Source organism: Patiria miniata, unplaced genomic scaffold, assembly GCF_015706575.1.
Source record: "Patiria miniata isolate m_02_andy unplaced genomic scaffold, ASM1570657v1 HiC_scaffold_1, whole genome shotgun sequence".
NCBI lineage: Eukaryota > Metazoa > Echinodermata > Asteroidea > Valvatida > Asterinidae > Patiria > Patiria miniata.
In genome coordinates this window covers 13,150,429-13,222,517 of record NW_024037047.1, presented here as the reverse complement: position 1 = coordinate 13,222,517, position 72,089 = coordinate 13,150,429, and the positions used below count along the sequence as shown (strand labels likewise).

Sequence of the window (72,089 nt, the reverse complement as noted above, 5' to 3'; positions counted from 1 at the left end):
ACGTGCAAAGTACTGTGCTCGGTATTAACAGGGTTATACAGTTATCACTTATCAGAATTCAATAAAAAAGACCAAAAACGTAGACTCATGAATATTCAAAAATATAATTAACTTGCTTTACAGATTTCGACACGAGATTGGACGCAGATCCATGCAAATCTAAAAGCTACCGCGCCCGGGGGTCTTCGTTGATTGTGTTCATGGTATTTGCCACCAGTATGGGCCGTTATCACGTGTCTAACCAGGAGTTTGGCCGAGTCGTTGATCCTTGGGTGTAGGATCCGTTCTCCCACCCTCCTTTACCTGAAGAGTGGCCGTCTCCCTCTGACCAATATATGCAGCAGAACCGACCACAATAAATGACCATATGGTTTTATCAGAACTAGCATCGAATTAAGCTTTCCATAGGCATTTTGGATGCATTCCTCGGGTCTTGTAGACTGAGTTCTATTGTTTGAAACTTGTATATAAAACAAATATTGTTGAACAGTTTTGGGTAAACTATTTTCAACACCGCCAGACGTAAAACCAGTTTGGGTGGGGGTTAAAGAGCAAGGTTTGCAGTAGTCCACCTCCGAACCTTCAGGCCTGGTTTGGCATGAGGTGGGCAATGTACATAATCAGCCTGCAATGGTAAAGTGAGTTATAGAAGATGTGCGCCACCGCCGAAATTTTTGTGTTTTGCAGAAGATTACGATGATCAATTGACATGTTTCATTTGAACAATTTTCCCAATTAGGACCTGAATTTGTCTAATGTCTGGCTGGGCTGTTAACGTTTCAGCAAACACTGCATGCAAAAAAGTTTTGCATACCATTTTGTTAAACAGAGAACTCGTTAATAATGCATGACCAGAGGAATGCATCCAAGATGTCAATAGATAGCTTATAACGCCCGTAGTTCCTTTTATAACTATGATGGTCATTACAAAAAGCCAGATGCCCCCTGATACACCAAACAATACCCTGTCAATAACGAAGTTATTCTAGGTTTCAAAACTCAGAGTCTAAGACCTTACCTGTCATTGTTGATACCATCAGAATCAAAGGACCAGTTCCCTCCATTCTCCCAGATAATAGTCCAGAATCTGTCTGACGGTTTGACAGTATTATGAGCTCAGTAGGAAACAGCGCTAAATGCCTGGCTTCTCCAAGTGTCTTGTGAAGTCACCCAATGAAAGGAATATACCTGGTTTAATGAAAAAAATGTCCACATTGAACAAGAATTGTGACAGCAATGTCGTATGAATCCAAAAAACAGAATGGTTCAGCACTGCGTGTATTCGCTTGCTTCGAATTGACCCATTTGAACTCTGTCACCAACGAAGTTTAATTAATATTGTAATCATAATACAACTCTATACAATTAGCGACCTGGACTCAAAGCGATGGAAGTAAGGCTCGAGAAATTAAATAATTCACAATTTCGAACAATACCTTCCAGAACTGTTTTGTTGCGAGGATCGATATGCTACAGAGAAGTACCGCAACCATTAAAGCCTGCTCCTGGGTCAATTAACCGCAAAAGCCATAATGCGTTGACGCTTGGGCCCGGCTTCGAAGTATTACAGCGTAAATAACACGTACGAGTGAATTTATGCACTCGTAGGGTTCATTGAACTGTACCAGTAATTATGCACAATCCCCTCTATTGTCTGAGCAATTCCATCAGAATTTGTTTGGCCGAAGCTTTGTGGTGGAGAATCATAAACCGCTCGAAGCAATCACGAAGAAATCTTGAGCAAACACAACCACGACTCCAACGCACACACTTAAGTTGCAAATATATCAAGAGGACAATTATTGTTTTTGCTGCTTCAAATTATTAAATAAGGCAATTTCATTTCAATTTCCATGCTTGTGTGAATAGTTTGTAATCTGGAAATATGGAAATTTTAATCAGTTAGAAGTGACAAGTTTGAAATAGGATCCAGTGATAGGTTTTTTCAGTTAGCCTTTGTTTGTGAAAACCGACAAGAGTTAAAAAAAAAAAAACATGTTTAATAAAGAAGTTGTTTTAAAAGTTGTACTAATAGCAAGCTTTAAGTGATCTTTCTTCTCATAAGTGTTTAAGTGCCTCTATAAAAATTTTGGCTTAAAGGGTGGGATGTAATGAATATACGTATCCATAAGGTTCATGGAACAGTACCAGTAATTACGCATAGCGCCCTCTATTGCCTTAGTACACAAAACCATGTGAGTCGGTTCTCTATGTGGGTTTCGCTCGTACCTACCTCCCTGCAAACAGGACGCTGGGAAGGGCTGACGAATTAACGCTCTGATTGGATAGATTTTGCGTGACCTGCATAATAATGCAGGGAAATCTGTAAAACATATCTGTTTTGTAAATTTTCAACTCCCGTCAGTTGCTCAGGCTCCGTTTCGAATTCACGAAGGGTCGAAAGGCATATCATTCGACGCATAAAATTTGTCCAAATGGTCTGCAATGAAAAAGAAATCACATCCGGTATGGTGTGTATACATTTATATGGCAAATTTTTCGGATAGTATTTGTGCGACTTGGCGGCGCGGTCTACAGCTGCAGCTAGATGCTTTATATATAGGTCATGATAAATGACCCAGAATGCCATCCCAACTCAACTTCCTTCACAAGATTCTGTGAAGCTCATCTGCCCTTCCCAGCGCCCTGTTCGCAGGGCGGGGGGTACGAGCGAATATGTGGGTAGCCATCTGGTATGCACGTAATACAATGCCCGTAGCTGACTCAATATATACTCCATTAGAAGTATTTATTAACGTCCTCCGACACATAAATTGTAACGTCTTCAATTTTATTTTATTTTTAGCTGTTTCGGTGTACACACCGAAACAGCTCTTGTTGCTTTTCTGCTTAAAAGCGGAAAAGCATTGTTTTTGTTTAGATTTTTTTTCTTTTTTTTTTTCCTTTTTGCAATGATTAATGCCACGCCATCGAGTCTGTTTCATCGGCAGCACAGTCGCCAACTCTGGGCATTAGGAGGGGCCAGAGTATCACCTAGGAGGGGTGCACCTCAAGAAAAAAACATAATTGTATCGCAGTTTACGCTAAGCCTTGTGTTGTTTACGATTGCGGAGGGGGGAGGTTGCGTAGGTTGTGGGTGGCCCCTTGGAAGACCTGTTTTATTGCATGTCTAAATTGTTTAAAACCCCGTAAAGACAAAATCTAATTTTAAGCATTTAAAACTGGTTTCAATATTAATTTAACTATTTTCCCGGCCAATTTCACCAAGTTTTCATTCAATTTAACGCCTGGTTCATTCCATTTAGATTGAAATTGAAAGATCATGCACATCGTTATTCAACAATCAAAAAGAATCATTCAATTTCACTTTCCGAGCAATCTATCGCATTTTAGCTTCACTCGTCCCTTTAAAACATGGATTCAAATTAAAATTGTCGCGTTGTTCATTCAATTTCGTCTGAATTAGTAGCAAGGGATTGATCGGGCATTCATTTTCATTAATGGGCAAACATATTTCACATTTTGTGCATGTTTCAGACTTCCTACATGTACAATTTTGATATATCTCGGCGTAAATCATATCTGATGTCTGCATTCCGTAAATGCACACCTGTCTTTCTTAATTAAAGGGGCCGTGCAACTAATTTATCTCAGGAATACATTTTGCGCAACTTTCTACTTCTCTGAAATTTATGAAAACTATGCTTTATTGCAAAGTGTACGTCTTTAACATTTACAAGTGTCCATGCTTTTCCGAACTACTGAGCCCGCTGTTACTCTGATGTGAGTTAAAGTTGACACTGTTCAGTTGAAGGGTTTCCTTTCAAATTATTCACCCAAAATTTGCCAATTGAAACCATTTGTAAGAATGGATTGCTCATTAGCTTACTAACATGTATGACACAACAAAGAATAATCAACGAAAAGAAATTTATGACAGCAAAATATCCAAAATTCTAGCAACTTTTTGTGCTGAAAATAATAGCCATGTAACATTCATCTGCCCGGAATGGCATCAAAGTTTTGCTCATGAATATGGAACTTTGCATTACCTTAAAACTGGAGAAGGCACCAAAAGTACACTTCAAAATGGAAAAAAAAATGCAACTTGAAAAAAAGGGACACAGAGATAAGTATTCAAGTTTTGCATTGACAGATTAATTTGCATGTGCCCTTTAAATAAGTGTTCGGTCAGACATACGCAAGAAAACATTTAAGAAATTACCCAAGATTAGTGTTCCCAATGGTACAACCATTGCAAAACATACATGCCCCGATGTTTTGCACGTCAAGAAATATTCAACGTTAAAAGGAGCCCCTTGATCAAACGTTTAAACATGGAGAAAAGAAATTATCTTCGCCCTTTTCATTTCATTATTTTAGTATAGGTTTTCCGGGCCACTTTTACCAAGTTTTCATTCAATTTGACGCCTGGCTCATTCGATTTAGATTGAAATTGAATGATCGTGCAGATCGGCATTCGACAATCAAAAACAATTATTCAATTTCACTATCCGAGCATTCTATCGCCTTTTAGCTTCACTCGTCCCTATCAAAGATGCATTTATATTAAAAGTGTCGCGTTGTTCTTTCAATTTCGTCTAAACCATTAGTAAGGGGTTGATCGGGCGTTCGTTTTCATTAATGGGCAAACTTGTTTTACATTTTGTCAAACATCTTTTAATAGACCGTGGGCCAGAAATCGTAGCGTGCAGAATCGTTCGGAGTTTTTGGTGGCAACTTTTTTTCTTTCCTAATGGACTCCTTTAGTGACACTGATTAATATTTTTGATGTTGCCGGCAGAAAACCCGGCAAAACTAATGTGAAAATCAAGGTAGAAAATTGCCACTTTCCCGTCGTGTCGGCGATGTTTTTTTGAACGCCGATTGAGGGCGGTATGCTGCAACCTCGAATCGGCGCTTCGTAGGCGATTTAGAAAATCGCGCTAATTTTCCCGGGGACGAGGACGTCAGGAGGAACATGGCGGCGCCCGTCGGCAGACTGCGCAGGACGTGCGTTGGCGAAGAAAGCGGTGAAAACCGCACCATTTTCAGAGACGAGCTGGAAGAAGTTTGTAACTTGTTGTCAGCAATGGCAAGAATTGGATGGAAAAGAGAGGGGAGTTGCCCAAAAAAGCAAAGATATAGCGAAAAACGAACGACCAAAGACCGAGTATGGCTACCACCGGCATTGGCAGATGTAAGTTTCCAATTCCAAACATGTCGAATGTTAATTGTTATCGTAGTGGGGGGGGGGGCTATTTATACTATTTTAATACGTAACTGAAGTCATTTTTTTAAAGCAAATAAATAGGTTGTGTTTGCTATTAGTACATTGAAAATAAAATAGGATTGGACAAACATGACAATCTGAGTTCTGACAATGATTTAGTATTTTTGGGGAAAGATATATTTGGCCATCACTTGTCACCCTTTACAGTCAGAACATTTGAAACTGTCCTTAAAATTTTGAATTGTGTTCTCGGTAAATAATTCAATATTTTCCCTGCTGAGTTTTTAGACTGATTTTCACTTTCTGATGGCTGATAGGTCACTGAAGGGAAAATTAGTGATGGCCAGATCTTGGAATCTTTCACTTATTTGTTTCACACCGGCTATCGTTTCAGCAGCTGTAACGTAATTGTCAACCTCTGTCGTTAGTTTTTATAGCATTTATGTCTGGTTCTTGTAATACTCCATGGCTGTAAGAGCCAGACTATAGACAGGTTGGTTTTTGGACATTCTGTATTTTTCTTTTTAAGAGCCACGGACATGAGGGATATCGATTACGAAGGGAAAAAAAATAATTCTACTTCTACAAGAAGTATGATTTGATTACAAACGTACTTTGAGCTGAAACGTTCGGATCTCTATTGTTTAAATCCAATCAGCCATTTCATTGCCAAATATTTCATCTGTCTCGTTCTCATTTCAACAGATTCTGCAATGTATCAAAAATAAAGCGAGCAAAACTGAGGATGGAGAAGAGCTCAACTAGTGAAGGAGGTGATGGCGCAAGAGATGTGGTAATCCCCTGCAAGAGAAGACGCACAGGAGAGAAAGAGCAAAGGACCAGGCATGTTCTACCAGTGGAGTGCATCATGTGCAAGAAGAGCAAATGGATCCAGCCGCCATATGGATCACGGAAAAAAAGAGCCACTCACAAACTGTGAATATGAAAAAGGTACAGTCATAATTACATGTACGTGTATATAAAGTGTGACACCACCATAATGTCATATAAATGGAAAGACATTTCCACAAATTGTTGAAACCACTTTAAACCAGATTTTTTTTTCACTATATTTTTCAGGTGGACAACTTCTCAAGGCTGCTGAACTACTCAATGATGAATCCATCCATCAAGACATGGTGGCAATTGAAGTCCGGTATCACAGATCATGCTACAAGAATTACATCAAGGTAAGACATTGAAGCTATCACCAATGTTGTGTTACTCCCCCTCAAAAAAAAATAAAATAAATAAATAAAAAAAAAATAATGCAGAACCTTCTTTATCATAAAAAGTGGATAGACTTTTGGAATATTTGCTGTTGATTTAGAGCATGGCAGCTAGTCAATGTGCAAGGTGATAATATTTTCCTATTTTATGGAAAATTATTAAGTGTGTGACTAAAGTCAGATCACAGTAATAGTGCCCTTAATTGTAGGATATAGTGCCTTTAATTGTAGGAAATACTAGGATACTTAAAAAAAAAAAAATACACTTTCTATGGCATGCCATCACATTATATTCATGTAAATTGGATAACTAAATATGCATGCAACTATCCTTCAAAACATTTCTTGTAAATGCAAGAAGGGACATTGCAAGTCACGAATTTGTTCTTTTGTGGCAGGCGACTTGCCGTGTACAGACTTGTGTCGTTGCAGTGATTGTGAGAACACCACTACTGAAGACATCGAATGCCTGTCCAGCGATGACGAAGAAAGTGACATTGAAGGCGATGAATAGACACAGGGACTTCACGTAGTACGGAAAAGTTTACATACATGTATTCATCATCAGCCATATTTATGTGTTTGCTCATTCTACATGTACTTGTAAATATACATAGCTTTTTTGGGGGGGCCTGGTGTAGACAGCAGAAACGTGATTCGCCATGATGCCTTTCAGGAAGAATATTTCTTTGGTTTGTATTTTACAGCAAATTCCAGTTTTCAACGGTATATTTTTAGGCTTATGACAATTCCTCATCTACAAATAGTTCATCCAGCTCCACCTTCTGTCGACCCAAGTTGATGCTTGAGACGAGCGCAGCAGCTCCACACTTAAGTGAAAAACTCAATATATGTAATGCCTTGACAATCCATCATTGCATAATAGCACACTTTATTACAATAATTATGACATACCTGTATTTGGAATTATGGAAGTTCCAGTTCTAGACAGTTCATTTTTGTGTTAATGGCAAATTCAGTGATACCTTGAAGAATTTGTTTTAAAAGAACATATTGAGTATGGCCAAAGATTTATTTGTCGCTTATTTATTAATTAATTACCACAAAATAAAACCTTTCCAATTAGGACATTGTTGGAATCAAATACTCTACTTGAGGTAAATGACATAATTCGGTAATCTGCAAATAAGTCTTTGAACTTCATATGTTATGAAAAACTCGGTGATATCTTGAAAAAAAAATTGGGTGGTACAAAGTGTTGACTGTGGTCAACTTAGCGTTACTTGTTTATAGTTTGAGAATTAATTACCATTTATTCCTCAACCGACAAACACCCTGTGTGAGTGTGGTACTGCAGAGGACACTTTACAACATTTCATATTTAGATGCCAGGCACTAAAGGGTTGGTCATATTTTGGCCCTAATAGGGGGGCGGATTTTCCCTCTTTCAACTTTTTCCGCGATACTCTTGAAAAATTATTTATTTCACGGCCTGAGCTGTCCTGACTTTTTAGCCTCGAGTCTTGCACATCTTTTGATACCAAAAACATAAAATTCGAAACACAGGTTGCCGCGCAGCAAAATATTTTCGGCGCTACCCTCCGTCAAAACTGAATTTCCCCATAAACGTAGTGTACACATTTGAATTACCATACGTGCTTATGAATAATTAATTAGCTGTAATTCCAAAACCCTTTAACCCATAGTCATAAAAATTCTTTGGGTTTGTTCATGTTATGTTGTTCTATGCATGTACCTAGTGTCATACTTTTTCGTCACTCGATGGCCGAGGTCATGGGGGGCGGAATCTGCGTGAGATGGTCAATACAACCCAGCCCTTTTCGGGCAAAAGTGACATTTTCCCATGTTTTCTTCAGCAAAACCCATAAATACATTAATAATAACATTTATTATAATGGAGAAACTCTCAACCAAATACAATATGTGCTCACTTGCCTCGAAAATCTTTCCCAAACCCTTCCGAAAGGCAAATTTTAGGTAAAAATGACCCATGAACTTTGACCTCAGGTCAAGGTCACTAATGGCCAATGGAAAAAATGGCAACATCAATTTTCTTGTTCGCAGGACTCATAAGATAACATTTATAATGGTTGCCATAAATTAACATGAAATTTCGACGGGAACCCAAAAAGTGTACATTGGGCCCCCTACTACATTGTAAAATTTACAGTCATCATTTTTTTTGGGGGGGGGGGGGTGGGGGGGGGGAAATGAACCTCAGAGAAAAATACGAAAAAAAATGATTAAAAAATCTTACTAATTTAAATGACCAAACGATGAAAGCGATTGCCCATAAACGAATAAGAAATGAAAAGCATGGTTATATGTTATAAGCGCACAGATGTTCGCTAATTTGAATGCGTCAACCGTCAAAAGGTTGCAAAGACTTAATTTAAGACTGCTACAAGTTAAGTCTTGAATGCACCAACACGAAATAGGCTCCTCGAAAACGAAAACGAACATTTACAGCAAAATCTTGGCTGCCTAAAAATGAAATTGAATGAACCCCGAATGAAAAAGAAACCGCAATTGGACCACATGTGCAAAACTCATGCGAAATTGAATGGCAGATAATGAAACTGATTAGAAAAATTCGGAAATTCGCCGGGAAAACCTATACTTATTGTATCCCTCATATCAGTTAATTTGTTGCATTACGAATTTTACAGTCACCAAGATTTTGGGGGGAGAATTAACCTCCTAGCAAAATAGGAAAACTATATCAAAACATCTTATTAATTGAAATGACCACACGATGAAAGCGATTGCCCATGAACTAATTAGACACAAAAAGCATGGTAATACGCAATAAGCGCATCGACGTTCGCTAATTTGAAAGCGTCAACCGTCAAAAGGTAGCAATGACTCAATTTAAGAATGCTACAAAGTAAGTTTTGAATGCACTAAAATGAAATAGAATGCCCTAAAACGAAAACGAACATTCAGTGAAAAATCTTGGCTGCCTAAAAATAAAATTGGATGCCCCCAAATGAAATAGAAGCCCCCATTTGATCGCATGTGCAAAACTTATGCGAAATTGAATGGCTGAGATGAAAATGATTCGAAAAATCCGGAAATTGGCCGTAGGCCATCAGCTGAAACTCAAAAACCGGCTGTAAAATGAGTTTCGTTCCAGCAACACTGGGTCTACTTTTTTAATGCACATATGTGGGGTTCAGTACATCACAAACACTATGTCAAAAGTTCTCCAGCAAATATGCTGCAGTTTTTTTTTTACACCTCATCAAAGTTTGCCAATGTTATGTACATGTATGTATGTATGCTAAAAAACCCACATTTTCCAGTTTGAGGCCTTGCGTTGGCACTTTTTTCAAATTCTACGCACGTACAGCACTATAACTTGTCATATCCTAGAAACTCCTGACCCTAGAAACTCCTGGGTCAGACTCAGTCTGCGCAGTCCTTTTCCGGGTCAAAAATTGACCCCTTTTGGAGTCATAAATGACCCCTTTGGAGTAAAAAAAAGACATGTTTCTCGGTCATTTTGACTGAAATGTGTATTTTTTTCTACCCAGAAAAGGACTGAGCAAATTTGGATTCAGATTCTGGGTCAATTGGACCCAGGAGATTTTAGAGTTAAAAATATCTTTTATGTACATTGGCAATTGGGTCACACAGAACATGACCTTTTGTTTTCTCATCTGGTAGACATCACCACAGTCCCTCTTCCAAAAAATATTTCACTGTAATGCAGTGGTGGAACCAGCTCAAGATTAATGAAAGTGAGGGGGTGCCCAAAATGGAGGTGTCTTTAGAGTAAATAAATACCTGCACATGTAACCAGCGGAAGAAACAGGAAAGCAGACAAGACATGTCCCTTTAAACAAAGCAAACTAACGCATATAAAAAAAAAATAATGGGTGCTATGCCCCCCAAACCCTCTGGATCTGCTGTGGTGAACCAGGTACGTCACTTAAAGAACCTTCTACTTGTAAGAAAGGCCACCTTTTTTTGAATAAAACAGGCTTTAAATACAATTATAAATCAAAGGACCATCAGATAGAAGTCGGAGTCTGGTTTAATAATTTCAAAAATCAACCATTGTACATTTATTTGCTATCTAATCAAAACAGCCATCTTGGTTTGGAGAAAAGCCTTAAGATCAGTCTTTCGTCAAAGAAAATTTCAGCTTTTTATTTATTGATACATTGATTAGCACGTATAAATGTTTGCATGTATATCAATAAAAAGAAAACAAAACCATAACTCATGCTATTTTGTATGCTTACACATTAAAGAGAGTGATTTGGCTTGTCATATGTGGCTAGTCTCACTATTAAAATTCACAGAAGTTGCCTTTTTTACTGGAACTAATTTGTAATAATTGAAAAGAATTAAAATGAATAAAACCAACACTAATGAACAGAAGGATACAATTATGTAGTTTTGAAATCTAGAGTTACTCATTATTTTCATTATAATGTCAAATGCTAACTAGTCGTGCTGATACAACTTCAAGTAAATGGTATCACTACATCAAAGTTCTCATCAAATCTTGTGCAGTAACGGCCTAACAACAGGATGGAGCGTATGTCTTGCTTTCTAAGCCAAAGTTTCAGTTTTGAATCCTCCTCTGAAGTCCCCAGAGATTCAACTACACATCCAGCAGATAAAGTAGCGGTGTAGATGATGTCCCATATATCAAGGAAAGAGATCTGTGGATATTCTCTTCTAAGCCGATATGTCAACTTGTCAGTTCTGTAAAAAAAAAAAATAGTAAAATATAGACAGGTTTAGTATCTGATGATCAAAAACAATGATTACTGTGGATGTGCTTTAGAAGAAAGAAAACAACTTGTTCAATCTAGAGTTAAATTACTAGAAAGATCACGTGCCCGATCGTTTTGCCTTCCACAGTAAATATGTAAACATTGGTTGCTATTGAGAACCAACCTTTTCAGCTTCCAAAGCAATATCAAGAAGTTTTCATTTTGAACATTCTATTAAAGTTTATTTCTGTTTGCACTCTGAATAACAATCAAAACATCTTTCCGATATAAAGATCCAAGGCCAGTTCCTTCGGCTTCTAAATCATTTTATGATTCCAACAGTTCAGCAAGCCGGGACATTCTCATGAAACTAAGTTGTTGATCGGGGTTGAACAGTCAGTCGCAGAACATCTCCCTTTTCCTGACGTTCATCCTTTAGGCCTATATATATATAATCAAATAGTAAATTCTATAAAAAGCTATTTTGCTATTTTATACAAAGGGAAAGACTACCCTCACACCTCCATAAAAGTGTCCTTCAACAATGGAGAAAGAGACTGCACAACATTTTATTATGGGATTTTGTGCAGTACCCGTTGTACTTTGGCATCTTAACGTTAGACATATATTTTCAGTGCCGGAGGTACTCGGTTTGAATCATGGATGATGGAACTAAAAAAAAACCACCTTTTTTACTGGGTTTTTCAAATCAGATCTATTTGTCATTGAAGACATTTTTCTTCATTGACTTCAGAGAATTTTTCTAAAAGGAAAGTAAAGTCCAAGAACCATTCGGTAAACAAGTGACGTACCCAACAGTCCAATGCCGTAGAGAAAGAAAAGGTGTTTTTTTATAACCAGGAATCTGTTATCATTTTGAATGGTATCTTTTGCAAGAAAATAAAATTTTCCTATGCATTTTCAGTTGACGCCATCCAAATCGATGCGGTTCTGTGCATTCACGGTGCATCGTGGTGACCACCAGCTTTGTTTTCGCATTGCGTTTTTATCGTTGTGTCACCCCAGTTTCCCTCAAAGAAATTAAAACCTAACCTTACCCTTAATTCAAGACAATTAAACCCAAACATGGATTTGTTGGTTCTTTTTTGGGGCACATAAATACACAATCGCCTTTATTATAATGACATGTAGGCCTACCTCCAATGGAAGTTCTGCTTGTTGTACTGTCCTTGAATTGAGGTTTTCATCGAAATCAAATTCCTGGTTGAGTTTGTGTGCAGTATGACACAGTTATGTAGATAGGCAATGCAAAGAAACTTTAACTTTGCCCGGAGCTTTTTCGGGGAAGAAATCTGGGTCTCAGCTGAAGTGTCTGGTTTGCGTTTTCTTGCAGCACCGAGACGTTTACTATCTATAAAAACCGCCACGGGTGAGATCGGCCGGCCGGACTACCTTGTTTACATGCGCCGGTAGTGCATGATGTAGTACTGTACAGTACGATACAGACATAGCAGATCCACTGCCCACACATCGTGGGTATATTCGGCGATGCCATTGTGAAATTCAGCCACTCTTTGGCACAGGAAATGAACTTACTATCACCGGACATCAGATCCTTCGCATTTCCCCCCTCAAACGTGACAGATTATGAGTGCAAACACTTCTTTTTTGCACCGGTCGATGTTTACGTTGACGCACTTTTGCCAATGGACGCCGCCATGTTTGTTAAATGTCATGACCTGCGACCTCATATCTGGTGTCTAATTGGACAGTTCACGTCACGTGGTACGATGCGTCATACGCAGCGGATTTTTTTTAACGTAGGCGCGGTACGTTTTTGAACGTCCACAATGGACAAATAGTTCGCTTTTTCGAGTCAAATTATCAAAAAACTGCTGGACGAAATGTGGAGAACTTTTGTAGTATCATTCTTTGGAAGTGTATTTCGGTACAACTGTTAAAATTTTTTAGACCCGCGATTGCTGGAGCGAAACGAACGAATTTTCCAGTCCAGCTGACGGCCTACCGGGAAAATCGTATTAGAAATTGATATCGTCACTTAATACGCTTGCATACTATTCAACCAAGTTTTAAGACAATCGGTCATTCCATGTTTCAAAAAATCGCATTTTGATGACGTAACGATAACGTCACACATTTCTCAAAAATCAACGGGCACATTTAGTTGAACTTCCAAACCTCTTGCACAAGGAAAGTGGAATTGAGCATCTTCCATTCGTGAGATATGCAAAAACGAAGGACAAATTAAACAAAAGCCACTTTTAAAATATCACATAAGCCGTCATTATAACGTCATTTCAATTAATATTTACAACCCATCAATTTTACCTTGTAGATCTCTAGATATAATATCTATAGAGGATGACAGGGTAAGCATTTTTTATTTTAAAAAAAAATGGGACTGTGAACATTTCACGCCTTTGCATACTGTATTTAAAAGTTATGTCTATTTCAATAAAAAACGATTCCAAAACTCAGCTGTCCACCATTAATCATTTACTTTCTACGAACTGATGAATACCCATTGAGTACAATGAAACATTGACGTTTTCCCACCTCCATGATTAAACGAGCACTTGCAAAGGAAAACATACAAAAATCACCATCAATATTTCGGGAAATATAGAGATGACTTGTTCCTCATATTCAAAATACACAATTTGACAGTACAAAAAAGCTTTAAGTCTTGATTCCAATTATAGAAATTTCCAATTGTATTTGAATGCTTGTGTGTAATCTGTAAGTCTCAATAGGCTCAAAATGTCCAATGGCATTCCACAGACACTATAAATGCATAACTTCTGATATTATGGATCAAGTTCAGTAGTTCCTTTTTTTTCAGACGGAAGAACGTGTTTTTTTCTCACTCACTCAGCTTTATATACCTTTAAGAGATGTCCTCTTACATCACATTCACATGGAGAATGGTGAGGTCATCTTGTTTTGTCTGTGCCTAAATTGAAGTCAATATGATTGCATTTGATAGTATGCAATTAGAATAAAATATTACAAATTAAATAATGTAACTAAGTTTTAAGACAATCGCACATTCCATACTGTTTATGAAAAAAATCATATTTGTATTGACAGCACGATTACATCATACCCTTTTGCAAACTTTGTGCATAAATCTACACCCTAACAAACCCAATACAAAAATATCTAAAAGTAGCATTTTCTTGCACTTTAGAAATGCAAATAAGATGAAAAAACGGAAATGATGACTTCATCATGACGTCACCCCAATTTTCAACCACTTAACTTCCCGTACTATATAAACACGTTTGTCAACCTAGTCCACAGTGGTTGAAAACCATGCATGACCCAGACATCATCGATTTTCTTGAATCAACGTCAAAAATATTATTGAAAACAAATTCAAATGCGATCGATTACCATGTAGAATATGCTGCACGTTCCTCAGCACGTGCATTTTTGTAAAAATAATGTGAATTTTGTTGTTCGTGGGTTTTACTCGCCGTTGGTGAGTAGCGCCCTCTGTTGACCAATAGTGCACAGTGTGACAACAATTTTTAATTGCGAAACATTGCGGATCTGGGACAACGTACGTTCATTGCACATGTTTTTAATCAATCTACACAAATGAGACTTATCAATTTACTGGAGAATGTCCATTTTCGAAGGAATGCAGAGTAATTTGTATTTTTTTTCCCAGGAAATTTGGGAAATAAAATTAATGATGTGGTTTACACAGGTGAAGTAATGTACGTTTTATTCAGATGATTTGTAATTTCCTCGGCTGTTGGGTTTTGAGAAAAAGAGGGCGATCATGGAACATCAGCAAAATGTACATTCTATTATTTTTTTATAACAGGAATTGACTTTAGGCGTTTTAATGGAAGCAGTGTGAAACTGTTAACAAACAACCCAAAATACATTTGAGTTAGGAAATAAACCACTATAGCTAATAATCTGCAACAAGTTATCACGTTCATGTCTAGTTTATGCTTTGGACAGATGGGCCCAACTCATCAAGTCATTATGAGTGAATGAATGAAGAAGTTTATGCATGTGTAATTTCAACTTACTATGAATGGCTATAACAACAACCATTTCAGGTCAACTGGTACGTTAATAATCCCTTTCGATAAAGAGCAAAACACTGACAACGTTTGTCTATCGTGCAAGAAGCCTGAGGACTAATACAAGTCTACCCCAACATAATAGTATGTCAACACTGAAAACCCATAAGCCACCTATAACCAGTATGAATCCACATCTTCAAAAAAACAGAGAACAAGTCCCTCCATAAATTGCCCCACACAGGAATATATGACCATGTATTTTCCCCACATATTCATATCTACTGAACTAGACAAAGTTCGGAAGCGATACCCAGAAGAGATTGCAATAAAAAAGACAAGAACATGTAAATTTTCCCCAAAAAAATCCACTGATGTGCCCAATAGCCTAGTCATAACATTAAACGTATATACAATGGAGACACGTTTAAAAACTCAGACAAAGTACAACCTAACGGCTTAGAATTTCAGATGCCCTCTGCTTCAGGAAGCCTCGTCCGGAGTATTTACAGTTCAGAAATTTGGCGATCTCAGAGGACGTCCTTGAAGCACCCTTGGCCGATCTCAACTTGCAATCCCAAAGATCTCCAAAGTGAGGCATGTTTAAGCAGGGTTGAACCGCAATGACACTCTATGAACATCATTGTTAGATTGGTAATTGGTTACTTCAAGTCCTTCGATGTTGTCTTTGGCGAGGTCTATAAGTCCCTGCTCGCCTTTCGATGGTATGAAGTCAGGGCAGTCATGAATGATGTGGTTGATGGTTAGTGGTCTGCCACACTGACACACATTAAAGCTCGAATTCTGTGGAGGAATGAGTCACTACGGTCCAAACCAGTTCGGGGACAATTGAGTTGGACCCAGCCTTCACGAGGAAGATCCCAGCCTGTGGGTCTGAATGAATGAATGGAGTTGGAATGAATTCATGTTGAGGACGTTGACCACGGTTCCTTTTACCAGTCCATGATGATGGGGAAAGAGAATGAGTGGTGATGATGCGGAGTGCTTCTGAGGCAAAGTGCTTGTGGTTGAGCCTGCTGCCAATTTGCGGATCAAAGACGGAGGGCACTAGGCTGTCTGGATTAAGGGCGTTCTGAGCAAGTTCTGCAGTCATGAATAGAGGATGGAACGGTTTTCTGTTGGTTAGGGTTTTATAGAACCAGATATTAGACGAATGGCATCGTTCAAGACTGAGTCACCTAACTCTGTGTGAGTGCTGGGGCTCCAGCTGGGGACGCTTGAGGAAGCTAGAGAAAATGCAGATGCTCGAAGTGTGGTTAACTGGCTCCCAACCAAAGGTGGGTGTAGGGTCGATGAGTTGTGAGCCGTCTATAGGACGATGTTGAGTTCCCTTTTGGCAAGGCGGTTTGCAAGATGAATGACGGAGCACACTGTCTTTGGTTTGCTAAGTTTCAGATGCAATCTGCTAAAGTAGCTGCTTAGAGACTGGAGATCTGCTTGAAGGTGGACTCGACGAACTTTATCCGCAAGACCAATGGCAGTATCGTCCTGTTTAGTGTCAGGGTATCACCATTTCGTATTTCTGCTATTGAGGTCGCCGCAGTTGAAGGTTGGTAACGACTGAAAGGAGACATGTGCTGGATGTGGTAAGTAGATGTTAACGATACGTGTTCCGACGATCTTGATGAAAGACCACTGAATAGGAGAGGTCTCACGAGATTTTTCAAAGAAACTAGCTGTAGTTCCCTCTTTGACGGGTGCATACCTATGTTCCCCAATACCGATGTTCCCCAATACCGGTGTATCCCGAAAACCCTACCAATTAAGCCCTAACCCTAACCCTAAGGATTTGGGGGAACATCGGTAGTGGGGAACATCAGTATTGGGGAACATCGGGTAGATCCCCTCTTTGACGTAAGAGGGAGTGAAGCAGATCAGGCCAAAACCCTCCATAATTATGAGCTCCTCATTTTGCTGGATGTGAGTCTCTTGGAGTAGGATTATGTTTATAGTGTTTGTTCTGGCAAGCATCACGTTTAGCTTGCAAGATACAAACTTGGTACCAGCCATGGCTCGTCCTGAAAAGGACGCGTGCTCCCTCTGTCTTGTGTCTTGAACTGAGATGTCGCTGATTAAAAATTGTTTCGTGGTTCACGTAAGACGATGGTAGGCTTACTTTGGAAATTTAATTTGCTGTTTCAGTTCACTTCGACGAAACTGCAACGGAGCTTAGCAGCGCCACCACGAGCAGGTACACAGGATTGACACCAGTAAGCAGGCTCCACATTAGAGACACTCTGACATTCCCAGACAAAGGTATTATCACAGTTTGTGGGATGCTTCTCTGCGTGAAGCAAACAGTTTGTAGGCCATGAGGAAATGGTCAGAATCTAAATATTCTAAAAGCTCCACATGTACGGCTCGGATAGTCATGCAGTTGAATAATAAGCCCCACTTCTGTTCTTAGCATTAGCCACTCTTCAACCTCAACGGAACAAACCAGTCCATTCTTATGCAATAGAAGGGAGGTGGGTCAATTCGCAAATGGGACTTCTGGGAGCTCTGCCATTCGTGGAACTTGTGGTTTTGCTTGCCAGCGACGACACTTTGCACAATTTTCCATGGCAAATGTGAGATTTGATCAAGCTACGTTCGAGACGCGTTCATATTGGACTTCTCCCTGCAGGCCCGCAATGCCGCAATAGTCGTCTTGTCCACGGACGGTACAGAGGCAGGCAATCTGTACCAAATGGGTAAGACAAGCAAACGGTTTGGGCCAAATATATAACGTCACCAGAAGAAACAAACACGTAGAAACTCAAATAGCTGAATCGTGACTGGTGGTACGGTCTGCCGTCGAAGGGGCATAGCAAATCAAACGTTTGAAATATAGTTTCTTGAATATTCAGTAAATAAAAAATGTCAATTGATAGTAGTTATACAGGTGATGTTTCTTATTTAATATTCATAACTATTTAAGACTCTTTACCCATTAATATTGGTCAAGAGCCCGTCATGTGCGTGGTGGCGTGGTTATGGGCAGTTCGGCCTTAAAAAACACGTTATGGTTTAGATTGTTTACTTATCCTACTTCAAAGGCCTGGTTGAAAGGAAACTACTAATGTCTAAACGTCACCAAGAAAAGACGGAAAAAGTGGTTGTTTACATCGGACGCTGCAGACATTTTGTGGCATACGCATACGTGTTTCCAGTCGTACCAGTTCCATGTACTGTACACATTGTGTGTATGGCACATAATACACGCAGAGCCGGTACACAAACATTGTTTCTCGCACGTCCGCAGAATTTGACACCCAAAATTCGTTCTCAAACAAATTACATAAAAACCGCCCAGTTTATAAGGATGTTTGTGTGGACGTATAAAAAAAAGTCCTATTTTTTTTCAATGTTCTTTCCAAACATATGTAACATCCATGCGTTTGAAAGGCGTTTTGTAGCCCTATTGGGCACATTACATGACGTAATGTCCCGTGTACAGGACTGCAAGCTCGTCCACTGTTAAGCACACGTCGTAAGTCGTTGCAGTTACTAAAGCTATATGTTGGCCCCTGACCCTGCCGTACCCGCTTAAAATATGCCATTGACGATCTGGTTTTTTTGTCGTTTTGTGAGCGCGTTTTCTGTTTTTTTTGTCGTTTTGTGAGCGCGTTTTCTCTACGGATTTTTCAGTAAGAAATCTTGTCTGCGGAACAAATCGTCAGCAACATCACAAAGTAACAACCATATACATACCAGTAAAAACTAGCAATCAGAGAAAACGGCATTTAAAGTTGAACGCCTTCTAAAACAACACTTTGCGTCAAAACGTCAGAGTATTTTCAGTTTGGTTTCTCGCTGTGGACACTTGATGAATCGAATTTATATAATCTGCTGTTGTTTTCACCCGTTTGTGTATTAAATCAACAAGAAATAAGAGAACAAAATGTGAGTATTAGTTCGTGAAAAGTCTTTGCTCAAATTTGAGCAGAGTGCGCGCCATGCGTTGCAATGGTAAATGGAACTTGAGTGTTACTTCGTGAAAACGAAAATTGTCCCGTTTGCGCAAAAGCTGTCTTGGATAATTGGCGTAGTTATTAAAGTAAAGCTCTTGAAGCTTTCAAACTTCGTGCAGTGCTGTGGTAGGCCTTGATGATTAATGTTTAAAAATGTAAAAAAAAAAAAGGTTTGACACGTGGAGTGTTACTTCGTGGTGTCGGTGACGAAATTGCAAAAGAAAAATCATTATTTCAACTACAATCGCATAAATAACACTACGACGATCATGAGACAGTGTGCAGCGTTTGACTGCACTATTCAGTAACGACACTGGAAAAGGCGCGCGCCTGTTTATTATAATATATCAGAATTGAAACGGGCCCTAAAGGTAGGTCATGTTCCATTGTGTTCCACTGACAACATTATTTGTTTGAATTCAGGAATCAAACTGAATAGGAACACACACAATTTACCTAATTCCAAAACCTGTACAACAGAACTCATTTTCTAAACTTGTTTTCGGAAGTGTAACCCTTGACCTTAACCTATTAAGTCGCTATTTCCTTGGTCTCAATTCATAGTTCTTGGAATCAGTGGGGGCACCGCTATCAGACGTTGCACGGAGTGCAGAAAACTCCATTTCGTGTCATCTCCAGGCGTACTGAGCGAGCAGGAGATGCGACGCTTCTGGCTGCGTTACGACAACGGCACCTTCGCCCTAGGCAAGCACCAGCAGGCAGCCTACTTCGAGTGGACCGACCCAGAACCCAAAGCTGCCCCGTTGTTCTATGGCTTTGCCAGCTGGGACTGGCCCCAGACCTGGGCGGTCCATTATGCCTGTCACTTAAAGCATGCGGCATTGGTAGAGGGAGGTGTGGGCGTTCCACGTCAACCTCCTCGTTAAATGTTCAATTTTCTCGTTGACATCGTTCACCTGTCAGAAATATTGGGTGTCTGTCTGTATACACACGACACACACACATACATTTTTGCCTTGTAAAATAGCGGTAAAACTAGCCTTGCGAGGTATATAGAGAATTAACATGATCCACGGATTTTGCCCCCCCCCCAAAAAAAGTCTTCGGTTTCTGGTATGGAGCCTGCCCCAATAGGGGTGCGGCGACGTGGCTTTGTTTTCCCCCACTTTTTTCTTCTTCAAATGTCACCTGATGTTGCAGATGATGACGCTTCGATCCCCTTAAAACTCTCAAAAATATCCTTCAGGGTGGAGCTTGAAGTGACCTCAGTAAGGCATAAGGCTTGAGAATTGTGCACCCAATTAGGCCTATGATTTCGACGGACACGAAAATGCTTCGGAAAATTAGAATAGTCAAGACAAATATCAGAGAAAGCGGTAACGTCAGACCATACAGCGACATCGTGCCTGTGCTGCCAGGCTGGTCATTAGCCTGCTCCACATAATTGCGCTAATTAAACAGTTTTTACAGGTTCCAGATACACGGCCATCGTTTCCACACTCACAAAAATACAACACTGTCTGCAAATGGTTCCCGACTATTCTATGCAAAATATATGGGAGCCAAGAAAGGCCCAATAAAGCTTATAGTCCATCGTAAACCACATCTAAAACACGTTAAAATTGTGCAGCAGCAGGATTCCGGTCAAACCAGTGAGTTTGGCGATTTTGAGACATCATTTTACATAAAAACAATAATAATAATTTTGCCGACGCGCTTGGCTACGGCCACGCGCGCGGATACCAGAAACCAGAGCCTTTTTTTGGGGGGGGGGGGGGCTTACCGAGAGAATTTGGTTTTAGTTCACCACGAGTATTTTGCAAGAGTTCGATAGAAAATAAATTAATTTATTCGAAATTAAATGATACGGTTTTATTTATTTTTTTAATGTAAATATAGTTTTCAATCCACTTGCAATTTCTAAACTCCCTTCATTGATGTTCGACACTAACTATGTAACATGTTGGAACAATTCGCGTGTAGGGAGCAATGCGTATGATTGTGTACACAGACCTCTTGTGACGACGTTGGTTGCTATGCAGATGATAGTTTATTCTCTAATTCGCCCCTCAATCGCGAATAAGTTATTTTCAATGCCGCCTACCCTCGTATTTTCCCACCCTGTATTACCCAACCTGCAAGAAAATAGGTTAACAACAACAAATAATGCAATCCATTTGGGAAACACCGAACTTCGATGGCAAGCATTGCGCGGACACGGCTCAGGATGCGTCGCTATCTTGGAGACAGTTTAAGCTGTGTCGAGACAGAAGTATCCGAACTCAAGGTCTTGAGTTTCCGTCTCTGTGCTTGTAGGATGAAAGTCGACTGCCAAGATAGGGACTCGTCTGCTAACGGCATTCTACTTCTACTGTATCTGTCAATATAATGAAGCTGGATAACAAGTGGCTTGATTAGAGGCATTCAATTGCAATATCAGTCATTAACACATTTTCATGAAAATTTGACGTGCGTACTGCTTGCTGGTGAATTCGGTCAGTGACTTGAACACGCCTGTTCAACCACAACTTAATGTCACACTCCGCTTATTCCATTCAAATGTAAATTCTCGCATTGGCTAACCCAATGAAAATATATTTATTCTCTAATTCGCCCCTCAATCGCGAATAAATTATTTTCAATGCCGCTTACCCTCGTATTTTCCCACCCTGTATTACCCAACCTGCAAGAAAACAGGTTAACAACAACAAATAATGCAATCCATTTGGGAAACATCGAACTTCGATGGCAAGCATTGCCCATATTATTTATTCCACATTATCATACTCAGGAATTAAAGAGCGGGAAATAAGGTTTTTTTTAATACAATCATAATCAGGAAACATCAAGTTTTATTTCCACTTTTTAACACATCCAGGGATTGAATTGACCATATTACAACTTACTGAACCAACTTACAGCTGATAAACTATCTATAAACCCAACATTTTGGATACAGAAAGTCTGTCTTCCAACGACTCGTGGACATAGCCATCCTTTGCCGTCTCCGAACGCCAACGTCCGTGTTTCTTAAAAAGCCTGTCCGGCACACCAATACGAGCCGCAGCCGTTGCTCCCCCAGCTCTAAGACTATGCAGTCCTACCGAAGACAAGGCGCTTTTAAATATATCAAGACATCTTGAATATGATAGTTGCCCTGATCTTAGTTTGTACTTGTTCTCTGTTCGAATATAATTAGCTGGTCGAAAAAGGAAACTTTCATCTGAATCTTCATCTACAAGATCTGCAAGGATTAGGTATCTGTTTAACATTCTGACTGGACACGTAGATGTATTTGTTGCTGAAATGATCACACAGGCTCCTTGTCTAAAAATGTCAGTTTTACTTTTAACTATGAAGATATTAACATATGAGGAATGTAATTGGAGATCACATCTTCTGATGTTGATAAGTTCACTGTGACGCAGGAAACCTGCATATGAAATAAGCAACATGGTACATAATCGAATATCTAACAGACTGCTCAGAACTGCATACTTGTCAACGACAGCCTTTAATATTTCTGGTGTAATGGGTTCTTTCTTCTCAACGGGTTTAGCTAATATTCTTTTTAATCCCTGTAATACATAATGTAAAAATCTACTGTCACATGGGTTTTCTTTACAGTCCGCAAAACAATCATGACGCCATTTAAGGCCATAGAAAAATGATTCGATTCACGAGAATGGAGCCCCAATATTGAAGAGATTTATAAAATAACGACACACGTCATTGGCATTGGCTGGTAACGGATTGATCTTCTCCACATAACACCATTGTTGCCATGCGGCAAAAGCAGCGTTGTATTTTTTAGTGGTGCTGGGGGCTCTTGATGCGTCAAGAATCATGGCCAACGTTGAAGAGTACTCATCGTCTTTATATTTTCTGCAGAGAAATAGGTAATTAATAAAGTAATTTATATTTAATATTTATTCTTTTATATACGTGTCATTCGGCTACCTTGCCGTGCGGCTACCTTGCCGTGCGGCTACCTTGCCGTGCGGCTACCTTGCCGTGCGGCTACCCTGCCGTGCGGCTACCCTGCCGTGCGGCTACCCTGCCGTGCGGCTACCCTGCCGTGCGGCTACCCTGCCGTGCGGCTACCCTGCCGTGCGGCTACCCTGCCGTGCGGCTACCCTGCCGTGCGGCTACCCTGCCGTGCGGCTACCCTGCCGTGCGGCTACCCTGCCGTGCGGCTACCCTGCCGTGCGGCTACCCTGCCGTGCGGCTACCCTGCCGTGCGGCTACCCTGCCGTGCGGCTACCCTGCCGTGCGGCTACCCTGCCGTGCGGCTACCCTGCCGTGCGGCTACCCTGCCGTGCGGCTACCCTGCCGTGCGGCTACCCTGCCGTGCGGCTACCCTGCCGTGCGGCTACCCTGCCGTGCGGCTACCCTGCCGTGCGGCTACCCTGCCGTGCGGCTACCCTGCCGTGCGGCTACCCTGCCGTGCGGCTACCCTGCCGTGCGGCTACCCTGCCGTGCGGCTACCCTGCCGTGCGGCTACCCTGCCGTGCGGCTACCCTGCCGTGCGGCTACCCTGCCGTGCGGCTACCCTGCCGTGCGGCTTACCTCATAATGAAAACTTCAGTCTGACACAAAGGACTTCGGACTTGAATAGAGGTGATCCAAACAAAGACTTGTGATTCCGACCTTGGACGAATATATCTGACGAATCAGAAAAATTCATGGTATGCTTGACCAAACTTCGAAACGAACTTTGATGGGAAAAGAGCAACGGCCAAAAAGGGGCTGAATGCCAGCAGGGAATAACCAAAGTGCCCTCTGCTTTGCACAACTTCAAGTTTCTTAGGACGTCCGCCACCAATTTTATAGGGTGGACTACCCAATTATTTTCTCCTTGCCAATTGCACGAAAAGGCATCTACTTGGCTTGTGCAAGGGGATGAGTATTTGGAATTGAACGTAGGCAATTTTGCATTGGTTTCATCTGCAAAACGATCAACTGTATGAGGTCCCCATATTTTATCAATGAATTGAAAGAATATGTATGATACACCCCAATCATCCCAATCTATCTCCCTACTAATCTCATCAGCTCTTTGATTGAGCTCTCTGGGTATCCACTGTACCCCCAGTTGAATACCATGCTTTCTACAGAATTGGAATATATCCAGACTGAGTACAAGTAACTCTTCTACCATACTGCCTTTGCTGACTACCGAGACAACGCCTTTGTTATCAGTACAAACCTTCACTACTTCACCCTCTAAACTCTTCGCAAATGCTTGCAAAGCGAGGGAAACCGCCTGTAATTCCCTCCACGTGGAACTTTTGGTTTCTTCAGCACTCGACCAATTCCTTTGCAGGACCAACTACCCTCCACATCCGACTGTCCATGCACCACGGCCCACTTGGCTCGCATCTGTATATACAAAACATTTGGGAAGAGAGTATTCATATAAATACCGTTTGTTCAAGGTTTGAACTTCTGACTTCCAGAAAACTAATTCCTCAATGACTCTGCAGTCGCTAGCAAGTTTATATTCATAGTCCCAGTGAACTCTCCGTATAATATCCATGTACAGAAACCTTGTTTTCAATTGAGAGACCTTCCCCACTACCGGACCAAGAAATATAATTTTACCTGTAATTGAGGCCAGCTTCCGAGCTGAGGTATAGGGAAGCTTGATCTGAATGCCATTGATACAGCTAACAATATCTTCAATTCTTCTGTCAGAGGCTCTAATTGAAAAGTCTCTTGAATCCCATACCAAACCTAACCAAGTCAAACTTTGCGTAGCTACCCATTGTGACTTCTGAACATTCGGCACTAATCCCGCCGACAAAAGGTCAGACTTTACCCTTGAAGCAATCAAGTTGGCAGTTTCCTCGGTACACGCTCTGCCCCAACCATCATCGAGGTACAAAACTACAAAGTATCCTTGAGTACGCCAGTGTTTTACTAGTGGTCTTAAGCACTTTGTAAAAATATATGGAGCTGTGGATAAACCAAATGGCAAAACTAAAAAAGAATAGTACTTGGTGACCCCTTCTGTGGTCCAAGCAAAACTAAGGAACTTGCAATGCTCCGGAAAAATCTCAATATGATGATAACCTGACTTAAGGTCAAAAGAATATAAAAAATCACCTTTCTGGAAATGTGACTCTGCTACTTTCCAGTCTTGAAAAGTACTCTTATCCTTCCAAAGAAATTGATTCACATAACGAAGGTCTAAAATTAATCTTTTCTTTCCCGAACTTTGGGTAGCTACAGTCAATGGATTAACTACATGTGGTGGTTTGTCACACTCGGCAACCAATCCTTTACTCAAAAAATCTGATATCGCTTCAGCAACAAAACTGCTATTTTCTAGTGCCGACTTGTTGTTTTTGAAATTTCTGGGATTAGGAGTGTTAATGAAAGGCAATTTATATCCATTAGAAATAATATCTATGACCGTTGGATTTGCGTCTATTCCTCTCCAAAATTCTACAGCCGCTTTCAATCTGCCTTTGACCAATGGCTCATCATTGCCCTGTTCATATTCATAATAGTTTGCAAGAAAAAAGTCGATTATCATACCCTGTTTCTGTATTTACATTTTCTGCTACACTATGTGAGTCGTCTGATTCACCACTGTCGGGGCTGAGTTGTACTACCCCCTGCTGGTTCTTTTCCTCCCACCACTGCCTGCCTTTGCTGTCCACAGTTGCGTCTCCAATGACCTGGTTTCCCGCAGGCGAAGCACAAGTCCGTTGGCTTTGGTCCTGCGCTCCATGCTGAGGTAGCCCCAGGCATGAATCTACGGTTTGGCTGAAAACTTCGAAAAAGCCCAGTGCCAGAAGTAGGAGAAAACTGCTTCACTGTAGCATTTTGACGTTGACGCTTGTTCGCAAGCTGACTGCTTTTCTGAAGGCGCTTTTTTCGTACCGCCCTTGCTTGAGCCTGTCTGATTCTTTTGTCATCCTCGGAGTTACTAGCGAGCTCGTCACTGGGGTATTCATCTACAGCTGTCCAGCCTGCGTCAGATTTATCGGATAGTCTTATCAGCTTGTTTCGCTTTTTTACATCTGCAATGACCTCTGTCACCAGGGATTTTGCTGACCCACCGTCGTCTTCTTTGAGACAATTTTCTGCCCTTCTTAATTTCTCTACAATACCTGCATTGAAATCATATTGGGTTTTGTTTCCTTTGAACCGAAAACTCAGCTCCGAAGCTCGCTTCAGCTTTTGCACTTGTTCCGACGTCGTCTGTTGCTTACGCTCGCTGTCTTTTTTTGAATGAGGCGAGCGAGGTATCCAAATACCCCTTGAAATCTCCCAATGCTGCTTTGATGGTATCTCCGACAAGTTTCAGGGAGACAGGTACTTCTTGTGCAGAAGAAGATTGTTCATTTAAGGACATGGTTGCTCTATCGAATTAGGCACGAAAAAGAACACAAACAAATTTGACGCGCGTACTGCTTGCTGGTGAATTCGGTCAGTGACTTGAACACGCCTGTTCAACCACACCTTAATGTCACACTCCGCTGATTCCATTCAAATGTAAATTCTCGCTTTGGCTTAACCCAATGAAAATATATTTACAGCCGTTGTTTTGTCATTTTGGACTTTGTATAGTCTGTCCCCCTGTAGGGCAAAATACTTAAAATTGATACAATCACGTGATGCACTTTTTACTAATCAAGAGATAGCATATGTGAGAAAGTCGTTATAAACTCACATTGTCCGATGATGTCAGGATTTAACTTCCAGGAGTGGTAATCCTGCATGGGATAAGCGTGTTCCATGTTAAATGGCACACAATGGTAGACCGTTGGAGAACAAAAGTGCGAAGACTAGAGGAGGTTCAAATATAAAAATAAAAATCATCTACAAAACCAATGCAGGTTCTTTCCAAACCAATGTTTAGCATAAACAATAAGAGGTCAAAGATAACGAGAGGGTAAACTAGTTGGGTTCTCTCATAAAAAGAACTATGGTTCCCCACAAGCTGTTATTTGTCTGCCAGTAACCCGCAAGGGAATTTCTAATAAAGAGGGATATTTTTTTATGAGAATATTCATTACAAGCCTCTCACAGACCACATCGTTGTGTGTTCATTTGTTCTAACAATGCATATTCTATGTGGACCTGTGAACGAAAAAGGTCCACACAGTGCAGGAAGTGTGAATGTCTTCTTTTTTTTGACACAAAAGTTAATCCCTACCTACAAATCAGTTCAAGTGAAATGCAGGAGCAAGGACATCCGTTGAAAAAAAAAATGAAAAAGGAACATTCAAGGAAATAACGATCGAAAATTGGGGTCGAAATATTGTTCATGGTGCAAATAATTTTCCCCCGTTTTAAGCTCTGGCATGAGCTTCTACATGTCGTTGGTAGGTCAATTATTTAATTAATATAAACACTTAGAATGTTATCACCTCTGTTAGTGATTACACATTGATATTTTGGACTAATGAGGCGTCTGACCAATGAGGTCTGACCAATGAGGCGTCGGCCTTATAATACGGCCCCCATTTTCTGACAGGATCAAAGATTGCTCTGTGTTGCTCTGAGAGCTTATCTTGGGAGCAGGTGTTATCTTTGTCTGTATGAAGCAAGAACCGCTCTTCAGTCACTCTGTACCGTAGTTAGTACAACAGACGCTGAGTAGTTGATCTTCATACAAATAGTGCCAATCGTTATTACAAGATGATTCTTGTGGTGAAAACAATGAAGTGCTAAGATCAGTGGGGTAAATATGTAGGCATGGGGCCACGTGCCCACCAGTACAGGTCCGTGCCCCCTCCCGCGGGTGAGCCCCGACTCCCATATAGAATCTTGAATTGTAGACAAACAATGACACTGCCCTCAGAGTACCCCTTGAACAATTAGTACACCCCTGTTTTACCCTATCTCTAGTATCTTAGGCCAAACAAAAAATGTCTGGTTTCTGGTATGGAGCTTGCCCAAAAAGTGGTGCGGCGATGCGGGTTTTATTTTTTTTTGACCTGTTTTTGGGGGCTTCAATTGTCGGCTGATGACTGCAAATGGTGCCCGACTAAACTTCGTGCAAATATATGGGAATCCAGAGAGGCCACATAAAGCTTATTCTCAATCATAACCCCATCTAAAAACACGTTGAAACTGTGCAGCAGCAGGATTTCAGTCAAACCATTGAGTTTGGCGGTTTGAGACATCATCTTTCATTGAAAACACTTGTTCATTTTGCCGACTTGTATGGCTACGTCGACGCGCGCGCATACCAGAAACCGGAGACTTTTTTTGGCCTTATTGGCAGGTTTTTATGTGAAAGGGAAACCGTGGAGGAACGTTTTAGGTTTAATTCGTCATATTTTCATACAAATGGAACTCAAGTGAATGCAGCGTTATACAATTCAACATATTTCGAAAAGTGCATGTGGTGCTCAGTAAAGTCTGAGTCGTAAAAATACACTGGCCCTTAACATCACCCTGAAAAAAACCCAAGAATTTACGGTAGCGGTCGCAGTACCCAAAATAGACCAATACTTTCTGATACACCCGAGGATATACTGTCAATATCGAAATTGTGTTTGACGTTTTCACAACTGTCGTTGTTGGTGCTATAATAATCCAAGTTCCTTTTCCCTCAACATGCACACATTGAGAGTATGTCCAACGGGGTGATAGTTTTAGGAGTTCAGTTAGTGCTGGGAGACTTATTTCTATATAAATAAGTAAAAGTTAAGTTTCTATACATTTTCCTCATTGGTATCACATCAGCGATGAGTGCTGGTACTGTTATGCACGATTTGCACATTTAGAATCCATGAGGCAACATTGCACTTGTTGCTTTACAATTTGTGCAATAGCCAGAAGATTCAAAGATGTCCATTTCCTCTGTGGAACCGTATTGACGATCCGGATTATAGAACCCTATCGTCCATTTAAACTATGAACCTTTATGTTATTAAAGCTTACTTGTTTTAATTTACTTATAGACACTTCTGACTATCAAGCGTTCGGACTATAAACGATCCTTTTGACTATCAACCTTCAGGCTTAGTAACCTTCCGACAAATTATCCACTTTCGGACGGTTGAGCCTTGGGACTATCTAATTAGCGCTCGGACAATCGAGTGAAATCTGTGATAACCATGGTTAGGCCAAAAAAAAAAGTCTCCGGTTTCGGGTATGGAGCTTGCCCCAAAAGTGGTGCGGCGACGCGGTTTTTTTTTTTTTTTTGGGGGGGGGGGGGCTTCAAATGTCGGCTGATGACTGCAAATGGTGCCCGACTAAACTTAGTGCAAATATATGGGAGTCCAGAGAGGCCACATAAAGCTTATTCTCGATCATAACCCCATCTAAAAACACGTTAAAATTGTGCAGCAGCAGGATTCCAGTCAAACCAGTGAGTTTGGCGGTTTTGAGACATCATCTTGTATTGAAAAAAAAAACTTTTTCATTTTGCCGACGCGCATGGCTACGGCGACGCGCGCGCATACCAGAAACCGGAGACTTTGTTTGGCCTTAAGGCGGATTTTTGTGAGAAGTGCACTGCGATTAATATATGGGTATTAAAGGCAACTGTACAGCACGTTCATGCACTGTTTTGTTGTCAAATTTGAAACCGACTTCAATTTAAGGACACGTGAATATTTAATGAGTTAAGGACGAAGCCTTTTAATATAATGCATCTCATTGTCGTGAAAACAAAATATTCAAGAATTACAGCAATGTCGATCATAATACATGCATAAGAAAAGAAGGGACGGTAAATAGTCTACTTGTAAACTAAAAACTACGTAGGTATAAATATAATCCTGGAATTAGACTCCCAATTTTACAATATTACTAGCGTCACCCAGTTTGTTTTTATAAGGAGGAAATTATATTGAGTACGTCCCAAAAAGGATTATGTTCGTCTAAATAGTTATAACATCAACAAAACTATGACATTTGTTTGATAGTGCAGATTATTGGCCTAAACCCTTATGAATGATATTTGATTTCCCTCACACCTCACTGTACAACGGTCAACTGAGCACAACATTTTTGAACAGTATGACAACATTCCCTTGCCACAGTCATTTTCAGTGCTTTGTTTAGTAAGCTGTGTAAAATCCTTTATGATGTGAAAAAAAGTTGAGGTTGGGTATATGAATCCATTGCCTGACTATTACGGTGTCAGTCATCATGGAAAAAAACCTCGGTTTAATACTGAAGGGCAAATGATTCTAATCCATATCCACGTCAGCCCGTTTTTCACAACACGGAGGATTTATATACAGCAAAGCAAAGAAATTGATGAAGCCAAGAAACTCGGTCAACGTGTCCGAAATATGTTGTTTTGATCAAATGAGTATTGTGCAGTGAGGCGTGAGGTAAATTAAATAACAACAGTAGTTCAGTCGGAAAAGGGGGGTATCGTGCACCCTCGGAAATCAATTTCTAATCAACGTGTCTAGGTCAGAAAAAATGCGTAGAAAACGATTTGCTATGTTAAAAAATTCAAAAAATGTCCCACGTATTGTTTTTATGCAAATTAGTGCCGCCATTACCGAAAAATCTATTTTTAATTATATCTCAGCCAATATTGCTGATAACTGAACGAACTAGGTGTCTAAACCCATGTTTTCAAGGTCAGAGATCACAATAAAACTATTCTGGAAGTGACCACATTTGTCTGTGGCATAGGAATATGCAAATTAGTGCCGCAAATACCGGAAAGTCATGTTTTGGGCATATCTCGGCCAATATAGCACATAACTACACCAGTAAGGTGTCTAAACCCATGTTTTGAGGGTCAGGTATCATTAAAAGACCATTCACGAAGTAACTATGTGTGTCTTTGGCATGAAAATATGTAAATTATAAAGTGTCGCTTTATCAAATATTTGATTTTTAGCCAATATCTCGGCCAATATTTCACATAACTACACAAGTAAGGTGTCTAAACCCATGTTTTGAGGGTCAGGTATCATTAGAAGACCATGCACGAAGTAACTATGCGTGTCCTTGGCAGGTAAATATGAAATTCAAAAGTGTCGATTTATCAGAAATTTGATTTTTAGCCAATATCTCGGCCAATATTGCAGCTAATGTTGACAGAAGGGTTTTTGATAAGCAATAATGATCAAAGTTTATTTTAAGTCATCATATTTAAAATAAACTGTACTATTGGCTGAAATTGAATATAATATTGGCTAAAAATCAAATTTTTGATAAACCGGCAAATTAGAATTTACATATTTTCATGCCAAAGACACACATAGTTACTTCGTAAATGGTCTTCTAATGATACCTGACCCTCAAAACATGGGTTTAGACACCTTACTTGTGTAGTTATGTGCAATATTGGCCGAGATATTGGCTAAAAATCAAATATCTGATTAACCGACACTTAATATTTTACATATTTTCATGCCAAAGACACACATAGTTACTTCGTGAATGGTCTTCTAATGATACTTGACCATCAAAACATGGGTTTAGACACCTTACTGGTGTAGTTATGTGCTATATTGGCCGAGATATGCTAAAAAACATGATGTTCCGGTATTAGCGGCACTAATTTGCATATTCCTATGCCACAGACACATGTGGTCACTTCCACAATAGTTTTATTGTGATCTCTGACCTTGAAAACATGGGTTTAGACACCTAGTTCGTTCAATTATCTGCAATATTGGCTGAGATATAATTAAAAATAGATGTTTCGGTAATGGCGGCACTAATTTGCATAAAAACAATACGTGGGACATTTTTTGAATTTTTTAACATAGCAAATCATTTTCTACGCATTTTTTCTGACCTAGACACGTTGATTAGAAATTGATTTCCGAGGGTGCACGATACCCCCCTTTTCCGACTAAACTACAGGGGTTTAGGTCAAGGGGTATCTGCACGATTAAGAATGTTCCATATTAACTTTGTGGTTTTGTTGTTATTTCACACACAAAAATGAGATGACACTTTGTGGGGGACACACTGTAGTTTAATAGAGAATACAATATAAGTGACCATTATTGAACAACCTGATACATGTTGCTAACTGTAGGAAATGTGTACGGTGACGCTACATTTATGATCTCCGAATACCAGAAATAGGAAAACAACCGTTTCGAATCAATTTTTGATAATTAAGATATTACAAACATTTAACCTACATGCTTTATACTTTATAATAACATTATAATCTATAGTTAAACAAAAGACATGATTTGCAGGGAGGAAATAACTTATGAAAAATCGTCGACATAGTGGACTGTAGCAAACATTCCGCAAATGCCCTACTTCCTTTCAAACTATGTGTACATTTTTCATGTATTGCATGTTAACAATTACTTTTGTGGGTTTCTCTTCCATTTGCAAAAAAAAAAAAAAACCTTGAAAATCAATTGTATCCAAAACTACTTTACTTTTAGCAAAGCAACTTTAAATGTTTAGGTACAACTGACTCATCTTTTCTTATTTTGCACCATTTTTTTTTAGATCTAGCCCGCTATATGACCTCTTCAGGTGAATAACAATCATCCCAATACTCTAGCCTGTACACGGGAGGTTTGAAATCAATCGTCGCTTCCACGACACCTTGTTGTTTGTTGTAATGTACTATCTCGACCTTACGCGTAGCTGGGTCACGATCCACGACTATAGCGTGCTTGTCAATCCTACACAATGATCGCAATGATTGCTGATCGCCTGGTTTTAGGTCTTCGATGCTCTTCATAGCCCTGTCATCAGTCCCCTTTCTTGAGACTAGCTTACGACCAATTGCTAGTCCGATACAAGTCCCTAAGAATTTTCCCAATACTCCACCAACAAAATCCCCGAGAATACCTCCAATGAAATCTCCCACAGCCGAGGGAATGAACGATCCAGCAATGCCCAACCCCGTGGCAACGCCTACACCTAACGACGCATTAACAATACGTCGGATACAACTGGTCCTGTTATCATGCCGGAAAATTTCACCAGCATTCCTGCTTTTATAAATCTTGCAAACATCGAACGCGCAAAAGAAACTCTCCAAGACAGCAAGCACAACAAAGCCAACGACATTAGACATTCCCAATAACATTTCAGCAGTAACAGATTTGACAATTTCTGTTGTCTCACACTTGACAACGGTTGTGTGTATGATTGCTTTTAGCTTATGAAATGACCAACCAACCTGACAGCTTTCTGTACGCCCCGTCTTACAATATGTCGCAAACGTTTCGTCATTATCGATGTTATTATGACTTTTACCAGTGTCATTTAACCTAGATCTAGCCCGAGCAAGGACTAATTTACTTGGGTTAGCTGTAGCTATCTCGCCAGGGTATTCGATACGAAACAATTCTCCCTGTTGTTGGTTTAGGTCAAGCTCTGTTTGTTTGATCTGCCACCCATCGCCCGACTTGCACCACTGAATGACCTTAACACGTCCTCCCTCTCCATCAATTTCTGATACGATGACATGATGCCAGTAGCCCCAATGGCGACGCCAAGTGATGTGATCCCCCACCTTCAGGATACTGCTCAGGGACTTGTAATTCTCGATTTTGGTGCGACTGTATTTTACCTGGAAGGACGTATTGGTCTCAGTGGGTATCTTGAGTTGTTTCTTGAGGACGACACCGTTGACAGTTACCGAGGAGCGGTTGTCACCTTTGTCTGAAGGAAACAAACACCCATCTTCTAGCCACTCTTGACCGCATTTAGTACAGCAAACGCCGAGTAGTTGATTCCCATAGCTGTAGCGTCTGTCTTTATTACAAGATGCTGTGTGTGGTGAACGAAATAAAGCAATAGGATGCATGTTTTATGGGACAGGGGAATCATGTTGAAATGTTTGAAACGTGACAGCATTCAGAGATGGAATTCGTCTGATATAGATCAATTATACGAATTTGATTTACAAAACAAATTCTTACAAAACACGCAATTAAGCATTAAATCGATGTTGATTGACGAATTTGAATATTAGAAACGCTTAATTCGAATGATAAACGTTTCAAATAGCCAAGTCTTTGCCCTTGTATAAGGTATTTTTTTAAGCACAATACAATCTTGCAGCACGATATTTGTCGCGATTGATCATACCACTTTAATTAACCACCCCTTTACACATGCGACGTTTTAAAATGCTAGAATATTTTATCTCATGTTTCAGTTTATTTGACGGCAATATTTTTATTTCCTGCGCTCTCTTTTTAAACATCATGCTCCGCCCCAAAATCTGCTGGATTCAAGATGGGTCTACCTCTTACAATGATTTTAGAACACTTTGTAGAATGTAAAAAAAAGAAAGTTTACTGGTCTATCAAGGACGGGCTTGAACTCTATGGAACGCGCCTTTTGACATTGTGTTTGGTTCATGCTTTACTATTGGCCTTTGATGACTTTTCATTTGCCGTCTTGCACTCACAATGTTTTGAAAGCTAATGCAAAACTGAGCATCGATGTTTTGACGTTTTCTTCTTTATCTGATGAAACAAAGAGCATTCCCAATCTAACCAGTTTAACCACGGCAGTATGAAACAAGGTACGTGGGCTTGTGATGCCCATGTTGGTTGTCTACTTTACACGGGGTGTATTAAGCTGTTCCATAAGTGCCACGTTTGTATCACAGCTTTGCCAATGAGTTTATATAGAATACCTACAGCTTTATGACACTGATGCGCATGCGTCTAATTTGCATATTATAATTCCCGGCAGTTCTGTTCGTGGAACCACCGTGGGTTGTACCACTTGCTTCTTGTTACTTAAAGTAAGATATTCTAACATATGTTTGGTTTCTGTCCAAAACGTGCAATTATTTTTTTTAACTTGGCATTGTGGTTGAATAAAGCAATCCGATGTCATTCAAATAAGATTTCATTAACTCATGCCCTGTGGTTCAACAAATGACATACGCTCTACTACTTGCATTTTGTTTCTAAATTCATGGTAATAGCGTTATCATGCACATTGGAACTTACCACGCCCCCACCCACCGACAGAAATTTTATTGGCTTGAATAAAAAGTGTTTCGGGATGTTTTAATGCATGCCATGTTAAAACAGGGTTGGCGATTTTTTTGATTTAAAAAAAAAAAAAAAAAAATCGGATTTATTTGATTTTTTTATTCATATCATATTTTTTTTGGATTTAAATCAGATGTATTTGATTTGTTTAACTTTCAAAATATTGATATGTCTAAAAATGTGTTTAAATCTCCCAATGCACCCTTACACTCTTCACTTAGGAGTTTACAGTTTCCTATTATACCCATCACCAACAAAACTCCATAAAATGATAAGTATTTTTGGAGAAAATGTATGGAATCAGTGGTAACAAATAACATGATTTCATTTACATGTGTACATGTAGTCTACTTCATGGGTTCAATGGTATACTGAAGACACTTTTGAGGTGATGAAATACAGCTGAGATACAGGTTCACTGTGTGTGGGTATGAATGAAAAACGTGATTTACATGTACAATGTATGGTATGACATATAAAAAGTACAGTTCTCCATGGGCATGTATATTTCATAAAAATGCTTCTAATTTCAAAACTGGTAGCACCGATCCTTGGGTTACTTTGACGGTCCTTCAAACAAGGTCGAATATAGAAATCAGGTCTTGCATAGATCTTGAAAAGTTATTGTATAAATCTCAATGTAAATTTTTATCAACGTTAGTAATAAGATTGATCAATTCGGACTACACCTTTAGATGGTTCAGGTAAGCTTATACCAGCACAGTTGATTCACTACATTGCTGTAAACAAATCAAGGAATGATTAGAGTGAGTGTGCTGTCTTTAAACTCAAACTTTGAACAAAACCTTGAAACTCAGATCTTGACAAAATTATGCTAAACCTACATGTAAGCATGGTAAGTTGAGTCGATGCTGATAAAGTACGTTATAGGGGTGTTTGAATGTGTTGACATCATCTTACACTATGTAATTAGGTAGAATCAGTTGATTTAAATGAAAAAAAATTACCCACATTAAATTTGTTGGCCAAAATTCAGATTTTACAAAATGTGATTTAAATCAGTGATTTTTATGAAAAAAAATGAATTGATTTAAATCACGATTTAAATCAGTGATTTAAATCAGCCAAACCAGTGTTAAAACAATGGAATTGAGGTCTGATTTAACAAACGTGTGAGGAAAGTCAAAACGAACATTAAAGAAGCCAAATTTAATCCATCTGTAAAGGGATGACAAACGGTTTTTAAAGAAAGTTTGTCACGAACTTTACATACCAACTTCGATCCCAATATGTTTGCATACATAGCTCAGAAAGCGGAATACGGAGCTCTTCGAAGCAAGGTTAGCGATGCTGACAGCAACGAGGAACGCAGGGATGACTTTATTAGGGAAACTTTCCCTGGTTTGTCCAGTCTGTTAAAAGTTAATCAATTATTAAATGGTTGTTTTGTGCGTTTTAAAAGAAAGATAACCCTAGACGATGATTTTCCTTTTTTTAAGTTCTTATTGAATTTCAGCCGTAAAAAAAGCTATTAAAAACAAACTTAAAAGGCTCAAAAACGTGTACATTAGAATTGGGTTTTGTGATTTACTGCTATCTTGCCAACACGTTGAGACGTTTACAGTACAAAAGCTAACCCATACCAACCTCCAGATAAAGATCCAATAACAGCAAACAGATCACAAAAGGCTGTTTAAAGTTCATATCTAGCAATAAATGACATTCAAAACAAAACACTTTAGTGCAAAAATTTGCGCCAGAAGGGGGTGGAGTAATTAAAGGCACAAACGCACTCACAACCTGCATCCGTCTCTGACTAATAAGGTTTGCGTGTTGATGTAGTCTAACAGTAAAAATCACAATTACATTCCAAAACGTACTGTAAGGACTGATGTTCTGCCTCTCCCCCCCCCCAAAAAAAAATGGATCGTTGGAGTTTTTTTTAAATGAAGAAAAGTTTAAGAAACTTGTCGAAAATCATCATGTTTGCTCTTAAGTAATTTCAACAAGGAGAGGAAACAAATGATTGCTACAAAATAACTTTTCAAACTGACGGACAAACTTTGGCCTACTATTGTAACTCAAAACACTTTTTAAATTCAATTAAAAATTGAAAATCATTCACAACAACAGTTATTAAAGCTTTTGATTCTCGTAGACGTTAAAGGAAAACCCCTGCTAGTGTAACCGGGGAGAGTGAAATATATTAGTTTTTAAAATGCGGCACTCTCCTTACAACCGAGTGGTTCCACTAAAGAATGATTTGGGTAGAGCGAAGTTTTCTGTTGTCTCAATAATATCAAATGTTTTATTTACAGCACAAATATGAGACAATATATATACAAATGATTAGGTATTTGTGAAGAGAATCACACCGGAGAAAAGCACTGTGGTCACTCGGCAATCATTTATTCGCTTAAAACAGTCCAACAAGCATGGTTTAACAATCACATGTACAATTTACCTGCAACCAGTTCTAATAATTAACAGGTCCATGTAACTACCAGCATGGCTAAATAAATTCCCATAGTTACCACTTACATGCTAACGGTTATAACATTCCAATACTACGGATATCCCTACACCTAGAAGCGCAATTGCTTCACCCAAGTCCTAATGGACTACGGATATCCGTCCAGTTAGAAGCGCAATCGCTTCTCCAAAAGTCCCAATGGACTACGGATATCCGTACATGCAGTTAGAAACGCAATCGCTTCTCACAAGTCCCAGGGGACTATAGATGTCCCTACATTTAGAAGCGCAGTCGCTTGTCGCAAAAATAAGCGCAATCGCTTCTCACGCAAGCTGATAAACGCTGCGGATAAATCACTTATCCGCAGCACAAGAGCCCATGGAGGGAGATTGGCTGAGATCCATCATTCCGAGGATAATGGACGTGAGCCAGCACCCCCGGCGATAGTGGCTCGTCCGTTTGTGCTGACCCTTGGCCTACCACTCAAAATTTGACAAATGGACCATCTCACCTCTCTCTCTCTGGGCTCAAACCATCCAAACACCCATACCTACATTATTTTTTTTATTTTTTTTTTGGTGGCCTGGTGAACCAGTTGTGGCCGACTGGTAATTTACTGGAGGCTATACGAAACCCTTAAGACATGTGATCAACTAAATACTGTTCTCCATTAAATCCTTGAATAAACCCAAAATCTAGCAAATTAATAATATACACATTACCCAATAATTTGGATCGTGCTGGTCTGATTTCGCACCACGGGTCCTTATATGTTACAGCCTACTGTGGATAATTATTAACACAACCTTTGCTTTATCTAATTTGCCAACTTGACAATGCCACGTGTCTGGGATTATTTAAACCTTCGCATCATTGAATATCCACATCAGTTTTCCAGCCTTTTTCTTCAAGCTCACGTAACTCTCGGGTAGCCAATCGAGATATAGTGGCCGGCTACGAAAACTCAAAACTCGTTGAGAAAAATGAGAACGTATTTTTGGCCCCAAGCTTGCTATCTCATGCCAACCTGAAGATTGGATTCCCATTTACAGACTGCATTACGAGGTTACTTTTCCTATGACCCTTTGTATGTCTAATTTAAATGGGTGTCCACTCAGTGGCGCAAGCCAACGTGAAGTGCAGTTCACGCCAGAACCAGAACGCCTATCCAATCGTAAATCCGGGAAACCAACTATACTGATAAGTCATCGAAGGCGCTAAACCGCATGATATGTAATTATAGCCAGGAGTTGATCGGGTTGTGTTTTATGAAATTCCTTGTAAGTTACTCCCACTGGCCACTTCACAATTACGACATGAGCGGATACCGAATACTGTATAACAACCAATACCCCTAAGGCCTGAACGGCAACGTACCACTTGTTTTTAACCAACCTGGTTCAGCAATGCCTCATGATTGACTTCGAATACAATTTTGTTATAATCTGGTTTGCCATCAAATCCTGAACGACTGTTCAGAATAATTAATTAATCAGTCAAATGATCGACAGCAAGTATAACCGTAATACCTGCTCGATTGATGACGTAACAAGCCTGGGTTTACCCAATAAGTCGGATTGACTACAACTTGAACCTGGTTTACCACTAAGTGACGATCGACTGCAATTATGTGTTACACCTCTTGTTCTAATACCACTTCCGCATGATCCACTACCATGTTTTGTCGCCAATCGGCTGGTTTGCCAATTAATCACACTTCAGTAGTTAATCACACTTCAGTAGCAAAATAAGTATAATCCCTTCAATAGTCATATGCCCTACTATACTACGAATTGTCTCTAACCAACCTGGTACACATAAATGATCGACTACAACTTCAGTAATGCAATTAACCTGGTTTGCGTTTACAACGTGAGTATGTGACTCCATTGAAGACAACACTTAATTAAACCATAATTGTAGTGAACGACCGTGTTTGTAACCCGCACATATGACTTGTACTCCCCTTAAGTGTACTGCAGGTACCCATTCACAAGTATGGTTCATATGATAACTCATGCGTTGACGTTAACTGCAATTTTACTTCAACTGGGGACAACCCCTAACCCCTAAGTCATGATCGGTTACGACGTGTTTCGGGAGCCACCCACAATACTGTTAATAACATGTGGCATATACTCGTATGATGCCGCGACTCTATGCCTTGACAATCTGGTGACTATTCTGTGACTGCATGCCCTTAATGAGCGTGTGCGGTAATAGTCTTAAGTATTTAGTTCCATATCGCCCCTATATACCTCGTAAGCTACTACATGTATATCAGTCAACGAACTTCGACCGGGCGGCTCACCGCCATGCTTGGGCTTCATACAATACTGGATGCGAACACCATTCCTGCCTTTACAATAATCGTAAGGCTTCAACATAATAGCCGGTTCAACCGCCCGTCCTGTGATGTGTAAGTGTGCGTGTGGGTGATCTTGCTTTAGCACACGTTAGCCTTGAAACAAAATAAGTTACCCCCATGGACAACCCGTTGTCCCTACATTCAACAATCATTTGATACTCCATATCGAGTGTTACAAACCGTTGAATTACGGAATAACAATTGCCTGTTTTGGTTTGTTAATTGTCCCCTTCACTGTGCTCCAAATTTGCGGGTGCTGGAGGGTACCGGACGTGTTTGGGCTAAAACAGTTTATATATAGTCTGTCGCATGGGCTGCACAAGTCCGTAAGCCCCTTTAAGAGTTCGACTTGAGGAGGGTTTGTTGCGCGGCGTGCAACCATTCAAACTGTGATGAAAAATGTCCGACTCCTCCGTAGACATGTCCGGTTAAGCCCCGGGGCTTTTTAGCAGGGGCTGTCCGTCAATCGCCCGCGACATTCGAAAACCACCGTGTATGTGGCGATTGGGCAACGACACAATACTGTCCAAACAAAATAATTATGTCCGACAATCTGACGGCAACGCTTTGCCTCGACTCCCCACAGCCTGGTCTGCAAGTTCTGTGTTAAGTGCTGGTGAAACGCCCACCACTCCTTCCAATGCAAGGAATCTGCAGACTGCACTAGTGGTTCCCAGGTCACCGATCCTGTGGCCGGCCCCGCCGACCTTAACTCATCGGGATGAGGCTGCCGCCGCTTGCCATATCCTCGGGGTGCACCCTGTATGTGGATCAAAAACAGAGCTTTTGTGAGGGACCTAGGAACCATTACGGCAATTCACATCTTGTCACAGATTAACAATTAATAACCCATCGTTGACTATGACCCACAATATGGCCGGTTGCAGTGCCCTACTCACTTTAATACTCTGTTCAATTAATTTGCTTAGGCAGCACCTTGACTGACACGTGAGTGGCGCAAAAATGTGCACACGCTAATTACAATTGCTCGTATGTAGGGCCTATGTATTGATTCATTTATTTATTTATCTATTTATGTACTTATGTAGTTAATCTTCCGCGACCGTGGATTTCACCCACCAAAGGGAAGGGGCCGGGGCTCCCGCGTGCCTGCTTCCATCTGAAACTACTAGCCAGGAACTGGGCAAAGTGAAACGTATTCGTGTTTGGTGGCGCCCCTCCCGCCTCCCTATAGCCTACGCCATTGGCACCATGGCCTTTGCAATTATGGGAGCCATAAAATTGGCAACAATAGTTTTATCAAATAATTCTTCTGCTATCTTTTGAGGGAATCCTCAAAGAACTGCACGCGAAAGCTTTCGGCCTCCCTGTTGGGGACATATTTCTTTTCTTCTTTTATTTACTAATTAATTAATTTATTTCTTTTTAAATGTGCCCCTCTTGAGCTCTCTCCCCACTAAGGCTCCCCACACACATAATGTCCTGCTTTCCCTGAAAAAAACATGTTGATGTTGTTGAGGCGTCATCAAAGGGCAGACATTGTGCAATTTACGCGTTTTATTTCTGCATACATCCCTATCAGACTATGCCCCCAACCGTTTGCTCAATGGTACCTAGTGAGAAACGGTTGCTCTCTGTGGCTTGCAGCCCCAAGCTACAACACCCAAGCCCGCCTGCAGCAACTATCCGACAACCAAATCCAACTTTTTGCTGGCAGTTTTTGCTTAGGTACTATCTTAGTAAAGTGTTAATGTTATGGAACCTGGCATTTAGTTGTGTCCATCTAACTCCCCCTCATTCTCAAACTTGCCATGCTCTACAATTTTTCACTTCTCATCGTCGTTGATAAAGTGTAACTTTTGGTGACGTTATGTCATGTATGTCTCATACATTGGTATGCGGCATTCAAGTCGTGTTGAAACCTACGCCTTTCTCTATAGGGATTACCCGTAGTTTGTCTGCCCTACACTTACAACTTACGAGCGCTCACATGGCCTAATAAAATCCCCACAATCCCCTTCATCTTAACGTCTGCTCTACGTTATTCTGATTGTGGTAAGATTTGCAATCCTTGATTCTAACCTGGAATTTCGACAAGACACTAACTAGTGGAGCTGCTTAGGTCCATTTTTGGCCAAAATCGTGCACTTTGTGGTAAAAGCATGAAATTTGGCATGCGGGGTCGGAATGGGCTAGAAATCATTTTAAGATCGTACCCATCCTGGATTTTGCCCATTTTGGGGGCGGAGCAAATTTTTTTGAAAAAGGGGGTGCAAACAATAAAAACTGTATTTAACATCCATTTCCCTCATTTTTTCTATGTGTTAAAATAAGCTGAAACATAAAATAAGACATTCTAGCTTGGAAATATCTGTTATTTTCCACCCATTTTGTGGGCCTGGCCTAAATGTGTAAAAGAGGCGGTATATATTAGCAGTTTGGTTCAAATATATAAAAATATCATTCAGTTGGGTGGTAAAATCTTGAAAATTGGCATGTTTAGTCGAAATGGGCTGAAAATCATTTTAAGAGGTGGACCCATCTTGGATCTTGCCATTTTGGGGGCGGAGCTTGATCGGTTAAAAAGGGGAGTGCAAACAAATGACAATTTAGAAAAACTGTATTTAACATCCATTTTCCTTTGTTCTTCATGCTTTTAAATAAACAGAGACATGATAAAAAAAAATCCAACATTGTAACACTTGTTATTTTTTACCCTTTTGTGGGCGTGGCCTAAATATGAAAAGGAGTCCTCACATTAAAGCAGCTTCATTCAAACGAGGGAAAATCAGCACTTTTGCTGGTAAAACGCAAATTCTGCATTGGTTCATTTTTTAACTATGTTTGCCATACACTGTAAAGATAAGTTTCAAAGGTTGCAAGGACTTTGCCCTTTTAGGGGTGGAGCTACATTTTAAAGTAGAGGGCTGAATATTCGCATAGAAAGGCAAAATGGTAATATTTCTACTGGGTATACTTACTCAAAGGGGTTTCATGTCCTTAGATGTACCTGGTACATACAGCCTAAGCCAAAAAATAGTTCTGTTTCCGATAACATGGCATTTGAAAATAGGGTAGGAAGGTAGGGAATTCTTGTGGGGTGCATTCTTTTTGTGTTGATCATATGTAGGTGTCTGCGTGTATTCCATGGTAAAAGGTGGGAATTGATGGTTTTTGTTTAATTCTTTTCATTGTTCCCAAAACAATATTAGGGTAGGGGCCGTCAAAATAGGGTAGGTGGGGTACCGGAAGCAGAATAATTATTTTTTGGCCCTATGTTTAAATATTGAAGCAATTGCCAGGAGCCAATGGCTGTGGATTCTCTCTTCATTGATACGACCACACTCTATTGAAAGTTAACCCTATCACGCTATCAGGACTGGGGTGTTTTGGATCTGCTAAAGACCGCATTGCTGTTCCCCCTCACTCCCCCATTGTAATTCCCAATATTTTTTGCGTGAATTTCCTAAAACTCGGCACGAATGTTGGTTGGCCAGTACTCTATATGATGTCATTTTGGTAGATACCACATTTAGAGTGCACTTTCGAAATTGACTTCATCTAATTCAACCCAATTGAATTCAAAACGTCTGCGCCCAGAACGGGTCCATGGCTTTTCTGCGCAAAAAAGCGAGGAGTTAGCGCTCTGGTGATTTAATATAGCTCTGTGAGTAAAACCCGATCACAATGTTGAAATGGTCACAATTTTCTTCTGCCCTTTGTTTTCTTTTTTTTCTACATGATGCTCCGCTTCTTTTCTTCTAAACAGTACCTTGTATAAACATGAAACTTTGAACAAAGATTAACCCTTATCCAACATCTTCAAAAGTGGCCATCGCTTGAACGAAGTCTTGAACAAAATAAAACTCATGTTGATATTTTGTAATCAGATAGACCATTAATTGACAAACAATATTGAAGTACATGAAGTTACTTGACCTTTACTTTAATACGGGGCTTACAAAAAGTGAATGGTGTTGACATCGCCTGAAAGAGCCCCCCCCCCGACTTTTTAAAAACCATTCATCAACATTTTTCCAAACTTACCCTTGGAACTTCTGTGGAAAAAATGTAATTAACAGTTTTTGGGGAAAGCTAACAACATTCTACATGTTTTCATGGATTTTGATGAAACTTAGATGCAGTGACCCTTGGGTGCATGAAAAGACACAATTCTTCATGGAATTACTGAGGTCAAAGGTCATCTAGGGCTCATTAGAGGTCATTGTTCAAATATGCTTCAAATGTTTCTTTGTCTACAGAATTTGATGGATCAGTTTAATGTCACTTAGAAGTTGGATGGAGTGCTCCTTGGGTTGGGGTTCATCACAACTCTTCCAAAATTGGAGGTCAAAAGTCATGTAGGGGTCATTTGAGGTCGTTGTTTAAAAATGCACACAATGTCAAGAACATTTTTTTAAGAATACAAAATATATAGGCGACACATGCGATAAGTCTTGTATTAATTCGTATTAAGTGGCAATGTTTTGGGCACAAATAATGACACAAATAATGTTATCAACTACATTGTTGCTGTGATGTAAAGATACTGTGCTTTCAATACATACATTTATTCCTTCCTGCATGTACTTTGTATATTTTGGAATTGTTTATCAAAGTGCAAGCATATTTTTTAAGAAGCTACATAATTTCTCAAAAATTGTAATCCCACCTTTTCAAACATTATGATATTACTTTCCATGCAGATCCAAACATCCATATAATATAAATTCAGTAGAACACACTGCAAGGAATTGACGCATACTCTGCGCATATTTTTTTAATTTTTTTTTTCATGTTTACATGCCCACATAAAAAGCACTTGCAAGAATAGTTGAAGACCACCGTTGGCCCCCCCCCCGTGATACTGGTAGTGTTTACAAACAAGGAAATGCCGCAGCTGCTGTAACCCATGTTACTTGTAGCCAATCACACTAATTAAAATAAGAAATATTTAATCTTCTAGAATATTCAACCCCCTACTTTAAATTGTAGCTCCACCCCTAAAAAGGCAAAATCCTTGCAACCTTTTTAAATTTATATTTACTGTGTATGGTAAAACATAGTTAACCAATGCAGATGTTGTGTTTTTACCAGCAAAAGTGATGATTTTCCCTCGTTTGAATCAAGCTGCTCCAATGTGCGGCCTTCTTTTCATATTTAGGCCACGCCCACAAAAAAGTAAAAATAACAAGTGTTTGAAAGTTGGAATTTTTTTTTATCATGCCTCTGTTTATTTAAAAGCATGAAGAACAAAGGAAAATGGATGTTAAATACCGTTTTTCTAAATTGTGCACTCCTCTTTTAACCGATCAAGCTCCGCCCCCAAAATGGGCAAGATCCAAGATGGGTCCACCTCTTAAAATGATTTTCAGCCCATTTTGACTAAACATGCCAATTTTCAAGATTTTACCACCCAACTGAATGGTATTTTCCATATTTGAACCAAACTGCTAATATATACCGCCTCTTTTACACATTTAGGCCACGCCCACAAAATGGGTGGAAAATAACAGGCGCTAAAATGCTAGAATGTCTTATTTTATGTTTAAGGTTATTTTCAAAGCATAGAAAAACTACAAAATAGATGTTAAATACAATTTGTATGAGTTTTTATTGTTTGCACCCCCTTTTTCAAAAAATCAAGCTCCGCCCCAAAAATGGGCAAAATCCAGGATGGGTCCCGATCTTAAAATGATTTCTAGCCCATCTTGACCCCACATGCCAAATTTCATGCTTTTACCACAAAGTGCACGATTTTTCGCTTAGCAGCTCCACTAAACGGGGAAACCAGCAAGTACTAAGCAAAGCTGCATGCAAAACGCTCCCCATCTCCACTAAAAGGAGGGTAGGTCTGAACCTGTTGCTTATTAATTGGAGTGTGCGCTAATTCTAGGACACTCGGAAACTCACGAACATGCCCAGTCAACTCGGCCCAACACCCATTGTTATCTGAGCTTCAGGTATTACACAGTGGTAAAGGAATCTGCTCACCCGGTATGCATGAGAAGACACTTCACGGACTTCAGGACTTGTGGCCCGCCGCCGGTTGTCAAAGTAACGCCGTGGTCCGGTAACGCCCGATTCCGGTGGAACGGTGAGCACGCCGTTTGTCTCGGGTTCCCGTGCTCGGCCGGGTACGGGTAAGCACAATGCACTGCTAACGGAAGACTCGATGTCGTGATGTCCGAGTCCAGTACCTTGACCCACTCCGGAGTTTGGCCGGTCCGTCCGGCCAACAACTCTCTGTCGGCGTTGCTACCCCATGCTCGCTCGTCTAGCCCCTACGCAATATCGTTCCAGACCGGATCATCATCATGTCAAGCTTTCGGAATCGTCGCCTCGGCCAAAACGTTTCGATACGTCTGGGACTCCACCTCCTCCCAGTTGGGCGGTCGCCTAAGCGATTAAACGGGGCGATCTGCGTTTTTATCGAACTACTTCAAGTCGGGCAAATTCTCGTTCCATGTTATTGCTGTTGTCAAGTCGATTTTCTGAACACTAAACTCCTGAAAAAAACATAGCGTGAACGAGAGCCTCGACAATCATTGACTGTATCAAGCGAAAACCAAACCGAAACTGAGCGGTCTTTGTGCCAGTGCTCTGGCATTGCGCGCGCTCTGGCAACTTGAGCAATGAACTCCTCATGACCGCCTGACAACCGATGCAGATTAGACATCCCCTAGCTGACTCCCAGCGCGCACTCAAGTTACTTCGCCCATCTCGACCCTCAATGTTTGACCGCGATGTGACCTTTCACAAAGGGGCCTGCGCTCGATTGAGAGCGCAAGCCGTGTTACAAAAGAATTACAGTATATATATGAACTTTGGGTATATCAAACGACTTTGTTGGGTGTATAAAAACGACAGTCAACAAGGGAAAATAGGCTAATGAAGTCGCTTCAAGGCTGGTATATGAAATGCATAAAAACAATAAATGACTAATGAATTATGGGAATAAATTCCATATCAAAATACATTATTAACGATATTCAATTCAAAGAAATTTGGGAAAACTGGTTTCCTTCTTTGTACATCAAAACACTTTTTATACATGTAGTATGATTTTAAATCCGAAAAAAGAAATGAATTATTCACCAAGTTATGTTATAAAATGAAATAAGAATATAATACCATGCCCTAATAACGAATTCCCGAATGATCATAGCACTTTAAAGAAAACCAATAGTTTTGGGGAAATGGGAAAGTCTATTTTAAATGATAAATGAGAACGTAAATATTATAGCAACACTAAAATTTAAGTTGAAGTTATTTGCATACTCGTGTTGCTCAGAAGTTCCAATTTCTGTTTGTTTCAAAAGGAAAAATGGAAATTCACAAAAATAAAGTACCTGATAACATTGTTTTCCGGAATTGCCGAAAAATATTAAAATAGTAGGAAATTGTGTTTAAATATATCGACGGTGTTTACACGAAATGATAAAAGTATAAAATATACTCAACAGAAAATCCTTTTTGCCATGCCACTTATGCAGGAATTAAATAGAGAATCATTAGGGAAAAAAAACTGATTCTCAAAAATACTTGCAAATCACGACAACAGATTTATTTCAAAAGTTATTAATCAGTCGTGATCGCAAGGCAAATTTCCGGCCGTGTCCGTTTTGACGGCCTTAATTTCTGGCAATAAACAAAGCATACAAAAGACCAGAATGTTGCTTACATGATGGCATAAAAAGATTCAGGCATAAAAAGGTTTTAGGCATAAAAAGGTTTTAGGCATAAAAAGTGAAATATCAGACAAGGGATTTACTCACCACTTGGGATGATCTACTTTCATGCCTTCTCTGTGTCCGATGTTAAAATCGAAGTTCAGCAGTTAAAATAGACGAAACTGCTATCAGGGAGCCTCTCTCAAAATTGCAGTAAAAGTGGAGAGTGTAAGAGCTCGGAAAATGATGGGCTGAACGCAACAAGGTGTTGGATCGAAATCAAAGTTATTTCGCAGCTAGCCCTACAAGAAAACTAACCGAAACGCCCGGAATGTCAGCTATTTCTCTTAAACAAAGCGCGGTGGAATGCCAAACTCGCCTGCTCGCTACGCCCATTGCATAGTTGAGCAAAATCCAAGGCGGCGCGCGCTGTAAAAAAAAAGTTTAGTTGGCTGCGAGAGGGCACTAGGCAAAAAGCATGATCGCAATGGCTGCTCACATGTAAAATGACACAAACACGAAGTTAAGAAGTTATGATATGAATGCTGGAGTAAGGAACCTGTCGGGTAAAAGTAAGTACTGAAACCCGACCTGGTTACACTAGCCTTATAAATTAGTTCAATATAGGAGATACCTTGATTATTTTTCTCTGTTCCACAAGGAAAAAATTCTGCTCTTGTCTTCCGGTACTTTTTGAATAAGTACTGAAGAAATAAAACACTCGGAATGATACCCAAGACAAGAAGTGCCTGCAAAAGAAAGACAATCAATGAATCGTGAAGTGCTACTTCAGAAAAGAAAAGAACAAAAATATGTGTAAACGTCCTTACAAAATAATTATAAAATTACCAGAATTACAAGAAAACTGTCTTCATTTCTCAACTAAAATGATATCTTTAAAGTTCGAGGAAAAGTCTTGATTCTAACAACATTGGCAATGATGCAAAACTGGAAATCACTCAAAGACTCAAACAAACCACAAAGGAAACTAATTTAAAAAGAATGAGATGATTTAACAACGAAACATTATAGACTTAGTGCCAGGTGCCGGTGTGGACGGTAATTCTGTCCCCCAGTAAAATCGTCCGGGGGGACAGAATTACCTAGGTAAAAGTGTCCCCCCTGTCCCGTTAATTCTGTCCCCCTCCAGGTAATTCAGTCTCCTCCAGTTAATTCTGTCCCCCCTGGTTTTGCACGCATAAGTTGTTATATTGATGCTATTGTAATGAATTCAGCGCACAGGTATACATTTTTATTTTTTTCCACCCTTCATCAATGATTATCAATAAGAAATTAACGTTTAGATGTTAATCAACCGATCTATGTTTCTGCAAGAAAGCAGAAAAGGCACGCGTAGTAATACTCAACCTATCGCTAGCGCGCGCACGCCCTCCATAGGTGCCGAAGTCGTCATCCAAACGAGAGTTTTGCTTTGACGTAAGCACCATTCCCGAATTTAGAAAGGCGCCACGCAAAAACAGTTAATAACTTTACTAATATACAGTCTGGGTGCTAGACTTGTGACGTTGCACGGGGACATATTTACCAGGGGGGACACATTTAACGTCGTGCGGGGGGACAGATTTACCTAGAGGGGGACAGGTTTACCTAGGTAAAAGTGTCCCCCCGGTCAGATTTACCGGGTCGCGACCCGGTAAAACTGTCCGGGGGGACACATTTACCAGGGGGGACAGAATTACCTGCCACACCGGCGTCGGTGGTACCCGGCTGCTACTGATAGTGCACACGCGTGGCCCAGGGGTATAAAAGCCGGCGCATTAGCTGCGCGTCGTGGAGCTTGTGAGAGAGTTGGTGGGGAGATCGTCGATGATCGTGAGTCGTCTTTCAGTAAGTAGTCAAGCACATATCTGTCTAAATGCCCACCGGGCAGGCTACCATTATAACATTACCGCTTGGTGCGTGGACCGACCTGGAGTAACCGAATAAGCAGCCCGAATGGTGTCCAGATTAGATTTAGTTTAGTTAAGGTGGCCGTATCACAAGTCCGACCATCCGACTCCTCATAATTCTGACCTTGGACAAACGAGGCGTCGGACTTAAGACGCGTCGGAGCTATGAACTTTTAAAAAGAAAGGTTCATTTGTCTTACAAGGCAAGTAAGAGTTTTGGTAAAAATTATACGACGATGTGAGTGAGGTTGCCCACTTACGAACGTGAGAGGGCGATTGTACATAACAGGAACTAATTAGTCCAGGCAATGTGTCTTTGACGTCATAGTCCGCCAGGGCGCAGTTTTTGCTTAATGCCATGGGCTCAGTTCCGGGGGGGGGGCGTGGAGCATCCTTTAATGTAAATGTGTAATCTCTGTCTTGGTGGCGCTAACATTCTGACAGTTTACGGATGTTTATATTCATTAATATTGGCTGCCGGACAAGCAATTGAAGCGTCGGACTTATGATGCATCCGACTTATGGACCGCAATTAAAGTAAATTTTGTCGGACGTATGAGGCATTGGACCCATGAGGCGTCGGACCCAAGTTTAAGCACCAATAAACGCCTTTCTGTGTCGCCTGTTTAGCCCTAAAAGGGCCGGCTATTTTGGGAGGGGGGGGGGAGATCTTGGCCATCGAGTGACGAAAATGTTTTACTCGGTACATGCATACATGGGCGTAGCGAGGAGGGGGCAAGGGGGCACTTGCCCCCCCCCCCCCCCCCGAAAAGCAAAAAAAAAAAAAAGGAAGAAGAAGAAGAAAAAAAAGAGAAAAAAGAAAAGAAAAAGAGGCGCCAAGACAAAGTGATGTAACTTTAATGAGGTGGGGGGGGCAACATGTCCCTGCCCCCTCTAAAACTGATAAATCGAGAATATTTTGAGAAATGCAAGTATTTTTGGCAAAAAAAAATGTTTTGCCCCCCTCTAGAAAAAATCCTGGCGACGCCCATGCATGCACAGAGCAACTCTTCATGAACTTACCCAAGAAATGTTATGACTATAGGTCAAATGGTTTTGGAATTATGGCTAACCAATTATTCATGTGTACGAATGCTAATTATGCTCTGTGTATACGACCTATATGGGAAAATTCAGTTTTCACGTCGCGTAGCGCCGGAAAAATTCTTCGCTGCGCGGTAACCCGTGGTCTGATTTTTATGTTTTTGGCATGAAAAGATGCGCAAGGCTCGAGGGGTTGGCGGACCGCTACACTATTATACAGTAGAACACTTTATATGGAAAACACCTTTCAAGATTTGACAAATGATAGTCAAAGCTAGCAGACTCTTCAAAACTCATTGCGGCGGAATTTCACTTACGGTCCCAGCTCCTTTTGCAGTCTGCTTCTCATCATACGCTCTGATGTAGGTCAGGAAAGCCATGTAACACAAACTGTGCAGTATAAGGCTGTAATGCATCCTCCAAATCACAGCCACCACAGGATACACTGCAAAAAAAAATTCACAAACAAGAGACAAATTATAATTGACAGCAAGATAGCAATAAGAACATTGAATATTTAATTGTACTCTTATGCTGGGTCGTTGTTTGCCTTGTTGGCCAAGCGCCAACAGAAAGCAAGCGAACCCCACCCCATGCATACAATGCCCTGACAAATGGCTATAACTTACAACAGAGGGGAACAAATCTCATACAATGTGTAACCGTTTTCTCGCCCGGGTGCCTGGCCAACCCTTTCACTCTAAAGTGATTAATTGAAAACCACCCAAAATTCAAACACCCCCACCTCCACCCCAAAACACACACACACACACATGTAGACACACATTCTGGAATTTGTATTCCTGTGGAGACATTTCTTTGTTCTCGTGTAGTAAAGTTTTCGAGTTTGAAATTGAAGTTTCAAAATGCTCTTATTTTAACCAGAATTAATTTCCTGGGCTGAAATTTGGACTAAATATCCCTTTGGAAATTCCTTGGAAATTCCTAGTTTTTGAGTAAAATCCATATATCTATTTCGTGAAATTCTTGTGGAGACGTATTCATCTATAGAAATGTTCTTCTGGAGACGTATACAATATTTTGTTCCCTATTGTGTTATATCTCCGTAAGGTAGTAAATTCCAGCACACACCCACACACACGTGTCTAAATGCCGGCAATCTTGGACGCCCCATTGTCCCTAATCCTCTTTCCTTTGTTTGTACTTCCTTTTTTTAGCGACAGCTCTCAATGGTTTTGTACACGATTTGAGATCGTGGACGCTCGGTCAATCGTGGACGTATTGTTTGCACCCCAATTCTTTTGTCCTACGTCCACGATTGCCGGTGTTTACATACTCACACCCACACACACTTTTCGGTTTGTTTAATTATTTTGTTTTAAAAATCTAGTGAACTGCAACTAACCTCAGGTCTTACTGTTCCCTAGAAGACAAAAAAACACGGTTGTTAATATGGGGTCCACTCATATCAAGTCCAACGCCTTGTAGGTCCGACGCCTCATAAGTCTGTGATATTTCGAACTTATGAGGCGTCGGACTTATGAGTTGTCGGACCTATGAGACAGAATTTATGCCTTATAGGTCCGACGCCTCATAAGTCCGAAATATCGGACTTATTAGGCAGTCGGTCCTATATGAGGCGTTGGACTTATGATACGGCCCCGTTTATATCGGACGTGGCAGGCGTTTTGTGGCATACGCATGTATTTTCATTAAATGTTTGGTTCACGTTACGATATTGTCATTCTACACGACTGAAGATAAGGGACAATAGGAGACTAGTGATAACAATAATCATATGGATAAGGCCCTAGGCGGTTTTCGTTTACAAACTTTATGGAAGATGTTGAAAACAGTGTAAAGTACAAACAATAGGAGCAAGAAGGGTGAACAGGAGTCTAATGAAACACGAATGTTCGCATGTTAACGCTGGCAAACGTGGACCTAGGACAAAAGTACAAACAAAGGAAAGAGGATTAGGGACAATGGGGCGTCCATGATTGCTGGCATTTACACACGTGGGTGCTTTTGTGTGTGTGTCACACAACACTAATACATACAGTACATCTTCGTAAACACCGGAAATCGTGCTCCCCCTATTTTCCCAATTCCTCATTCATTTGTTGGCACTCTTATTTTTCAGCAACTGGTTAAGCAACCGCTCTCATTGGTTTTGTACACGAATTTCAATCGTTGACGATCGGTCAATCGTTAACGTGTTGAATGTGCCCTAGCCCAATTTCCCTAGGTTCACGATTACCGGTGTTAATATACTCACACACATACACGTTTTTTTTTATGGTGTAAATTGAGGATTTTTCTATTGTTCGTCTTCCCTTTTCCTCTGCTAAACTTTTTCGCAACAGCTCTCACTGGTTTTGTACACGTTCTTTGACCGAGGTCGTCCTCGATTTGGTTCCTGCCCTCGATTCACCAATGATGTTGCACGAGTGTGTCCTCGATTTACACCATAAACAAACGCGCCAGTTTAAGGTGTAAATCGAGGATTTCTATTGTTCGTCTTCCCTTTTCTTTGTCAAACTTTTTTTGCATCAGCTCTCATTTGTTTTGTACACGTTTTCTAATCGAGGAGTCCTCGATTTGGTTCCTGTTCTCATTTAATCGACGATGTTGCTTCTTTCACTTCAACATAATGTGATGTATGCACTGGCTTAACGTGCTGCAGAGTTCACAACTAGCACACAACATCGTCGCTTTGCTCACGAAGTGACAAAGACCTCGAATATCGATAATTATTCGATTTTGAGTTTTACTTGCCATTTTATTATAGTTGTCTCAAGGAACAATTTGACCAAGTCTCAAGGCAAAATATTGTTTACTTTCCTAATTATTGTAAACAAACAATTGACAAAAAGCCTGAAATCGGTGATTTTCATATTTACGAAGTGTAAAAAATGTAAATTATTCTCACCTCGTGAGCAGGGCCAGAGGAATTATACATTGGTCTAAACGCGGCAGGATGGGAGCATACACGCGCGCGTGAACGATGTTGAAAAAGAACAGACACGCGCGCGCTCAACTGTCGTGACGCGCAAAAGTACTGTTGCGGAAAGTGTTTAGTTGTGACGTCATATCATAGCACTAACGCTGAATCACTCTTGTGCAGTGACCGGGCGGAGCTTACGAGCTCCGTGGGCTGCTGCGCTTACGTGATTGGCCAATAAATCCCATAGGTTTAAGCGCACCATAGGGTTAGTACACGCACATGGTTCGTAAACGTGACTTAGCGTCTACATGTACCTGGTAAACAAATGCGTGCCTGGAGAGCACGCGCTGTTTTAGCGGTTTGGTTTTAGAACGCGCACTGGTTTTGTTGTTGGGACTGATTGATACAGTTGTGGTGATCGTTGTTAGGTGAGATACTACAGCCGGTTGTGTGTCTAGTTTTGGGGCTCAACTGTTTTAGGTGTTGTGTGCCGGGTTTCTGGAGATAGCGGGCTAGAGCATAGCTGCGACAGCGGGCAGAGAAGTAGGTGAATTACTAGTACTCTGCTTATGTGTAATTGCTTAGGCGATTTGTGTACAAAGTCTGTGTAGCTGTACTGGGGTTGCGCCGGTATGTGTAGCTGAATTCTGGGGTACCCTGCTATAGGACTGTATACATTGCTGAGCGGCTGTTGTGTGCTTGTGACGCTGTGTTTTGCTAACGTAGTGATTCATTACCAGCGCTGTGCATAGTTGCTCATTGCTGCCATTGTTTTCTAGTGCTTTATGCTGTGTGCGTTGTTGCATAGGCAGGCAGCGGGCTATCTTCAGTAACTTATACCCCCGTCACACTGGAGGTGCGGTGCCACTGCGGTGCTTGTACGGCATAAACCGCAGTGGCACCACTATGATCGCCGTGGTTCCGCAGTGGTTCCGCCATTGATCGCCGTAGCACCGCGGAAAACTGTCAAAACCGTGGACCTTCGCGGTGGCACGGCGTAAACTTTGAACATGTTCAAAACTTCTGCAGTGCCACCGCGGGTTGGGCCAATCCGCAGTGGGATCGCCGCGGCACCGCCATGACCGCCGTGGCACCTTACAAGGACCGCAGTAGGACCTCTATCATCGCCGTGCCTCCGCAGTACAACCGCCGTGCAATCGCGAAGGTCCGCGGTTTTGACAGTTTTCCGCGGTGCCACGGCGATCAATGACGGAACCACTGCAGAACCACGGCGATCATGGCGGTGCCACAGCGGTTTATGCCGTACAAGCACCGCAGTGGCACCGCACCTCCGGTGTGACGAGGGTATTGACGGGTAGGGGAAAACTATGAAAAACTACTGCCGGTGTCACTACGGTGATGGCGGTTTTGACCAAAAACCGTAGTGGCACCGCGCCTCCGATGTGACGGGGGTTTAAGGACCCTGTTAATAAAACAACCCACCGAATCACATCCTAATTAATGTATTTGATAGTTGTTGAATAAATAATGATCATTGTTGTTTGAGATTACCGACAATTCTGCTTCCGGTGTTTATGTTTACAGGTTCATTGTGCAATTAATTAACAGAGATAAATAATCAGCACTCATTCATAGTCGGGCGGTATATTTCCACCAAAACGGACCTGCACCCTTAGCATTGAAGGTCGCTCTGAGTGATCTCTCGTCTAGGGAAGAGCCTTGGTTTGCGAGGATTGTTTTCCTTCCACTAGGAGTCAGACTTATCCTAACAGACTTTGGTTGGCCCGGGGGGTTCCCGCCTCAAATGGTGTCAGAAGTGGGATGATTGAGAATGATTAAATTGATTTCTCTGTTGAATAATTGAATTGCACAATTATTGAATTGTTGCTGTTATTTCTGTGGTGATTTTGGTGGTTGTTTAGAAATATGAGCGAGGGCTCTAAGGGTCGAGTGGGCACCTCAAGTGCTGAGGCCGAGGTGCAAAGACTGCGTATGGAAGCGCAATTTCTGCAATGGGAAAATTACCTCATTACAAAGAAGTTGAAGGCTGCCATGGAGTTGCAGTCGGGTGTTTCCCCAAAGGAAGGAAACATGGACACGCCAGGTGAAAAGACTGCGTGTGCTCCATCGGGTTGATTCCGATGTTGAGCTCAGGTTGCCCGAAGAGACTTCCGGGTATGTCTCTGGAGCAACTGGGAGAGTTTCAGGCGGAAATATGGTGCCTGAGTTAGCCCCTAAAATGGGGAGGGAGGTGACTTTCATGGAAAGTTCGCCTTGGAAAGCCCCTAAGGTGGGGAGGGAGGTGACTTTCATGGAAAGTACACCTCAGAAAGGACAGAGCTCAGGGATATTCCCCCGAGCGTAGTCGACACCTGTTGCCAGGGAGACACAATGATCAAACAGATGATCTGATGTCGTTTATCCCTGAAGGTGGCGTGAAACGGGGTTTGGCGAGTACCAACCCGTTCGTTGGTGACATGGGGATGGTAACCCCTGAACAGGTTAAGAGCGAATTGTTAAGTTTCGCAACTCGACCAGTCGAGGCGAAGAACAACAGTTCAGCTCAAGTTGACATCTCGTCGGTAGGTCCGTGGCCACTGAAAAGAGAGGCACGGGTCCATGGTGATGTGGGTTGTAATGTAGTGAGCTTGTCACCAGCACATGGATACTAGTTGTTGCTTCGATGCTTGCTTGGTTTATTGTGTCTCAGTACATATCTCAGTACATCACATGAGGTTTATACTTATCAAAGGGCTACATTGTTCTAGGGTGCAATCTGATCCAAGTTGGGGCCTTATTCATTATTCATTTAGTAAGTTGGGGTTCATGCATTCCAATGTGAATGAGGTAATGTCTGGGTTTGGGTGTGTGGTTTCAGATCACTAGGTGCCTAATATACATAGCTTTCATGCAAGGATACTACATCCCTCCTCACCTTAGAATGGAACTGGCTAATATACAGCGAGTGAGATCTTAGCAGTGAATAATATAATGGTGATTTAAATCTGGAACTATTTTTTTAATACAGTTGATCGGTAGAGAAATGTTCATTGTTCGATGTTCAAAGTTCATGAACATGATGAAGCAGTAGATCAAGTTAGACTGGTTTATAGTTTAAAAGAAAGTATGATCATTGTACAGGGTAGACTTAAAGAGATTAATCGCGGTATATACAGTTCAGTTCAGTTGTTTCCAGTGATTAGTGTTTGAAGTTCAGTTCAGTCGTTTCCAGTGATATACTGGTGTTCTAGTTGTGCTGCACTCTCTTTCCATTGTGGATGCAGATATTATTGTCGACCCAATTGGCCAGGCCATAGTTGACGTTTGTTATTCCATGGCTGGTCGGAGTTGACGCTTCAGAGTTGACGCTTCAGAGTTGATGCTTGTCGTTCAGAGTGAAGTTCGTTTGTTTGTTGGTCAGAGTTGACGCTCATTCGTTTGTTGGTCAAACTTGACGCTTGTTCATTTCTTGGTGTTGTGATTAACACTCTCGTTTGTTCTTTGGTGTCATTGTTAACACGCGCGTTTTTTCTTCAGTGTCGTTGCTTAACACGCTTGTTTGTTCTTTGGTGTCGTTGATAACACGCTTGGTGGTTGGCTGATATTGTTCGATTAGAACACGTAGTCATCTTCGGAGTCGCTATCCGGAGAGCTTGGTGGGTCGTTGCTGACGATGGCGTTGGCCTGATGAACATGTGTGGCGTCCGGCTGCTGTTCCGTACTCCAGTAGATTTTTGCGTAGTGGCTTGAAGCAGTTGCTGTTGCTCGGATGATCACCAGGGTCATGACTGGATCTTGTAGTAGGCGTTTTTTTGCGAGATGCTCTGATCCGCGATGCCGAGAATATTTACGGCAAGGTTGTGATCTGCCATGTCTAGAGGTGGTCTGGTGCTGGCATGCTGAATCGTGCCATCTTGGGAAGTTGATATGTTGATCCTCCCAATTTTGTTATTCCGTCCTCGTCGCCAATGTAATGTAGTGAGCTTGTCACCAGCACATGGATAATAGTTGTTGCTTCGATGCTTGCTTGGTTTATTGTGTCTCAGTACATATCTCAGTACATCGCATGAGGTTTATACTTATCAAAGGGCTACATTGTTCTAGGGTGCAATCTGATCCAAGTTGGGGCCTTATTCATTATTCATTTAGTAAGTTGGGGTTCATGCATTCCAATGTGGATGAGGTAATGTCTGGGTTTGGGTGTGTGGTTTCAGATCACTAGGTGCCTAATATACATAGCTTTCATGCAAGGATACTACATGGGTCAGATGGGTAGTTTGGAGCGACCAAATCGCAGGCCAAACATAACCCCTGATCGGTACAGCGGAAAGGTGCTCTGGAAGGAGTACTTCCGCCATTTTTGAGTCGTGTCGTGAGGTGAATATGTGGAGCGAGGAGCAGGCTGCGAGGTGGTTAGCCGCAAGCTTGCAGGGAGACGATCTACGGTTATTCGGCGACTCTGGCCACAGGTACACGTATAGTGCGCTTGTAAAGTTGTTGGAGTGCAGGTTTGGGTCAGCTCGACAGAGTAAAAAATTATCTCGTCGAACTGAGACATCGGCGCCAAAAGCCGAAGGAGACTCTGCTTGAATTAGGGCAAGCGATTCACGAATTGACAGCGAGAGCATACCCTGAGTTGCAGGAAGATGCTCGTGAGAGGTTGGCTAAGAACCACTTCATAGATGCTGTTGACAGTCATTCAGTTAGAGAGGGCATCAATAGGGCTCGTCCAAAAACTTTGGATGAAGCAGACCAGGCTGCCCTGGAGACTGAGAATTTCGAGAAGGTGGAACAGCACAGATTGCTGGACCGGAAGCCCGCTAAATTGGCGAGAGCTTTGGGTTCAGTAACTGAACAGAGGCTGGACACTCTCGAGGAAAGTCTCAATAAGCAGGCCAAAACTTTGGACTCTGTGGCTGAATTGGTGAAGTCTTTGTCGGGTCAGATTAAAGGTCAAGGTCAGGGTAAGGGCGTGTTGTTTTCCCCAGACTCACAAGCCCGGTAGGTCTGAACCTGGGGCCTTGCGGTGTTTCAGATGTGGTGACAATGGGCACTTCGCCCGGGAGTGCAAGAAAACTCCAAAGCAGGGAAACGTCAGTCAGTCCCCCGTAGAACCCGCGGGAGGGCTGGGTGGTCAAAAGGGTTCAAGAGACAACACGGTGACAGCAAGGGTGGCGGTGGAGAGAAAAGTCCAAGTCTGGGGATGAGCAACTCTGCCTAATCCCAGTAGTAGAGCTCGTTATGGTTTGTTTGTTGATGGGATGGTAAGGACGACAAAGTGTCGATTTTTGATCTACACGGGGTCCACCGATACTTTGATAAATAGTACGGTGTACAACCAAATTCCTAAAGAGAAGAGACCCGTCTTACAGACGGAAGACGTTCAGGTAAAGCAAGTTGACGGTAGTCAGCTAGCTGTGTTGGGTATAGCTTGGGTAGAGGTACAAGTGGGTCAAACCACGCACCAAGTCATGGAAGTGTTTGTCGACATGAAGTACTGTGGTATCCTGGGCATGGATTTCCTGGTACCCACAGGTGGAAATTTAGATTTCCAGTCGAAAGAGTGGAGGCTCAATGGTGAGCGAATCAAATGCACAAATGGTGCTGGCGAGCATTTTGTTGGTCGTCTTGTAGTTTCTAAAACTACGGTAATTCCGTCAGGTCATGAGGCCGTGGTCCCGGTTATAATTGCTTGGAAGGGTACCGACTTGGTCGGGCCTGCCATGGTAGAACCGATGGAAGTTGGCGGTGACCTTGCCAAGAAGAGCTTGGTGTTGGCCAGATCTCTGGTTGAGATTGAAGCCGATGTTGTTGCGTTGCGGGTCTTCAATCCCGGAAGGGAGAAAAGAGTTGCACGTGAGGGTACAACAGCGGGACTGATCTCCCGGGTGGAAGTTGGTTCAATTCATGGTGAGTTGGATAGGGTGGCAAATGCTGGTGAAGAGTTACCCCAGCACTTACAAGATTTGTTTGAGAGGGGTACAGCCAATGTGGAGGCTATGTACCATGGGGATGTCCGGAACTGTCTTGTAGACTTTCAGGATGTGTTGTCCAAGGGTGACCATGACATTGGTCTCACGGACGTGGTGCAGCATCACATAAATACTGGTGATGCTAAGCCAGTAAAAGAACGGATGAGGCGTCATCTGTATTGCCATCAGGAGGAAATCTAGAGGCAAGTCGGTGATTTGGAAAAGGGGGGGTCGATTGAACCTTCCGACAGTCCATGGGCGGCAAATGTTGTTTTGGTTGACAAAAAGGATGGTACGAAACGCTTCTGTATTGAATACAGAAAGTTAAATTCGGTGGCCTATCCTGTGTCGCGCATTGATGAATTATTCGATGCGTTGGGTGGGGCGAAGTGGTCTTGTACACTTGACTTGGCGTCGGGGTACTGACAAGTCGCTCTGGATGAGGACGCCAGCCAACAGTCAACATTTGTTGTGAGAAGCGGGTTGTACCGGTGGAAATGCATGCCTTTTGGGCTGTGCAATGCCCCGGCGACATTTGAGCGGCTCATGGAAAAGGTTATGGCCGGCTTGCAGTGGGAAATCCTACTGATTTATTTGGATGACATCATCGTGTTTGGTCAATCGGTGACGGAGATCCTAGAACGTCTCCGAGTTGTGTTGGACAGGCTAAGAAGCGCTGGGCTTAAGCTCAAGCCCAGCAAGTGTCATTTGTTTCAGAGGTCAGTGGCTTACCTAGGGCACATAGTGTCCTCAGAAGGGGTAGCCGCGGATCCTCAGAAGATTGAGGCAGTGGCAAATTGGCCGGTTCCGAAGTGTGTACGAGATGTGCGAAGCTTTTTAGGCCTCGCATCGTACTACCAGAAGTTCATAAAGGGGTTTGCAGAAGTGGCGAGTCAACTTCATGCGTTAACCGAGAAGTCAAGAGAGTTTGTGTGGACTAAGAGTTGTCAAGAGGCATTTGACGAGCTGAAGGGCAGGCTTCAAGCCGCCCCAGTTTTGTCATATCCAATGCCCGAGGGCGACTTTATCCTGGACACCGATGCCAGTGGTGAAGGTATCGGGGCGGTGTTGACGCAGGTCCAGGGTTGTGACGAAAAAGTGCTTGCGTATGCGAGCCGGAAGCTCAGCAAACCTGAGCGAAATTACTGTGTCACTCGTAAAGAGTTGTTGGCTGTGGTCGTGTACTTGCAGTATTTCAAACAATACTTGTACGGCCGCAGGGTGACGGTCAGAACTGACCATGCCGCATTGCGGTGGGTACTTAATTTTAAGAACCTCGAGGGTCAGCTGGCGAGGTGGATTGAGGTCCTGTCTCAATATGACTTGGTCATTGAGCACAGAAGTGGCAAGAAGCATGGTAATGCTGATGGGTTGCTGAGACGGCAATGCAAACAGTGCGTCCGTGAGGAGGTGGTCAAGGAGGATGAGGCAACCGGTGTGGTACCCGAGGTTCAGCCTCAGGGGAGTGAGTTTTTGGTTACGGACGTAGTTGCCCAACCAACCCTGTCTCGCAGTGCTTTAGGCGAGCCTTCAGATAACAGACCGTTCGGGTACCGGGTCCGGTATGCTAATTTCTTTCACCCCAATCGGTATGAAGCCAGAAGCCACCCGGTCACTGAAGCGTGACGCCCCAATCGGTCCAAACTGGTGATTCAGGGTTTCACAATAGGCAACATAAATTGAAGTCTAGCCATTGTTGGAGGATTATTCGGCCAGCTGGGATTACCAGCGGCAACTTCTTTGAAGCTCATCACAGTCATTGTTGCCTACTGGAGGATTAGCGCGTCACAAATTGGTTCCTTTGTGACAAGCCAGAGCCATGGTGCAGAAGCCTGGTGGAGTTAATCCAGGCCGATCGGTTCCATGCAAGGTCCCAATCCCTTCAACACACTGGGCGGGCTCAACCCCGAACGTTCTGGGGAGGGATTCTAATTTGAGGGCTCGCCTTAAAGGAAGCACAGTCACAGGATGACACCATGAGTTGGCTCATGAAGTTGAATGAGGACGGTGATAGTCGTCCTGAGTGGAAGACAGTCTGGCACTTGTCGGCAGCCTGTAAGACCTATTGGTCACAGTGGGACCAGTTAGAGGGAAGGAGTTCTACATAGGAGGTGGGACTCCGACGATGGAAAGTCCGTCCGGTGGCTGTTGGTTTTGCCACTGAAGTTTCGGAAGGAAATTCTGTCAGAGTTGCATGGTGGGCAACTTAGTGGTCATTTGGGGGTCAGCAAAACTCTGGCCAAAGTCAAAGCCAGGTACTTCTGGCCAGGCATGTCTGCGGACGTGCGGGCATTTCTCCGAGGCTGCAATATTTGCGCCAGGAGGAAGTTGGCTGCTAAGAAGAATGTTGCGTCCCTTCAGCAGTATCGAGTTGGTGTTCCGATGGAGCGAGTAGCAATAGACTTGCTCGGGCCATTGCCCGTCACGGACAATGGTAATCGTTGGGTGTTGGTGGTTGGCGACTACTGCACTAAGTGGATGGAAGCATTTTCGCTTCCTGACGCTACTTCAGTTACCGTCGCGCACACTTTGGTGACTGAGTTTGTCTGTCGATTCGGGGAGCCCCAAGAACTTCACTCTGATCAGGTCACAAACTTTGAGTCAGAAGTGTTCAGGGAAATGTACCAAATTCTCGGCATTTCGAAAACTCGGACAACCGCCTATAATCCAAAATCGGACGGCATGGTTGAGAGGTTTAACAAAACCTTGGTCAACATCGTGGCGATGCTCATTGACCCTAGGCGTAGGCAGAAGGACTGGGATGAGTTCCTCCCCTTTGCAACCTTCGCTTATAGGTGCACGCCGCAAGACTCGATTGGGGAATCGCCCAACATGATGATGTTTGGGCGAGAGGTGAGTGTCCCAGTGGATCTGGTGACAGGGTGTCCTGAGGTTGAGGTGGAAGCCACTGCAGACTTCGCTGAAACGTTGCGAAGCAATATGCAGGAGGCCCATATGAGGGCAAGGAATGTTTTCGGGAAAAGTGCCCGGAGGCAAAAGAAGAATTTTGACAGGAGAGCGTCTCAACATGGGTTGAAGGAGGCCAATTTGTGTGGCTACACAACCCTGCAAAAGAAAAGCACTTGTCCCCCAAACTCCAACGTAGGTGGGAAGGACCATGGCTTGTTGTCAAGAAGTTGTCAGATATGACAGTTCGAATCCATCTTAGGCGTGGTGGTAAACTAAAGGTTGTCCATGTAGACCGACTAAAACCGTATGTCGGTGAGGCAATCGAACGGTGGGATCGTCAATCCGGGGAACAGGTGACGGAAAGCCTCCCCATGGATGAAAACCCCGAAGTTCATGATGACAAAGAGTCGTCAGAGGAGTTGGCCGAAGTGGCCGAAGATGAGGTTCCTGTCATGGAGAATTCCATTACGGAGGCGTTCAGTCCAGGTAGTCCAGCCAGTCAGTCAGAACGGCAGGATGATTCACCACCAAGACGGTACCCAAGACAGGCCCACAAATTGCCCCTGCGGTATCGTTAGTGTCGAGATTTGCTGTGGAGGTCATCTAAGGGATGAGGCTCCAGTCTCCCCTGTTTCATCCCCCGCATCCTCCACCCCCCCCCCCTCCCCCCCCCCCACTGGAAGAGGTGGCGATACAATCCCAGCCACGCCCCGAAGTGTCCCATTCCAGAAAGACATCCCCCTGTTGAAGATGAGGACGGCAACTGGTCCAGTCATCATCTCAGACGTGGCCGGATGGCAACATCATCGTCTCCGAAGAGAACTACCGGATGAGCTACAAGCAAGTGTCCGTTGATGAGAACGGGCGTCCCGTTGACTCCAGTGACTGAACGACGCGTTCTAGTTAGTTTTGTTTTGTGTTAAGTTCATATTTAATGAACTTTAATATCAGCTTCCCATCTTATGTTTTCTATTGTAATTTAAAGAAGGAGTTAAGTCTTATGTTTCCTTTTGAATTTTAAAGATGAAGTTAAGCCTCAAGTTTTGTATTGAATTATTTTGAAGAAGCTAAGATATAGTCACACTTTCCTTTTATTTTTGTCTTCTGGCTTTAGAGCATGGGTACATCTTCTGCCATGCTCGGGTCTTTGTGGCGGAAAGTGTTTAGTTGTGACTTCATACCATAGCACTAACGCTTAATCACTTGTGTGCAGTGACCGGGCGGGGCTTACGAGCTTCGTGGGCTGCTGCGCGTACGTGATTGGCCAATAACTCCCATAGGTTTAAGCGCACCATAGGGTTAGTACACGCACATGGTTCGTAAACGTGACTTAGCGTCTACATGTACCTGGTATATAAATGCGTGCCTGGAAAGCACGCGCTGTTTTAGCGGTTTGGTTTTAGAACGCGCACTGGTTTTGTTGTTGGGACTGATTGATACAGTTGTGGTGATCGTTGTTAGGTGAGATACTACAGCCGGTTGTGTGTCTAGGTTCGGGGCTCAGCTGTTTTAGGTGTTGAGTGCCGGGTGTCTGGAGATAGCGGGCTAGAGCGTAGCTGCAACAGCGGGCAGAGAAGTAGGTGAATTACTTGTACTCTGCTTATGTGTAATTGCTTAGGCGATTTGTGTACAAAGTCTGTGTAGCTGTACTGGGGTTGCGCCGGTATGTGTAGCTGGATTTTGGCTTACACACACGGCGTAGCGGGTACCCTGCTATAGGACTGTATACATTGCTAAGCGGCTGCTGTGTGCTTGTGACGCTGTGTTTTGTTGCACTAGTCTGCACAAGTGATTGGCGGAGCTTAGCGCTCAGTGCATGATACGGGCATCACATTCGTTACCATAGGGAAACGACCCAGTAAATTGTGGAATTGAAGGGATATGGCAATGCACCTCTCGCCAAGACTTGCAATCCCGAGCATTTTGGATGCAATTGTTGCAGTTTTTAGGTATGTGATGGTGGGATCTTTTTTGAGATTCCACTATTACTCGTTTTAGGGGTCGTTTTCTTTGGTTGGGAATTTCTCGAAAATCATTTGTCAACCAACAAAAAATTGAATAGAAATGAAAGATGACATGTTGATCATCTGTGAGAGTTCTAAGAATTTTAAGAGAATTTCTGACTACGGTTTTTCATCACTTGTCACTATGGGAATGCTATTTGGAATGTTTCACTGCCCCAATTAGCAGGGTAATAATGACGTAGCGCCTTGAGCACCAATACTGGTGGAGACGTGTGCTTTATATATACCCAATATTATTTGTATCAGTGTGCTGTTGTTTTTTTTAATTTAATAACAGGGTCCAATACTAATTACCTATTATTCCGGGAAGATTGTCACGATTGTCATTTCCACCTCTGTGATACGCTTATCTACCGGGCCAAGGACGCTCAACCAACTGAGTTATTCAGCCCCATGTTGCCTGTATCTTATTCTGTCAATGTCTTTGGAGTGATAATCATAAACCTGTAGCCATGTAGCCAGTGATCATGCACAGTCACAATGCTAGCAACATGCGAAATGCAGCAAACCTGGCAAAAAGCTAACGAAGATCACTCATGGGAAACACGGCTTTCAAATTACAATTTAAATAGTCGAACATTAAAAAAATACTACATTTGAAATAGAAAATATAGTGACCGTTTATTTTTATATGGAAAACAAATTTACACAATTTAACAAAATACCATTCAAAATTTAAAAGTCGGCAACCTTTATTTTAGTATTTATGGCAGAGGAATGTTAGAGGAGATTTGAAGGTTTACATGGTGGAAAGAAAGATACTAAGACAAGATAAGTTTGCGGTAGCACCATGTGAATAGATCTTTTTTTTCTGAGTATGTTACTAACAGTAAAGGTTACTTACAATCTTGAACTTTCGATCGTCATTCAGCAATGTGTAATACACGCTACAGTAGGCAACCACAACTATGTCAAACAAACAATGTAGTAGAAGGCTGTAAGGCATCCTCATCAACACGCCGTGTACTTGATACACCAGCAGAAGGAACATTACAAACAAGAGACGAAATGTGTTTCACAGTGTTTGAAATAGACAACACTATAGCACATTTTAAAAATCTACGAAGATGGATGTTTTTGTAACTTGCAACGTTTTTCAAATGCAATATGATTGTTACTTGGGCTCAATGATTTCAGCTTGTTAGTATCGTATCGACAAGATACAATCCTATTTATATAATTAAACGCATGTTAAGTCATATTTTTATGTCAATCCTTCTGGTAAATTGTTTGAAACTTTTTCTCGGACTATATACTTGACACAATCTACTTGCTTCCTTCAAAGGAAGTATATTGATTATAAAATATACATTATTTTATTCAATGATTAACATCAAAACAATATTCCTATTGAAATTAGACACTGTGTTGTCGGTGGTCGCGTTTGTATGTCAAGAGGTTACAATTATCAAATGTAACATATATAATATTGTTTACCAAATGTTATAGATACTAACTCCCAATTAAACTACCCAAATATCGGACTTTAAGTTGACTCTTTGAATAACATGCCATTGTATAAGAATAAACATGAATTGAACAATTCCGATATCGAGAGATGGTTATTATAACTTCGGTAAGCGGTGTCGCAGCCGACATCCTTTCAATGATGATGTTTAAAACATTGTATATTTCTAAATGTCTTAAACTTGAAGTCATTGTGATAACCAACACATTGTGATAACCAACACAATTGATAATGTAAATTGGGATGAAACCGGCTTTACTTCTGCAAACGTCTTGAATGACAGAGCCGCTGCACACACAACAGAGAGGATGGACTTGACGAGATATAGCCATTCCAATCGAGACAAGTCAGCGAAGGATCGACTCTTAAACTTCAAAATGGAATGTTTATATTCTTTCTTCTGGTAATAAAAAAATGACAGATTGAATTGATAGTGCTAAGTAATAGAAAAGCAAAGAATGCAGCGTAGAAAACCGTAGCCAACTTATGCATAGATATTTTATTTTTAATAATCCAACTGGATAACTGTTTTGCTCAACGTTTAACCAAATATAAATTTCTGTCGCCCTTTATTTGTACCATGGTTATATAAATATATGCAGACGTCATGCGTACAAGAAAACATTCTTTCCTTTATAATATGTCATGTTATATTCAATGTTCCGCTGGCCATCATTATGACCAAATTCATTAATATACATACATGTTGTGTGTCGTCGACTGGGAGGGATTTTCTTTCATCATCGTTATCTTCCATAGTTTCTGCGGGACAAGGTTTCAATTTAGTGTTAGATGCATTGACTAGCTATTCAAACAATCATTACAAACAATCAACTGTTCATAAACGTATTTAGATGCTGTAGTTCAGTAGAGACATTACTAACTAAGGTTTTTGTTTTGTTGGGGTTTTTTCGCGGGGTTAGCGGCTCAGTGTTTGAGTAGTTAGATATCTGCATTGGTAAACAGGGGTCGTACGTTCAAGTGTATCCTGACAATTAAGCACTTTTTTTTCCTCTCGAAAACCCTCATACTTCACTAAGTATTTAATTTTTATAAAATACGTCGGGGAAGGACAAAACTAAAAATATAAATCCTATAAATGTCCCCTCCAACAATTCAAAGCAATTTACACACGGAATATGAATGAACGACTCATTAAAATGATTACCACAAAAGTACTATATTGAAATTTACTCACCAATTTAAAAATTTACAAGTGTTTACATCAACCTCAAACCTCCTGTTCAATTGGACCAACAGTAAGCATGTGTATGGCGGATACAGAAAATATACGCAACACAATCACAGTCCAAAGTATCATCACATGACAGCAACACAGTTAATTATTACCATAATGTATATTATATCTTAAATATTATACATTCTAAACAATTTGTATACTCAGTGCTGTCAGTTTAACCTTTTGATCTTGATTCCATAAACAACTTTGCCTATTGAAACACGTCGTAAGCATCTTCGTTAATAAAAGAAAAAGCTCCTTTCTATAATCGCTGGATCGTCGGTAGTGGAAAATTCAAGCTCGAGAAAACTTTGTTATACGCGAGTTAAGACATTTCCTATTATGCCCCACACAGAATTGTCATTTATCAAAGGACTTTTTCTCTGTCCCAAACAAGCCTTTTCAGCTTGAAATGACTCCTACATATTGATAAATCTTTCCTCGTTCATTAAATGTCAACTAATTGGCAAAAACGTACCTCTCTTCTTGCTTAATCAGAAAAGAAGTCGGCGCACACATTCAGCCAACCGTCATGGGCGCCGCCATTTTTAGACTACGTTTGTGTCAGACAGACGTCGAGAGAGCTTAAAAATTCGGTTTGACTGCCACCTTATGACAAAGCAAGTCGAAAAATGCTGCCATCTATTGACAAGGCAAGACTTGAAAGTGTCAGGACAGCGTTTGTTTTGTGGAAATCGGTCCAGGAACAAGGATTTTGAGGTACTTGTTGTCGTTTCGGACCAAATCTTAACGAATTGCTCAAAATTTACACTTTTACACACAGATATCGTGGAGGGCTTCTTTTAAATTCTACATAAATTAATTCCTTGTTCTTTTTTCTGTAAGAACTAGTGCATTTTCTTTCTACCGCCAGATCTGGCCTTGGAGAAAATAGCTTTCAAATGAAGGCCGACGTAATATATTTCGGCAAAAAGGGTCAGCTGTCGTCTGCAAAATACGAGATCAAGCGCATTATGATAACTTATTCAGAGCTACAAAACAAAATCACAATTGGGGTGATTGATAATAATAGGCGAAAAAAAGGCCACCAGAAAAAAAAAGAGAAGACATGATGTGGGGGTGGGGGCCCCGGCTGGGGAGGGGGAGGGGAGGGGAGAGGAGGAGGAGGTGGGGATTTCAAAAGGACCGGAGGGGGGCACATGCATTGGCTAAATGTTGGTTCCAATCAGCATGTGTGAGATATATATCCTATTTATCACGTCTGCCCATCGAGGAGTTTGCACAGATGCATAATTATTAAACTCACCCCTATTTTTCCCATTCTTTTACAAACTTATATAGTCCAGCAGAGCGATATGTCAGAAGCCAAGGTATTTGGGGGGGAGGGGGGTTAATTCAGAATCATGTTCTCAGGAGACATGTTTATGCTAATAAAAATGAATGAAGTAGTATAGTTCTGACATTTAGTTCTTTGTCTTTTGACTTTGTCATTTTTTAGAGTATGTCAGACGCTGATAGTGACTCGGATGCTACATTTGTACCAGAGACGGACTCCGATGAAACTATATGCCGTGATGACACAGAGAAGAAAAGAAGTGTTCAGGTATTTATTTTATAAATAAAATAGGAATAATTTTTCAGTCATGCATGTAAATGAACATATATAAACAGTTCAGAAATAAATGGTTGCATGGATTAACAGGTCTTTAATTGTACTTCTCATCATGCTAGATGCATTCCCAGTCAGACGATGCAGTCTATGTCATCCCTAAAACAGATACAGAAGATTCAGATCTGCAGCAGGAATTAGACAAGTAGAAGAAAGGAAGTGTCCAGGTACATGTACTACAATCTATATCGTCGCGTCAGTGTAACAAGGTCGTAACTCTATTCTGCAACAAAGTCGTATCTCGGGCGAATAAGCTCCGTGCGTATCTCGACGTCCATTGACTTTGCGTGTACATCCGGGTTATTTTCAACGAGATAAGACCTTTTGACATTCTAAAACTCGCGTTTTGCGTCGTTCAAGCCATTTTAGGAGATACAACCTTGTTGTACTGACGCGACGATGTAGTCAAGTGTTTCTGCTGAATATATTTCACTGTGCCTTGTTGCTGAAGAATGAGAACATGTTTTTATTTTCCTCCGCAGACTATACTTCGCACGTTTCGTCACATCCGAGACTCAAATGAGGAGCTGGACATCTATAAAGAGGTCTCAGAAGTTTTTCAAACAAGCACTGTCAAGTACATTTCAATGAGTGCATGGATGTCTTTAAACGCAGTTATGTTCAATTATTTGTTTTCCTTCTTTCCCAAAACAGATGTATCGGGTACATCTCTAAAAGAATTAGGAGAGATACACATTTTAAAGCAGGTCAATAGCGAACTGTACTGAATTATATATAATCTCAGCCGAAGATTAGCAAGATGTCATAGTCAAAAGTGGTTCTGAATGAAGATGCGATACGCCATACTAAAGGGGGAACATTACGTGAGACCTGTCTGTGGCTTCAACATCAGATCCCAGATGTGTCGTTTACTACGTAAAAATCAAGAGTGCAATGATTTACAAAAACTGAAAATGAATTGGGAAAAAGTAAACGTAGAGTAGAAGGTCAAACAACACATGAACAGTTTATTTCATCACCCTTTGTATTCCCAAAGTTAGACAGTTCACTCCCAACAGGTCACCCTACAGCCAGCCATTCATCATCACCCAGTGAGCCTCCATCAACCAGCCAAACTCCACCATTTACCCAATCATCATCAGCAAGTCCGCAAGCACAGACCAGCCAAGTTCAGTCAACAAGGCCTAAATCAGCTACCAACAAAGAAGTGCCACTTTTCAAAGAGAAGTGCAATCTCTGAACCAAGCAGCTGACACAAGAAATGATGTAACTTGGGGCTTGCATGATCAGGTAAAAAGGCTTGAAGGAGAATGTAACAGAGAGGAGAAATTGGCAAGGGAATCACAAGCGAAATTAACAGGCACATTGCAGAGGGTAGAAAAACAAGGGTCTAAAAGAAAATCTGTGATTGTATAGCAGTTCAAAGAAACAGAACGGTACAGATTGAAGAAAGACAGAAGACGTCAAGAAGACATGGAAGTTCAAGAACAAGAAGTTTGAGACGATCAAGAAGTTAATGAAAAAGGTCTCAAAGACAAAAATTAAGAACTGAGAAAGGAATTTATTGAACTTCAATACAGATTAAACATATTACAGGAGGAAGTGGCAAGTAATATATTCGAGTGTTACAATAAGGAAAACACTCGGTACACACCCGAGTTACAAAAATGTATTCAGAGTTTGCTGTCTGAGCAATTTGCTACAAACAGAGTTGTTTTAGTTATTGAAACTGTACTAAGTATGGGTAGGTAAACACCAAATCGCATGCCTTGTGTCTCAACAGTGAATAATATAAAAGTTCAGCGTCTCATTTTGGCCCAGACACAAATAAGAAGTTTCCACTGAGGAGAGTACATCTCTCGAAATGGATTAAAGCTCCAAATATGAAAAAAAACACAATATGGAGCCTTTGGACTGAGAACAAAGGAAAGGAGGCCATACCTCTTGGGCCTTCGAGATCTGCTCACCTAATTTGGACAAGACACACTGGACACATTCAACAAATATTGTGGGACATTGATAAACTATACTACAATGAATCTAATGTGGCATCTTAAAACATGATGTTTAATTTGAGAAACACAATGTCAGACCGTGCGTCAACTGAAATGAAGTTTAATGAGTTACTGGAACTCTACAGGGCTGATGTGTTACCACAAGTGGTTGAACATTGGCAAGAGTTGTTGGAGGACCTACAGAGTCAGCTAAATAGGCTCACCATTTTTTTTTTTTTTTTGTGAACTTCATGGCCTTGTCCATTTGGCGGAAGTCTCAAACAAGACACTAACAGAAATTGAAAAGGAAAATTTTGGGAGGAAGTGCCAATATATGATGTCCGTTTCCGTAAACCATCAGAGTCAGCAGTGCGCCGACTTGTACGAGCTGCATGTCAAACATTCGCGTACAGTGGGAATGCCAAAACTGGTTGTCATTGGACATTTAGGATTTATCTGTCAGATCATCTGAAAGCACATGGCCTTCACAGCTTGCCTCTCACACCATTCAGAGGAAACAGGTTCAATACTCAAATCCATAAATGCTGGTGTTGTTTTCTGGCTCAAGAAAAAAATGCTCAACTTCCTTGAAAGCGACAAAACAAATGCATGGATTAAGCACGACCTTCAAGAGCTCTTTCTTCTTTCTGCCTGTAAGGTTCTTGGCCTGATTTGCAAGCAAGTTACAACAACCTTGTGGACATTAATAGAGGATAAGAGTGTCAACATTTTTGACATGAATGAAAGATACCTCAAGTTACACAAGTATCTCCATGAAGCTGCACAAAACCCAGATGATTTGCACTCCAGCTGTAGTCTGACATTCCAGTGAAAAATGTATTCATATATCAAGCTTGATGGAAGAGTCTGAATTTGATGGTGATTGTTCCGTCATTTTAGGGGCTCTTATCACTGCTTTGGCAAAGCTAGTACAACAGTGTACAATGACCATCTTGGGGGGGGAGAGATATGAAATGTCTCAAGAAGCTCTGAAAGAGGTAGTATCCAGTTTCCCAAAACACAACAAATTCTGTAAATCAATTTTGGGTACTACGACCATCTCCTGAAATGCAAGCCACATATAAGCACAATTTCTGCTAAACTAGACTGCATGTTTATTTTCAACAGAACCTAAGAATGGCTGGAAGAATAACAATTGTTGAAAGACACGTACAATCAAGTCAGACAAGTCAGAGCGAAATGCAAGGAGCGACAACGAATGATCAAAGCGAATAAGGATGAGCAGCTAAAGCAAACAAAGGAAGAAGTTGAGAAGAGAAGTAGAAGAGTTTGCAAGCAAAACTCGATCAAACCAACAAAATCATGTACTGGAGGCTGTGGCAGACAGCTGAACAAACGGATTCTGCTCTTGCCGATTTGAAATTCAACCACCAAAATGTTGCAGCTCTTAAGGCCCAATTGCAGTTCCGGAGAAACATTTTAGGCCAACAACCTTCCAATCAAAGCTCTTCAACATCATCCTACAAACAGAAGGGAAAACGAGACGAGTTTTGAGGAGCTCACTTTAACGTAAAGACTTCGATTGAAGAGTCATAGGTGCCAGATCAACAAGCAGAGTACGGGAGACTTCCAAGTGA

At 41.4% G+C, this 72,089-nt stretch overlaps 1 protein-coding gene across 1 annotated transcript; it reads left to right on the top strand.

The window, feature by feature from the left end:
• The first annotated feature begins 16,753 nt into the window (after positions 1–16,753).
• On the top strand, positions 16,754–20,021 carry LOC119730431. The gene is made up of 3 exons (XM_038203321.1): positions 16,754–16,767; positions 17,768–17,874; positions 19,699–20,021. Exons 1-3 carry the CDS (start codon positions 16,754–16,756, stop codon positions 20,019–20,021), a joined length of 444 nt encoding a protein of 147 aa, XP_038059249.1.
• The last annotated feature ends 52,068 nt before the right edge of the window (positions 20,022–72,089 follow it).

Excerpts from the sequence above, each read along its gene's own strand:
- LOC119730431 (XM_038203321.1), top strand. Across the intron at positions 17,875-19,698 it reads AGGCAATCTGTACCAAATGG|TTCTTGGAATCAGTGGGGGC; the intron begins GTAAGACAAGCA and ends CTCAATTCATAG.